A 72,089-nucleotide genomic window follows, 5' to 3' on the forward strand; every position below is an offset into this window, starting at 1 on the left:
GTGTGAGCCCTGCCCTGGGTTCTTGAAGCCCTTGGAAACTCTGACACACTAGAGATTTGGGTTATGTATGCTTATCCTTGAGATATGGGTGAATCATTCACTGCTGGATACTGTGTATCTTTGAACATGGGTTTTTGGAGCTACTGTGAGTTGAAGGCCTGGCCTGTCCATGTGTATTTGGGCCTGCTGCAGGCTTCCTATAGTTTTATATACTTTGTAATTCATTCATTAAATTCTGGTCTGTAATAATTATTTGTAGTAACAATTGGGGTATTAGTAAATTGGGAAACTGGGTTTATTTTAACATTTGCATGAAAATGGGTAGAAATCCTGCCTATAGGTGTTTACTTTGCTCATTCTGCTATTGTGTTAGATAACCTGCCTATAGGTGTTTACTTTGCTCATTCTGCTATTGTATGTTAGATAACCTGCCCATAGGTATTTACTTTATTCAAATACATTCTGCTATTGTATGTTAGATAACCTGCCTATAGGTGTTTATTTTGCTCGAATATGCTCTGTAGATAACCTGCCTATAGGTGTTTACTTGCTCGAATAAGCTCTGTGGATAACCTGCCTATTATGCTTTTTAGATACCATGCCTATAAGGAATAAAATAACCAAAGTTCAATTTGCATTGCAATATATTCATTAGGCATCATGATCATAGGGTCATTTATAAATCTGCATTTTTAGAAGTCATGCCCATAGGGTTCTTAATTGATTGATATGCTATTGCCATACTTGCTCATTTAGTATATAAAAATTAAAACCAGTTTCAATCATAAAGGGTAGGAATCATGTCTATATGGTAATCACTATCTGCGTTAAATGCTAAAACTAGGCTTTTAAAAAACACTGTCTCGATGAACACCAATAGAAAGCATGCCTACAGGGACAAACCGAGTAATTCTGAATATCTCTAGTGTTTATTACTGCTAAATACTGGGTAAATCACCTAGATAGCATGTTTATAGGTTTCAACCGCTTATGCTTATAATCAGTAGACAACTGTGCAGTCACTTAGAAATTACTTTGCATAACTGCTCGCATGATTAAAATCCAAAATCATATAAAAATCATGTCTATAGGGCCTAACGACTTCAATTGTTAAAACTGTCAAAATGCCTAATTTGTTTGCGTGCATTTGCTGCCTAAGTGTGGAGGCTAACCTGAGCCCTTATTTGTTTTTACATAAAAGTCCAATTTGTTTTGTATGTCACCTAGTTTTTATCATTTTTGAGTAACCTAAGTTAAGTCTAGAACAATCCAAAAATAGAGGTCCAAACGCCTCCTGTGCCATAGGCAAGGGACGGGTAGTGCACACATAGGGTACGATTTAGAATTGATTATAGCGCTTTAGGTAAATAACTTAAAGATAGTAATCGGGTAGCAGGAGATGATAGTCTGTGCCCGCTGAATAATATGAGTAACACCCCCGTCTTGGGAGTTACAAAGTATTATTTATGTTGCACGGGGTGATCCTTTAGTCTAAAAAACTTAGGACCCCCCACTCCTATTAAAATAATTCTTTCTTTATGTTTCTCTCCTCTCTTAGAGTAATTCACATGATTTATGTTCGGCCGGGACCCACCGTTGTGGACCTCGAGGAGTGCCTAATACCTTCTCCTTGAGGTAATTTGAGCCCTTACCCGATCTTTGGTGATGCAAACTAGTAAACCTGAGTCATTTGCAAATAGGAGCCCTAACGCACCTTATTCCGTTAGGTGGCGACTCTCTCTTTTAATAACCCTTCCTCCCTTTTTAAAAGAGTTGTCAACGTCGAAGCCCGATTTCGTGAGATTGAAGGGGGCGCGACAGCATGGCGACTCTGCTGGGGATATCCTTAGGTTCTTACCATAATGAACTTGGTCTGTGTGAATTAGTCTCCCTCGATAAGCGTGTCTTTATTATTTTATGCTCAAATTTACCGTTTATTTGCTACATGCACACCCCCTTCCCTATTTTCCCTTTTACATGAATTTATATGAAACATTTTGTTTAACCTTGTTTGCTGGCTTCAATCTTTATGTCTTTCCCAATCCCTACCCCTTTTACCACTTTATTATAATTTTTCCATTATGCGAACTAACTCCTTCTTTGTTTTTCTTTCTTTCCTGTCTTTACATTTATTAAATACCGCATTTATCGCTTTCATCATGCAAAATACTTGACACGGTGTTGTTTTATTTATTGTATAATTACATGCTCTGCAACATATTCCACTCGTGCGCAATTAATACCATAGCGGCACTTGATGAGTGTCCGCACTCTTCCTATATTACCTTTTATAAATTTGGAAAGGCTTATTTGTGGTAAAACTAGTCGATCAGCGGTGCAGTCGATGGTTCCGTGCGTTTTCCTCGCAAGTTGTCCGCTTGAGGGTACCCGTCTAGATTTCTATAGAAAACCCTACTCTGTTGTTAACTGTGCATGCATCATGTCCAAACCTATCATGAGTTAGAATGTTGTCCGTATAATAACTCTCTAAGGAAAGCCTTGTCCAAAGTCCATCGGGATTTCCATAATCCCAACGGGCACGATCATGATATGTGCATTATTTGGAGAAAACGTGCCGATATGCTAATCATTAATGTGTAAGTAGTCAAGCCCGGAGGGGGGAAGGGCTAACTTTATTTGTTTTGCAGAAATAAGGCACGAAGTCTCCAGGTTTGTCATGGTCCGAAGTATGTCACCTCTATTGCTAGACTGGTGGAAAAATCTCTCGCCAAGCGAAAAGAACCATGTGAAAAGAATTCTTGGAAATTTACCTTCTTTGCTGGACATTCAGCCAAACAATGTACTGATCGAGGCCGCTACTATGTTCTGGGATGAACAGAGGGATGTTTTCCGTTTTGGTAACATAGAGATGACTCCCCTTCTTGAGGAAATAGGAGGTTTTGTCGGGCTACCCTAGGATAGCCCTGGTCTGCTGGTATCGGAAAATCATACTTCTAGGGAATTTCTGAAAATGATGGGTCTTAAAAAGAATGACGAGTTAGTCTGCCTAAAGAAGTCCTACATACCTTTTGACTTCCTCTACGAGCGTTATGGGCACAACACATCCTACTGTGTCTATCATGATGAGTTTGCCTTCACTTCCCTGGGCTGGACTCATCGTCGGGTTTTTGTGTTCATCGTCTATTTTCTGGGTATGATAGTATTTCCAATTCAAGTAGACAGGATTCACACTCGTTTGGCTATGGTTACCAAGACCTTAATGGAAGGGATTGAGGGACAGACTTACACTATTGTCCCAATGATCGTGGTAGAGATATACCGAGCTTTGGACCGCTGTAAGATGGGATTCAGACATTTTGAGGGTTGTAATTTGTTACTGCAAATATGGTTGTTGGAGCATCTTCAAAGAGGACAGTATTGTCAGGAATTTCCGCGGTGACCATGGAATGACCACAGAGCTTTTCACCATCCAAAAATAATGACTTTCATCCTAGACAGGTTTGTACAACCGGAAAACGCCGTGGATTGGGTACACTTATTTAGAAATTTGACTGATGACAAGGTCCATTGGATGTTCAAGTGATTCCCTAATAACGAGTTCATCATCAGGTCCAGGGATGTTCCTCACTTAGTGCTGATCGGGTTGAGGGGTATCTATCCTTATGCTCCTATCAGGGTCATGAGACATGATGGGAGAAAACAAGTCATACCGCGAGTTTCTAAGATGGTTCATTACAAAGAAGACTTTCAGGGTGGTGCCATTCCATTCAAGTGTGAGGCCCAACACATGTGGCATCTGAAGATTATTGTGAAAAGGGATACCATCGAACCAGATCGGTACCACACTGGTCATGTGTATTTCTACCTATCATGGTTGGATGATGATATAGCACGAGAAGTCGAGCCAGGGATCGATCGAGGAAATAGGGTCATAGACGATGCTGCTAAAGCACAAGTAAAATACAAGAGGTTGTGCAAGAGAATCCTTGAGTCTAAAGCCAGACATTTGGATCAACACAAGATAGACATGGAATCAATCAATGGATGGAGGGAAGTTGCTACAAAATCAACAGAGAGGTTGGAGTACTTAGAGCAGGGTCTGATGGAACTTGAAGGGAAGATGAGAAAAAGGATCGTGGATTGTTAGAATGCAGAGGGCAACGAAGGAGGACATCTAACAAGGGCATATCTGCTGCTGGACATGCGCGACCTGGGGAATCTGATCGATGGGGCCAAGAAAGCCAAGCTTGGAGAGGGTCCTTCCGGGACCAAATAAAATAAAATTGTTGTTTATTTGCTTTGCTAAAGTCATTTTAGAAATTGATTGTAATAAGGCAAATGCCACTAGCAACTCTTTTAATTGTTGTCATTTTAGAGGTTTGATATATTTATTACATTATTGAAATGAGGCAGTTATCGGTATCAAGTTTCTCCAAATCTATGTGTCGCTATGCCTACCTCAGGCACAATGAGGTCCCCAAAATTAGGACGCGAATTTATAATTCCGCAATACATGTTTAAATACTGCAAATATCCTTCAAATATCCCCTACTGACTTGTTTACCTTTTTGCTTTTCTTTGTTTTGATTATTTCTATCCCCTAAGGTTGGTTCTTGCATATTGGCATCATCAGCGTATCATACCAGATCTAGAGGCCCTCCACCTCCTCCTCCTCCAAGTGATCCTAAAAGTAAGGGAAAGGCTAAGATGGATGACATGAGTGGTATCAGGAAAGATAATGCTGCGCATGCGGAAAATGTTGAAATTTCAGATGGTCGGAGTACTCCGGCACAAAATGATTTGGTTCTACGGTTGGAGCAGAAAATACTGGAATTACAAGGGGAATTTGAGCAGGTCCGCAACTTGGCAAGCCTCTCCCTCACCTTAAACATCACAGATATTAACCAACAGAATGCCCAAAACCCAGCACCTCCTCAAAACACACCAAACCAACATCCACAAAATCCTCCCGCACCTCATCAATACGCCACACCTCCTCAAAATCCTAACCCTCCACCAGTGCCAACTCCTCCTCAACACCAACATCTTTTGACTCAGTATCCACAAACTACTACCTACTATACTCCTCAAAATACACCGCAACCTACCCCCGATCCGCAGAACTCAACCAATGATCGTCACTACACCCAAATCCTCGGTATCCACCAAAGTAACCCCATATATGTAGAAACCCTACCTCACCCACTCAACAAACCCCATACACACTGGAATCTACCGAATAGGAATTTCTCATCAAAAATATGGAAGAGGAACTTAAGAAGCTCACAAGCCGAGTCCAGTGTGTCGAAGGGGGTAAAGGAATTGAGGATTTGAATTATAAAGATCTGTGTATTCAGCCAGACATGGAACTGCCGGAAGGTTACAAACCTCCTAAGTTCGAGATGTTTGATGGAACAGGTGACCCAAAGGTGCATCTAAGGACATACTGTGACAAGCTCGTAGGAGTTGGAAAAGATGAAAGGATTCGCATGAAACTGTTCGTGAGAAGCCTCACTGGAGATGCCCTATCGTGGTACATTAGCCAAAATCCAAAGAAGTGGGTTAGCTGGGTAAGCATGGCATCGGATTTCATGGATCGGTTCAAGTTTAATACGGAGAATGTGCCAGACGTCTTTTATATCCAGAATCTCAAGAAGAAGCCAACAGAGACTTTCCGCGAGTATACTACTTTATGGAGATCGGAAGCTGCGAAAGTAAGGTTGGCATTGGAAAAAGAGCAGATGAACAAGTTCTTCGTCTGGGCCCAAGATCCACAATACTAAGAAAGGTTAATGGTTATCGAGAATCACAAATTCTCCGACATCATCAAGTTAGGGGAAAGGATTGAAGAAGGGATCAAGAGCGGAATGGTAACTAATTTTGAGGCATTACAGGCTACAAACAAAGCATTGTAGTCAGGGGGTATATCCAAGAAGAGAGAAGTAGGGGCCATGATGGTAGCCCAAGGTCCAAAATCTCCTCTTACATACTAAACACCTTCACTCACATATCAACCTTCACCTCTCAGATATCCATAACCCGCCACTACCTACCACACTTATCACACCTAGCCAGCATATTATCACTCACCGCCAGCCCGCCAAAACTATCAGAAACCCAGACCAAATTTCGACCGCATGCCACCCAGACAATACACCCTTATTGCTAAAACCATCGATCAATTATACGAGAGATTGAAAGTTGCTGGATATGTCACCCCTATTCCCGCTGTTGCCATGGAAAACTCCTCTCAATGGGTCAATCCAAACAAAACATGTGCCTACCACTCCGACATGAAAGGTCATACCATTGATGAATGTCGCACCCTGAAAGACAAGATCCAGACACTAATCGATACTAAGGTTATAGAAGCAAATGAGGCTGCACCTAATGTCCGCAATAATCCTCTCCCGGATCATAGGGGCGAGGGAGTAAATGTGATAGAGACTGATGAAGAATGGGACCGAAAAGGGTCGATTGGGCTTATTCGAGAAGGGGATGACCCAAAGAAACCCGCGGTCACTCTTACTCCTATTATGGTACATATACAGCCACCAGTTGAAGTTGAAGTAGCCGCACCAACCCCGTTCGAGGTGGAAACAACACCAGCAGCTGCACCTGCTCCATTCGAAGTAGAAGTAACCATACCCTTCACTGTGACGATAGCATCCACACCGCCCTTTAAATCCAATATCATGCCCTAGGACTATGTTGCAGAATCCAGGAGGAAAGGAAAGCAAAAATGGAAGAATCTGGTGCAGCACAAGGGATGACCAGGACTAGTAGAATTTATACACCTGAGAATTTGGGAGGAACGAGTAGAGAAGCTGCTTCCAAGTAACCCATCATCGAAACTGGCCCGGATGATCTTTGGAGAAAGGTGCAAGCGAGAGAATATTCTGTGGTAGACCATCTGAACAAAACTCCTGCTCAGATATCCATCTTATCATTACTGCAGAATTTTGAGGCACATAGGAATGCCTTGATGAAGGTATTGAATGATGCTTACGTACCTAACAATATCACCAGTAGGGAGATGGCCAACATGGTAGGGCAAGTACTGGAGAGCCACAAGATCACCTTTCATGAAGATGAACTGCCACTAGAGGGATTAAGCCACAATAGGGCGCTGCACATCACGGTACAATGCGAGGATAAATTCATTGCCAGGGTTTTGATAGATGGAGGGTCCAGTCTCAACATCTGTCTGCTGACTACTCTGAAAAGGTTAGGTAAAGGTTTGCATGAAATACAAGCAGGGACTATGAATGTGAAGGTGTTCGATGGGTCTTAAAGGGCCATAATTGGGGAAAACCAATCTATGCTTACAGATGGGCCCGACTTGGTTTGATGTTGAATTTTAAGTGCTAGACATATCCGCCTCATACAATCTACTATTGGGACGACCTTAGATACATGCCGCCGGGGCCGTGGCTTTTACTTTGCACCAGGCTGTAAAGTTCGAATGGAATCATCAGGAGGTGATCATTCATGGAGATGGGAGTGATCCCATTTATACCAACCAAATTGTTCCTGTCGTGGAAAATAGAAGGAATTTAGGAGGGGAGACTTATCATCGCATCGAGTGCGTTAATGAAATTGAGAAAGACAAGTGGTGGAGCAGCAAAATAGAAAGCATACTAGCGTGGGCAGGCTATGAACCCGGTAAAGGGCTCAGGAAGAACCTCCAAGGAATTACCAAACCAATATAGCTAAAACGTCACGACACGACCTTTGGACTTGGATATCAGTACACCTAGCAGGAGTATGACGATTGGTCGCCGCCATGGCGTGGTCCTTATTACACTTTTGAGCATCTGGTACCACATTTGAGCCAATCCTTTCATCATGCCGACATGATGTGGGGATCTGAAGAAGATGAAGTTCTAGCTGTCTTAAGGAAACTGTTCTTGGAAGATAAAGACATGGATTGCAGTGTGATAGTTGAGGAGGAGGAGGAAGAAGGCCTCATCATCCAGACAGCGGAGAAGGGAGCTGTTCTCAGGAATTGGACTGCCACACCATCCAGGGCCCGACGAGTCCCGGGGTAGCATGGCTGCTATTGTCATTCATTTTGAAAACAATTCCTTTTGAGCATTTTTGTTTGAAATATTTTCTTTCCTTTCAGTATTTTGCTTTAGAAAAAATTGTTTGAAGTCATTAAAATTTGCTTTGTTTGACGTTTCAATACTTATCAACGGCTTGATATTTTATTATTATTATTATTATTATTATTATTATTATTATTATTATTATTATTATTATTATTATTATTATTATTATTATTATTATTATTATTATTATCTTTAAAGGATGTAATTTTTATGCCTTTATATTTCTTACCTAGATGAACCAACGACTGTGACATGTAATGAGACAATGCAACATAAGGATAGTGATTCGGAAGAGATAGAAGAAGAAGATGTGATACTTGAGGAAATCGTCAGAGAAGTTGAGAATTTTGAGAACAAACCTAAGTCCAATATAGACGAGACTGAGGTAGTCAACTTGGGAGATTCTGAAACCGTCAAAGAAACTCGAATAAGCATTCAATTGTCACCATCAGAGAAGGAAGAGTACACTCGTTTCTTAAGAGAGTATGAAGACATTTTTGCATGGTCATATAATGATATGATTCGGCTGAGCACGTCCATAGTGGCTCACAAGCTACCTACCAATCCAATGTGTCCACCAGTAAAGCAGAAACTCAGAAAGTTCAAACCAGACATGAATCTAAAAATAAAGAAAGAAATCACCAAACAGATCAAAGTTAAGGTCCTCAGGGTAGTTGAATATCCAACTTGGTTAGCCAACATTGTGCCGGTTCCGAACTATCAGGATTTAAACAGAGCAAGTCCCAAGGATGATTTCCCACTACCTAACATACATATACTGATCAATAATTACGCCAAGCATGAACTCCAATCCTTTGTTGATTTCTTCGCGGGTTATCATCAGATTTGGATGGATGAAGAAGACGCGGAGAAAATAACTTTCATCACGCCGTGGGGAGTGTACTGTTACAAAATGATGTTGTTTGGTTTAAAGAATGCTGGGGCCACCTACATGAGGGCCATGATAACCATTTTCCCTGACATGATACACAAGGAGATAGAAGTATATGTGGATGACGTCATCATCAAATCCAAGAGGGTCGCAGATCACATAGCAGATCTGAGAAAGTTCTTTGATCGGCTGGAAAAGTACAATCTGAAACTGAACCCCGCTAAATGTGCCTTCAGAGTTCCTGCCAGAAAATTGTTAGGGTTCATTGTCAGCCGCCGAGGAATTAAGTTAGAACAGTCAAAGGTCAAAGCTATCCAGGATTTACCACCACCAAAGAACAAGAAGGACGTGATGAGTTTCTTGGGACGTCTCAACTACATCATCCGCTTCATAGCAAAATCAACTGTAATATGTGAACCAATTTTCAAAATGCTGTAGAAGGATGCCGCCACTAGCTGGACTGAAGACTGTCAGAAGGCTTTTGACAAAATCATGGAATACATTTCCACACCACCAGTCCTAGTCCCACCAGAACCTGATAGACCACTACTACTCTACCTTTCCGTACTAGATGGGGCTTTCGGTTATGTCTTGGGATAACACGACGAGACATGGAGAAAAGAGCATGCCATATATTATCTGAGCAAGAAGTTCACACCCTATGAAGCACGGTACTCTATGCTAGAATGCACTTGCTGTGCTCTGACATGGATAGCCCAGAAATTGAGGCACTACTTTTGTGCTTATACCACATATCTCATATCGAGAATGGATACACTGAAGTACATCTTTCAGAAGCCTATTCCTACAGGAAAGCTGGCCAAATGGAAAATATTGTTGAGTGAGTTTAACATCATCTATGTAACTCATAAGGCAGTCAAGAGATAGGCATTAGCAGATCATCTTGCAAACAATCCTATAGGAGGAGAATACGAACCACTGAAAACGTATTTTCATGATGAAGAAGTGTCTTTCGTGGGAGAAGATATTGCTGAATCCTACGACGGTTGGAGAATGTTTTTCGACAGAGCTCCAAATTTCAAAGGAGTCGGTATCAGAGCCGTTTTGGTGTCAGAAACCGGTCAATATTATCCGGTGTCCGGAAAACTCAGGTTTCCATGCACCAATAATATGGCGGAATATGAAGCCTGCATATTAGGACTCAATTTGGCTGTCGACATGAATGTCCAGGTATTGCTGGTGATTGGTGATTCAGACCTGCCGGTGCACCAGGTATAAGGAGAATGGGCTACAAAGAACACCAAGATACTACCATATCTGCATCATATACAAGAGATCATGAAGAGGTTCACGAAGATAGAATTCCAACATGTCCCCAGAATCCAGAATGAATTCGTAGATGCACTGGCCACTTTGTCTTCTATGATACAACACCCGGACAAGAACTTCATCAATCCTATTCAGTTAAGAATCCATAATTGGCCAGTTTACTATGCTCGTGTTGAAAAAGAAACAGATGGGAATCCATGGTTCCACGATATCAAGGAATATTTGTCAAAAGGAGAATATCCAGAGCATGTAAACCACACTCAGAAATGCACACTTCGGAGGTTGTCCAACCATTTCTTCCAAAGCGGAGGAATTCTGTATAGAAGAACTCCTGATCTGGGGCTATTATGGTGTGTTGACGCCAAAGAAGCCTCCAAACTACTTGAAGAGATACACGCCAAATCCTGCGGCCTACATATGAATGGTTTCATCCTAGCCAAGAAGATACTCAGAGCCGGATACTTTTGGATGACTATGGAAACAGACTGCATCCGGTATGCCCAGAAATGTCATCAGTGCCAGATACACGCAGATATGATACGGGTACCTCCAAATGAACTTAATGCAACAAGCGCACCTTGGCCTTTTTCTGTGTGGGGAATAGATGTCATTGGACCGATCGAGCCCACCGCTTCAAATAGGCACAGGTTCATTCTAGTGGCCATCGATTATTTCACAAAGTGGGTTGAAACTGCATCTTACAAAGCTGTAACCAAGAAAGTCATCGCAGATTTTGTCAGGGACCGTATTGTTTGTCGATTCGGGGTTCCAGAATCCATCATCACTGACAATGCCGCCAATCTCAACAGTGATCTAATGAAAGCCATGTGTGAAACCTTCAAAATCAAGCACAAAAACTCCACAGCATACCGACCCCAAATGAATGGAACTGTGGAAGCCGCCAACAAAAACATTAAGAAGATACTAAGGAAGATGGTAGAGAATCACAAGCAGTGGCACGAGAAGTTACCATTTGCCTTATTGGGATACCGTACCACAGTTCACACGTCAACCGAGAAACTCCTTACCTATTGGTCTACGGTCCTGAAGCCGTCATCCCCGTCGAAGTAGAAATTCCTTCCTTAAGAATTATACAAGAAGCTGAGCTCAGTGATGCAGAATAGATAAGAAGCTGCTATGAGCAGTTAGCTCTCATTGATGGGAAAAGAATGAATGCGGTGTGTTATGGTCAGCTTTATCAGAACATAATGTCCAGAGCTTTCAATAAAAGGGTTAAACCTAGGCAGTTCACACTAGGGCAGCTGGTGCTGAAACGGATCTTTCCCCATCAGGATGAAGCAAAAGGAAAATTCTCACCCAACTGGCAAGGGCCTTATATGGTTCACAGGGTACTAACAGGAGGAGCACTCATACTCGCAAAGATGGATGGAGAAATTCGGCCAAAGCCTATCAATTCAGACACAGTCAAAAGATACTATGTCTAAACTTTTTGCATTTCTTCATATGATGTGATTGAACTACGCTTGACCTGATTCCCGTTTAAGAGGGGATACATAAGCAGCCCTGTGGGTTCGGTCACAATTCAATAAAATTTCTATTTTCCCCATAATCGGAAACTGGGGCAGAATTTTGAGGAGGACCCTCAAAATTCTATGGCAAGAAGGTCGCAATGTCTCTAACAATGTCGCAGTTATTGGTTCATCTAATCAATTTTTAAATTGCACATTACTGTGTTTTGAACAACTATGCATGCATATTTTTTGAAAACTTCATTTTTTTAGCCAGATACTACCCATAGTAACTCAAACAGGATTCCAACGCGGAGCGGAGCAGACAAAGGCACGAACCAACCTCCCCCGCAAAACTCACGATTTTTCTTTGAATACAGGAACAAGAGATAGTCGCAGTACGTGCGCACCTTAGAATCACTGTCTTCACAACAACAAGGCTACCGAACTCATCCACAAATAAGAAATACTCTGCTTTCACTTATTATCTATTGATTGCATGAGACTAAGCAATGTCTCCATTTTGCATGAGGCTAAGCTCTGTCTCCTTAATTGCACAAGGCTAAGCTATATCTTTCCTATTGCATGAGACTAAGCATTGTCTCCCATCTTGCATGAGGCTAAGCCCTGCCTCCTCAACTGCATAAGGCTAAGCATTGACTTCCATTTTCATGAGACTAAGAATGATCTCAAATCTTGCATGAGGCTAAGCCCTGACTCCTCAACTGCATAAGGCTAAGCATTGCCTTCCATTTGCATGAGACTAAGCATTGTCTCCAATCTTACATGAGGCTAAGCCCTACCTCCTCAACTGCATAAGGCTAAGCATTTCCTTCCATTTGCATGAGACTAAGCACTATCTCCAATCTTGTATGAGGCTAAGCCCTACCTCCTCAACTGCATAAGGCTAAGCATTGCCTTCCATTTGCATGAGATTAAGCACTATCTCCATCCTGTATGAGGCTAAGCCCTGCCTCCTCAACTGCATAAGGCTAAGCATTTCATTCCATTTGCATGAGGCTAAACCCTGCCTCCTCAACTGCACGAGGCTAAGCATTGCCTTCCATTTGCATGAGACTAAGCACTGTCTCCATCTTACATGAGGCTAAGCCCTACCTCCTCAACTGCATAAGGCTAAGCATTGCCTTCCCCTTACATGAGACCAAGAACTGTCTCCAATCTTGCATGAGGCTAAGCCCTGCCTCCTTAATTGCATAAGGCTAAGCATTGCCTTCCATTTGCATGGGACTAAGCAGTGTCTCAAATCTTGCATAGGGCTAAGCTCTGCCTTCCCAACATGAGACTAAGCATTGTCTCTCCTTGCATGACCACAAATTTTGCTTTATTCCAAACCTTGCATTATAATCTTCTCTTGGGACTAAGCTTTGCTCCCAACTCTACATAGGGCTAAGCTCTATCTGGTTTTATCTCAAGCATCATGTCTCTGCATCTCATGGGCTGACATATAGCCAATTTGTCCGAAGGCGTCATAGTCCGAAGGCATCATCCTCATAGCCGAAAGACACCATGCCATGGCCTGAGGATCTCTTAATCTTGCACATCATTATTCAAAGGCATCATGGTTCGGAGGCACCATCTTCATAGCCCAAGAACATCATTTAATAGCCTGCGAATCCTTTACCGCACAATTCATGGCCCAGGACATCATGGGCTAAGGACGTCATCCTCACCGTCCAAAGACAATCTCCATGGTCCAAAGGGAATTTGCATCATGTTTAAATTTATGCGATAATCTATATGCATCGTATTTTGAGTCTGCAGGTAATCCGGTAAATAACCATTTTCCTAACGGGAGCAATCTTCGCTCCAGTTTCTATTCAACGTCCATATCCTTCAATTATTTCAAACGTAACCGATCATCGTCCGTTACCCATTCTCATATGCTACACACTCAAATATCCGTAACCATTCTCAACCTTTCATATCCATAATATTCGGTCCATTCTTACAACAATTCCATCGGTTTATTCCACCATCAGATCCAGAACTACACATGGCCTGATTCCTATATAACCAGGGATATGTAGGCAGCTCAGAGACTAGAGTGCGGCCTACATTCTTTTCAAATCACCCATTCGGTCAAAATCGGTCATCATTTCTTTATCCGACTACTCTTTCATGCTTTCCGGGTAAAGAGGGGCAGTTGTTGATACGCATATACATCATCATTTGATTTACAAGCATACACAAGTATTTTCATAATCTTCCATAATTTTTAAAGACTTTAAATCAATTTATTTCTGCATTGTATTATATAAATATCCAATAATTACCCGCCTAATTATTTTTATGATGATTTAATCATCTAAACTTATAATTTATACCAATATGATGTTTTAAATATTTTCAATGCATTTCGTATAATTTACATTTGTATTTTTCAGGGCTAAATTGCACATTTTACAATAATAGCCCATATGTACATATAATTATATTATTTATACAAAACATAACCTATTTATATTTTTGTAATATTGAATATTTGTTTTCAATAATTTTTATGCACAAATTATATTTTTATTATTTATCTATTATTTTTACAAATTATTTTATTGGTTAAATTTGGGTATTTAAAATCTGGCCCCAATTTTAACTAATTTGGATCTAAAACTATCCAAACCAGCCCAAGCCCAATACCTCTAACCCAATTACCTTTACCCATTCATTAAATCTAACCCCAATCTGCCTAAATCCTGGCCGTTGATCAAAAATGATCAACGGCCCATAACTAACGACCCCATTCCTTTATATCCCTCATCTCTACCCTAATCCTCACTTTTTTAAAACCGTCGCCCTCATTTCACTTCCCTCTGAAGAACCCTAGCCTGCCGCCTCTCCAAAATCCTCCCCTAATCCCGTTCCTAATAGGACTTTCTTCCCATTTACTTATCATTTCGACATATTTTCTTTATTGGTTGATTCTTTACGGTATTACTTAGTACTTGCCTAAACATGGCAAGTACCCTACTCTGATTCTGTCCTAATCGATCTTCATCTCTTGAATCTGGACGATATTAAGTCCAAACACGTTATTTTACACCGTGTGAGTTTGATTTGTTCGTATCTTGCTGATTCATACTTAACCCTAAGGTTAGGGTTTATAGATTCTCTTTGATTCGAACTGAAATTGGTTCAAGCTTTAATATTAAGTATTATCTCGTCTATATTCGCCTTATTATGTATGAATCTGTCTACTTCTGCCGATTATGTTTTACTTGCCCTAAATTAGGGTTTCAGATCCTTTTTATTTGAACCAAATCTGGTTCGGTTCTGTGTTTTGTGAATAATATTCATGTCTATGTTCATTTTATACAATATGTGACTTTTTGCCGATTTTGTGGAGTTTACCTAAAAACTAGGGTTTCAAAATCTTTTCTTCTTTACTGATTGTTTGAATTAATTATATTTCCATATTTATGTTTTTAGTTTCTACACTATTTAAGCCCCTCCCCACTCCCATTTGGTTAAGTTCGGAAAAATCATGAAAAAGCTATAAAACTAAAGTTGTATACTCTTTACTCTTGAATAATCTTGTTCTGTACTCTAGTTCTCGGCCGGCTGAAAGCCAAGGCCAGAAATTTTGAGTTCTTACTCTTTGGGTGATATTCACAATACTGTGGGATTCCTTTCTTTTTTGTTTCATTTTAACTGGTGAGTTACCATATCTCTGCCATTTCATTCTGATTATTTGTTTAATGTGCTACTTCAATTAGACTATGTTATCCTAAATGCTATTACATTTGTAATTTGAGAAATGCTTGAATCTACTTTGAGTTTGTTAGTTCGATTCTGCTTAACCTATATGTCACTGATAGCAATCTCTTGAAGTTTAAGTTTGTTATTATCTTGCTCTTTGAACATGTTCTCATATCTCCTGGTATAGAATAGTTAACTAGGTATATATGTCTTCTTTAATAGGATAATAAGTTTGTTTCTGAGTGCATCATAATGTGGCCTGTTTGACTTTGTTTCTATTATATTTTGACACCCCTAGTAACTGCCCTAATTAGTTCCTAACATGTCATGATCTGTTGCTAATTGATTTCTTCTTATGACACTAGTTTCTGCACTTTACTTAATCTGAATCCTCCTTTATCATTATAAATCTATCGTATGACTAGTCTTATTAGCATGCAACTGTGTTAACTTCTAAAAAACTGAATTAAGTCTTCCTAGGTTAAAATGTGTTGCTATTTATTTGTGTTCTATGTGTGATTCTGTACCCCCTAATCCCATCCTACTCTCTTGAATTCTCACTCTTTGCTGGCTGAAAGCTAAAGCAATTTAGGTTCTGTCCCTTGGCCTCCCTAGTGTGAGCATTGTTCAGGGTTCATATGAGACCCTCGTGAACTCTGACACACTAGGATTTGGTCCCTAGTCTTCTTTGAACTGTTCTGATTATTCTTCTCCAGTGTGAGCCCTGCCCTGGGTTCTTGAAGCCCTTGGGAACTCTGACACACTAGAGATTTGGGTTCTGTATGCTTATCCTTGAGATATGGGTGTATCATTCACTACTGGATACTATGTATCTTTGAACATGGGTTTTTGAAGCTACTGTGAGTTGAAGGCCTGGCCTGTCCATGTGTATTTGGGCCTGCTGCAGGCTTCTTATAGTTTTATATACTTTTCAATTCATTCATTAAATTCTGGTCTGTAATAATTATTTGTAGTAACAATTGGGGTATTAGTAAATTGAGAAACTGGGTTTATTTTAACATTTGCATGAAAATGGGTAGAAATCCTGCCTATAGGTGTTTACTTTGCTTATTCTGCTATTGTGTTAGATAACCTGCCTACAAGTGTTTACTTTATTCAAATACATTCTGCTATTGTATGTTAGATAACCTGCCTATAGGTGTTTATTTTGCTCGAATATGTTCTGTAGATAACCTGCCTATAGGTGTTTACTTGCTCAAATAAGCTCTGTGGATAACTTGCCTATTCTGCTTTTTAGATACCATGCCTATAGGGAATAAAATAACCAAAGTTCAATTTGCATTGCAGCATATTCATTAGGCATCACGATCATAGGGTTATTTATAAATCTGCATTTGTAGAAGTCATGCCCATAGGGTTCTTAATTGATTGATATGCTATTGTCATACTTGCTCATTTAGTATATAAGAACTAAAACCAGTTTCAATCATCAAGGGTAGGAATCATGTCTATAGGGCAATCATTATCTGCATTAAGTGCTAAAACTAGTCTTTAAAAAACACTGTCTCGATGAACACCAGTAGAAAGCATGCCTACAGGGACAAATCGAGTAATTCTGAATATCTCTCGTGTTTATTACTGCTAAATACTGGGTAAATCACCTAGATAGCATGTTTATAGGTTTCAACCGCTTATGCTTATAATCAGTAGACAACTGTGCAGTTACTTAGAAATTACTTTGCATAACTGCTCGCATGATTAAAATCTAGAATCATATAGAAATCATGTCTATAGGGCCTAACGACTTCAATTGTTGAAACTGTCAAAGCACCTAATTTGTTTGCGTTCATTTGCTGCCTAAGTGTGGAGGCTAACCTGAGTCCTTATTTGCTTTTACATGAAAGTCCAATTTATTTTGTATGTCGCCTAGTTTTTATCATTTTTGAGCAACCTAAGTTATGTCTAGAACCATCCAAAAATAGAGGTCCAAACGCCTTCTGGGCCATAGGCAAGTGACAGGTAGTGCACGCATATGGTACGATTTAGAATTGATTAGAGCGCTTTAGGTAAATAACTTAAAGATAGTAATCGGGTAGCAGGAGATGATAGTCTGTACCCGCTGAATAATATGAGTAACACCCCATCTTGAGGGAGTTGCGAAATATTATTTACGTTGCACGGGGTGATCCTTTAGGCTAAAAAACTTAGGACCCCCTACTCCTATTAAAATAATTCTTTCTTTATATTTCTCCCCTCTCTTAGACTAATTCACATGATTTAAGTTCGGCTGGGACCCACCGTTGTGGACCTCGAGGAGTGCCTAACACCTTCTCCTCGAGGTAATTTGAGCCCTTACCCGATCTTTGGTAACGCAAACTAGTAAACCTGGGTCATTTGCAAATAGGTGCCCTAACGCACCTTAATCTGTTAGGTGGCGACTCTCTCTTTTAATAACCCTTCCTCCCTTTTTTAAAAGAGTTGTCAACGTCGAAGCCCAATTTCGCGAGAAAGAAGGGGGAGCGACATGAGGCATACTTGTTGATTAGTTATGACTTTTAGATGATGTTATCGGAGATGACTCGAGTAAGAAAATTTCTTTAATGCTAGTTATATTGCACTTTATGAAAATATGAAAAATCATGAAATGATTAAATTATTATTTTGAATGATGTAGTGCACCCGAAGTATGAATTTGATTGGTGGTGTTAAGGCAGGGCTACTTCTTTGGGGGCTGTTGTGCTAATGGGGCTTGTGTCTTTCGGCCCGTTTGGGCGGTGCAATTTTGATTTGAGCATAGTGGGTGACTTTCGAAAGGGTTCTAATGGATTCAAAATGTATATGTGTCAATTGAAAAAAAAATCAAAATTTGTATATTGCCAGAATCGATTATTTACACTGAATGGTGTCGGGACTTGCGGTAATTCTGTATGACTATGGATTCTATATTTCGGTACAAGAAAGGTAAAAAGGAACAATTTTAAGTCCACATAAGGTCTTTTCAGTGTGGGGGTCTTGGTTGTGGTACTTTTGTGGTGCTTAAGAAGAATACAATGGCTTATGGGCCTTAGGACGGTATGGTTTTATGTTAGGATGTCTTGTAGTGAGCTGTGGGTAATGAAAGTAGTGTTTTGACAAGGAGAAATGTCAACTTGAGGGTAATTTAGAAGAAACTCATAGAAAATAGGACAAATGGGTAATACGTTGGATCAGTATGGTAATGGTATGCTCGATTCTTTTGGTAATTATGATGTGGTGAGATTTTTGCAGATGTTTCAGTGGAAATATTCATGGGTTTGGTGACCTACGTGGCTTGGTCGAGTTAGAGGAATTCAGCTATGATAGCTTGGTTATGTGCAAATGGATTTCAAAGAGTTCTCGATGGTTTCTACCATGGTTTGAGCCGGATATTTTCTACCGGTACGGGGAACGTGTTGTGTATTGTGATTTTTTCCTGGAAGGAAGCAAATGGAAGGTTTCTAACTAACCGGGTATGCAATTTACTGGTGACTTAGAGTTGATAATAGGATTCTCGTGCTTGTCACATAATGGCATAATAGATGAGGTGTGCTGTGTGGGATTAAGATTTACATGTACAAGGTGGCAGTTCAATCTTGAAGGGAAGGTTACGAATTTTGGACAAAATGGTCAGTTTTAGATATTTAGAGGAATGTTGTAACTGCTCGGTAATCCTTGAGAAGGGTGCGCATTTCAGAAGGCGCATTGTGTTTTGACTTACGGATATTCATCGCTATTGCAGTACTCACATGGTTGATAGACTGCTGATATTTAAATTATTGCTATATGGTGCGGAAGAATTATGGAAGTATTCCTCGTGGGATGATCGTGCGTGAAAGATGTGTTAGTCATTCGAATGCTAGAATTGGGATCAGTTATGGTGATTCATGTGTCCTATGAATTTGGAGACTGAGAGTTCTCAGAAGCATATTGTTTTAGGGTTGTGACCTGTTTGAGGTAAGTATTTTATTTAAACTCAGTGGAGGCACTAGTTGCGTTAATTATTTGCGATAGCTACGCGTTATGAGTGTGCATATATGTGAGGTTTGTACCCATGTGCGGGCATCAGGGCAAGTATTAATACTCGGAAGAATTCTTAGGCTATGATATGCATAGAGTTGACTGTTAAGTATAAAGTTATAACGTTTCTCGCATTCGTACATTTGTGGAGAACTATCTGGGCTATACTTGAGGTTATAAAGAGGCTAATTCCCTGAGAAAACTTGGTAGTTACTATTTTTGCGTTAACTTGCCGATTTGAGGTGTGATAGCAGACTTTGCACATGCCTACACTATGGCGTGTTATTTATACCAGTCCAGGAGCATGAGAATCTTATTTCATTATTATATACATGTATACTTGTTTAGTTGCCCATGTATGATATGCTGGTACTGGAGGCGTGTGACCATGCCAGGCGATATATATTATTGACACGTGAGTTTACCGTGTCGCACGTGAGTTGTCCATGAAGTGTGTGTGAATTTTGTTTCTTTGATAATTTATCTGATTTCATTGCTTTCCTTCCTCTACGATAAAAACTACTTGAGAAGCGTATTTGAGAAATTGTGTACATGCGCCTACGATTATCCTCTTCACAAAATTTGAAGAGTTAGTTGTAAATATTAGGTTGTGGTGGTGCTAGCTGAACTTGCGAAATTGTTCTCTTCTTTGAGATATTTTCCATTTTTGGGTGCACAGATTGCACGGTTTTTTGGCTTGATATATATTGGTGTGGTGTATATGTGGAATAGTTGTGTTTGATAATATAAGGTCATCAGACCTAGAACGTGCACTATCAGATTTTATAATGGTATATTTGGGAGGATGATATCAAAAGTTGACTTAGAAAGTGATTATGGTTCTGGTTGGGGCGAGAGTGCTCCATGACTAGTTGATATGATAAGTGGTTATGAGATTCTGCATGTTTCTTTCATTATCAGTAGTGTATGAAAGTTTTGGGAACGAGGTTTTGTTTGATATGAGGTTTAATACTAGCACCAGATTGGTTTTGAGTAGTTACTGTGATCGGAAATGGTACCGCGAGTATGCGAGTTGTGTAGTATGTTATGTGATTATATGTGGGGTTATGGTCATGGCTTGATACAACTTGTTCAAACTTATATAGTGTGTAGATGTGAGACTCGGGTCTTGTAAGAAATTCTGGATGTTGGAAATTGGGTTCTAAGTTTTACGGACTAAGGTTAAAGTAATAATCTTCAATTATGTTGTGTTGTCAGGCCTATATGGAATAAGGTGGTGTGGTATCACCCCCGGGTATGTGTGTGGTAAGATGGAATAGTGATGTGATGGCTTGGAAACAACTCTTGGCACGTTTGAGGACGAACGTATGCTTAAGTGGGGGAGAATGTAACGACCCGACCGGTCATTTTGAGTATTGCAACCCCGTTTCCCATTTAATGCTCAATTTATACTTCACAGTTGTTATGTGACTTGTCGGGGTAATTGGTTCGGGTCTGGTGAGGTTTCGAAATGAATTGAGATACTTAGTCTCGAAGATGAAAACTTAAGTTGAAAAGGTTGATCGGATGATTGACTTATGTGTAAGCGACCCCGGAATAGAGTTTTGATGATTCCAACAGCTCCGTATGGTGATTTTGGACTTAGGAGCGTGTCCGAAAAATTATTTGGAAGTTCGTAGTTAAATTAGTCTTGAAATGGCTAAAATAGAAATTTAAATTGGAAGATTGACCGGGGAGTTGACTTTTTGATATCGTGGTCGGAATATGATAATGGAAATTTGAATAGCTTCATTATGTCATTTATGACGTGTGTGCAAAATTTGAGGTCAATCGGACTTGATTTGATAGGTTTCGGCATTGAATGTAGAAGTTGGAAATTGTTAGTTTTGAATAGGCTTAAATTGGGGTGCGATTCGTGTTTTAGTGTTGTTCAATATAATTTGAGGCATCGACTAAGTTTGTGTCATATTATGGGACTTGTTATTATACTTGGTTGGGGTCCCATGGACTCGGATGAGTTTTGGAAGAGGTTTTGGACGAGTTTGGTGTTTTGAGCATAAGCATGTAATGATCCAAACGTCCATTTTTAGTTCTAGAGATCGAAATTCGATTTCGAGACTTCCACGATTTTGATAATGAATTATAGGAGTGATCTGGAAAGTTTGGTCTAATTTCATCAAGTCGCGATTGTGTGTTTAGCGTGAAATATGAGTTAATTGTTTAACGAGCGAAATTTGTATCGCATTGAGTAAATGAGCTCTGAATTGAGTTTTGATTGAACGACTAGGTTCGTATTATTATTTGTGACTCATAGGAATAAGAATCGTCGAATTCCGAGTTCGTATAATGGAGTTAGAGCCTTTTTAGTAAAAATAATAACTGATAGTGCAAGCAAGTTCTGGTGTGGACTTTTAGTGACGGAAAATGGACTTTTAGTGACGGGAAATGGACTTTTACTAACGGATGGGCAGAAACTTAAGGACAAAAAATGGTCATTTTCTTCATTTTATTTGGATTTTTAGAGCACGGTTCTTGGGCGATTTTGAGGATTTCTTTACGACTTCGACCTGGGTAAGTGTCCTATATCCAAAAGTGATTATATTTCATAAATTCATGGTTATATTCATCATTTATTTCAGATTTAAATGGAAGAAATCAAGATTTTTACAAAACTTTTCAAGAATGAACATTTTAGATTTGAAGGTTGAGTTGTTATCGGAATTTGATAAAATTGGGTTGGTTGGACTCGTAATTGAATGGGTTGTCGGATTTTGTGAGTTTCGCCGGATTCTGAAACGTGGGCCCCACGAGCGATTTTTGAGTTAAATTTTAGATTTTGTTGGAAAATTAGTATTTTCATATGGAATTAATTCCTATAATTAGTATTGACTGAATTGAATTAACTGTGGCTAGATTTGAGGCGTTCGGAGGCCGATTCGCGAGGCAAAGGCATATTGGAATAAAGAATTACATAGTTCAAGGTAAGTAAGAGTTCTAAATTTTGTCCCGAGGGTATAAAACCCCGGATTATATGTTATGTGATCAGTTTTGAGGTAACGCACATGCTAGATGACAGGCGTGTGGGCGTGCACCATAGGAATTGTGATTTGGTCAAATTCCATGGAACTGTGTAGTTGAATAATCTGTTGTTATCTGTACATTCTTCATGTAGTAGAGAAATTAAACCACAAATCATGTTTAGATTATATGTTGGCACTGTAGGGACCCACATATGTCATGTACATGTTGAACTATCTGTTTAATTATTGTTTGTACTCACTCACAATTTACTTGTTTATTTTATCTCAGTCTTTATTGTTCATCATTGATGCATCATATCAGTGTTGTTTGGGCTGATTTCATGATTATTGAGAGCCCGAAAGACTAGAGAGATTTATGACTAAGTGAGGCCGAGGGCCTGATTGTGAGTTATTATATTATAGCACGTGAGTTGTCCATACAACACGTGAGTTGTCCGTGAAGCACGTGAGTTGTCCGTGCGGATCCATATATTATACTATAGCACGTGAGTTATCCGTGCAACACGTGAGTTGTCCGTGCAGATCCATATATTATACTATAGCACGTGAATTGTACGTGCAGCACATGAGTTGTCCGTGCGGATCCAGATATTATACTATAGCACGTGAGTTATCCGTGCGGATCCATATATTATACTATAGCATGTGAGTTGTCCGTGCAATACGCGAATTGTCCTTGCGGATCCAGATATTATACTATAGCATGTGAGTTATCCGTACAGCACGTGAGTTATCCGTGTGGATCCATATATTGATACTATAGCACGTGAGTTGTCCGTGCGGATTATAACGCTTGGGCTTGTAGGAGCCCCTACGAAGTCTGTACACACTCCCAGTGAGTGCAAGTACCTACTGAGTGCGAGTGCTGAGTGAATGGAATGTCTGCGTGATTGTGATCTTGAGAGGATGCATTTGATTTCATTACTGTTGCACTTCAGCTGTCATATATCATTTATTTTTTTTTGGAAATTTCTGAGAGATATTATCTTATGATTCAGTTGGACTTGACATGAAATTACTGTTTTGGCCTTAAATGTTGAACTTGAAAGCATGCCTACATTATTATGTTGGAAATTACTGTAATTGGACTTAGATGTGAAGTTCGTCACTACTTTTAGTTCTTTATTTAGTATTGTTACTTGCTGAGTTGGTTGTACTTATACTACACCTTGCACCTCGTGTGCAGATCTAAGTACTTCTGGATACGGCGTTGCTAGTTCTCGGAATTTATCTGTTGGAAATTATCAAGGTAGCTGCTTGGCGTCCGCAGACCTTGACTCTTTTTCCTTTTAGTTTTTGTACTGTTCTATATTTTCAGACAGTGTTTTTAGCAGTCAGACTTTGTTATCATTTAGATGCTCATGTACTCAGTGACACCGGATTTTGGGAATGTATTTTATGTCAGTGATTTGCGTGGTTTTCTATGAAATTCAAATATTATGTTTTCAAACTTAAGAAAAAATGTGCCTTATTTAGATTGTCGGCTTGTCTAGTATTGAGATATGCGTCATCACGACCGGTTAGGATTTTGGGTCGTGATATTTTGGCACGCCCATGTGAAATTCCTACTCCTCCGCTGATTGAACCCATATATAGCATTGGCCTCTACGTACAAAGTAATTGGGCAATTCCAAGACCAATTTCCAATGAAAAAAGAGTTAGAAAATAGACAAGTAATACATGAAAAAGTTGAGTGATTCTTTTCTCCTTAATTTGGACTTGGAAAAGATGAGAACTTGCATATTGATCGTGACTCATGAGGCTTTTTTTTATTATCAGCTAACCATTTGGCGACAAGAAAACATAACATGTACTCATTAATCAAGGTACATGATACTTTTTTTCCTTTTTCTTTTCCAACTTCTTTGACACTTACTTAAGCCTAATTTTGTTGAGTACTAGAATTAGCCATGAACTTTATAATTAATCTATAGTTAAATTACTCGAACCTAATAGAATTTCTTGATAATCTATTGTTAATCTATTACTAAATAGAATTAGCGATGCATTTTTCTATTTAGCTGCAAAATTTGTTCATCGCTAATTATTATTTTATTTTTAAATAATGATTATGCAGAAAGAAAGAAAAGGAACAAAATGAAAAAAATATAAATAAAGCGTAATATGAAAAGCAACTTTCTAAAACTGTCTAGTATAATAGTCCTCAAACTTAAACCAATATTAAGGCTTGGCCTTTTAAAAGCAACCTCTTAAAATTGTCTAATATTGCCTATAAAAAAATCATTATTTAGCATTAGCTGGTTAAATTAATTAGTTAATTAATCTGATTTTTACCTCAAGTGCGAGTGTGTGTGTATATATATATATATATATATATTTTGCTGAACCTAATATGGACCTTTTCCCTTTTGTTCCAAGATCTTATTTCTATCTTTTCTTTTTAAAAAGTTTTTTTTTTGTTATTCCTTTAATTCGTAGATAAGTATAGAAACTTGGAGATATCAGTTATGAGATATTGTTAAGTTGGTATAGGTAAGATATGAATCATATGAACTTTTGCAAAGTGGAAAAGTGTAGGCCTTTTAGGTAAAAAGGAAATGTATATCACATCCAATATATCCATCTTCAAAACCCTATTTAAGACAAGTCCATGGCTTCTTTTTTCTCTTGGATTTTCGGTATCTGTATTCAGTATTCGAAAATTTACTGGTTCGATTAATTTGGATTTAATTTGCACTGAGTAGGTCCTATTAAGCGGATTAACCACTCCGTTACTACATAATGTTCTTCATTTTTAGGGCTTGACCCAAAACACATAACTAAGATCGAGGAATCCCATCCATCACGCTACACAACTTGCGATCACTCTGCATTTTCACTACTAATTGGGTGACTAGCTAGTCCAATTTTCAAACATCAACTTTTGAGACCCAAGCTTACTTGAGTATATATAGGGATGTCAAATGGGCGGGTCAAAATAGGTTGAGCCAATAATTTGACGGGTCAAATAATCCGTCCAAAAATTACTTGGGCTAAGATGTGCTGGATCAAGATGGACTAAAATTTCGGTCATATTCCAACCCGTCCAACTCTTATCAAGCTTTACATAATGTGTTGTTTTCTTATGAATTGTATAATTACTAAATAAGACTTTTTCTTTTATTATGGTCATATATAACATACCAAATAAAAAAAAATATTTTAAAGATATTTTAGCAATGTTACTCATCGATCAATCTGGGCTAAAAATCAGCCCAACTTTAAATGGGTTGGATCAAAATGGACTAGGTTTAATAAATGAGCAGTCATTTGGGCTTGGGCCAAATTTAACAGCCCTAAGTATATATCTCAGATTAGCCCGGGGACAGAACTACAATAATAGTTACAGGTTCGAGTAAATTCAATAATTTTTACATAGATCTTGTATTTACATTAAGAAGTTCGTTAAACATATAAAAATATTTAATAACCCAATAACCAAATAAGCTATGAGTCAATAGAAAGTTCAGGACCCAATAACTTCAAATCCTTTTCGCCCTCTAATCTTACCAAATATTTTAAGATTGATAATGAAAATAAATAAAGAAAGAAAGAAAGAGAAAGAGATGTTGAGGTCAATTCGACAATTACATAAACCTAACTTCATTACAGATAGTAGCAAAAACAAAACTACATCAGATAGCATAAATTCGTAGTGTTCGTGAAGTATACGATGTTCTTTGTCTTTTTTTCCTATTTAAGAAACTAAGATGGAGATCAGCATAGTACTTTTAGGGGTTATATGTCTGGTGATTTTTCGTGTGCTGCTACCTAATTTTGGCTGTTCAAACTAATATGTATTCAAAAATAATAACTATTCCGTTAGCTGCTGAAATCCCTATGGATAAATATAAGTAATACATAAAACTTTATGGAAATCTTTATCTAACATATAAGTAATACATAAAACTTACCCGTATCTGACTATACAAATTTATTATGGTTAAATATTAAGTTAAGGTAGGTGTGAATATTAGTTAAGAATGATTTGATGATGATAATGTAAATGAAGGACATGTGCCACGTAATTATTGGTTTGATGTAAATAGCGCTTTAAGTTTTACGTAGAATTTGGACTTTAAATATGTACTATATGGGAACATATAGTATTAGATAATTTTACATACTATTTGAGTATGCAGAAGTCCTAAAATTGCGTCTCACCGCTACTCATTATAAAGAAAATCAACATGCTTGCCTATGAAATAAAATTTGGCGCACACGTACGGTAACATGGTGAAGATGTAAGTAATTAAACTGAAGTATTTTTGAGTCCATACATTTGAAATTCATCCAAAATTAAGTCTTACTTCATCGTGATCAGGGGCGGATGCAGTCTTGTAGTACTATGTTCATCTGAACGCAGTATTTTCGACGCTTAAAAGTTCACTAAAATTACTATACAATAGTAGAAATAATTAAACCCATAATTTAAAAATAAAATGGATTTTATATTAAAAATCTCAACTGTTAAAATCGTAGAGTTTAAATCCTGAATCCGCCTCGGGTAATAATTACTTCCTTTTGGAAAGTATGTGGAGCATTCTTTTGAAACTTTCAACTTGACACAAAATCCTTAAGTTTCCTTGTTGATTGTAGCCAAGCTCATGAGCAGAAAAATCAAGTAAAGTTACAAGACAAGGATGCTTAATCAATTTCATTGGTATCAAGATTTTCTCCATTATTTCTTCATTTCCAACAAGAACAGGAACATACCCTTTGCAAATAGCTTGATCTTTTTCTTGAATTTCATCACTTCTTAATCTCACATAATCACAAGGAAATGTTGATTTCTTCACTCTCATTCCTAATAACCTCATATTCACAACTATTGGGAAAAAAAAGAAAAAAAATTGCTCTTGTAACTCGGGTTGAACCTTTATCGGTGGAGAAAAAGAATAGCAATGGATTATACAATCTTGCTTATACTGATGTTAATGTACTGGTTATGTTCATCAAAAATAGCATAATTAAGCTCTATTTATATTCCTCTTGCTTATACATATGTGATTGTGGAATTAATAATTTTTTTCTTGACTTATATGATTTAATTAATTGATTAAGTGACTATAACACCGTTCCTATGACGACATTTGAGTTGAAGTTATAGTTTAATTAATCTCTTCCTTCTCGTTTAGATTTATTTTGCAATTTCTTTTTAAATTATCGACCATATCCAACAAACCTTGATAGTTAATTAAATTAAAAAAATAGAAAGTTATGAATTATTAAAAAAAGCAGTTTTGGTGAATCATCAATCGATGAATTATTTTGTATATGAGATGTTGAAGCAGTTATATCAACTTAATACTAAAACTTAAGCTTCAATTTCTCAACAATTTCAAGTCACTAAAGAAAGCAAGATTAATTAAAAACTTAATAGTTTTATTATTGACAGTCATTATATTTTGAATTAGTTTGATTAATTTATTATGATTGGAATTACATGGATCAGAATGAAAAACGTAAAGCCATCGAGTGTTTGACTACATGAAGTGTGAACAAGAAATATGATAAAGTTTGCCCCAATGAGATAAGAAACTTTAAGTAGTATGAGAGTCATCTAACATAATCATCGAGAGTTGCGGTAGGATGAGTATGATCTCTCGACCCTTAATTAGAGGTCTCGAGTTCGAGTTTTAAGAATGAAAAAAAATCTGATAGGAAGCGATTTCCCTTTTAATGTGTCTTTTACAATGCAAATTCGAATTAATCGGAACCCCAATATAGAGGTCTCGAATTCGAGTTTTGAGAATGAAAAAAATTCTAATAGGAAGCATTTTCCCTTTTAATATGTCTTATATAGTACATATTCGAATTAATCGGGATCTCAATATGAATACCAGCCACCTAATGGAAAAGAAAGAGTCATCTAACATGAACATCATTGTAACTTGTAAGTCCTATCATATTTGACGGTTGCTATAAATAATACATACTATTAGTAATCTAACTTTAATCTTACAAAATAATCTCTTTTGAAAGCACTTATCTCACCTGATTAGCGTACTTCTATGTTAATTAAGAAGTATAAGTTATTAGGCTAGCCAATCTTTAACTAGCACTTGTATTATATCTACGTAATGTAAATGTCAGTATAATAAATTGTTGTATATCATTTTGTAAGGAGCCAACAGTATGTTAATTCAGGCTAAATGATTTAAGTTTTATATCTATGAACAACGTTAAACTAGATTATCATTTTTAGTGACATTGACACCAAACTTTTAGTTCGTATTAAATACATATAAGTGCATGATTCCATATATATATATATATATATATATATATGCGCGTGTGTGGGGGGGTGTGTACGCACGCATGTGTGTATGTGTGTGGTGTTATTGTGTGCACTAGACATGCCAAATCATGAATTGAAAAGTTGATAGAGGCCATTTTTGTGCCTTAACAATTATCATGAATTAGATTCTTTCATTATTTTAAACAGAGGGTAAGGTCAATGCTCAAGTGTCCCTTACGACTTGTCAAAAGACACTTATAACAGAGGCACACGAATATTTATTGAAAAAACTTCGAGTGATTTTTTGTCGCTTTGTCCCAAAATTTACATTAATTTTGAAAATGTTGGAAAGTCAATTATTGAGATGAGACTAAAACACAAAGTTCTTAGTTACCTGACCCTCCACTAATAAGAGAGCAATGGCGGATCCAACCATGAGTTTGCACGGCGGACAGAACCGGTACTTCAAGGTCGAACCTTATATGTGTGAGAAACAAGCACAAATAGAATAAAATATAAATTTCAAAAGTCAAACTTTCTACTTAAAACCCATATCGTGTGATCTATCACTACAAGGGAGCACTTAATGCATTGGGCACATTCTTTATCATTAATATCAAAGGCAGACTCAAAATGAAAATTAAACCAAAAACAAAAGGGTAAAAAGAAAGAAAGCCGGAAAAAAAATGTGTGCAAGAGTACATGATCCATGCGTTTAAGATTTCAACACCAAAACTGTCACCTATAATAAAATCTGGTATTTTATTATAGGGAAAATACAACACTCAAACTTCCTCAATTGTCAATTGAACACTTACACTTACCTATTGATCAACCAGACACCTTATGTTGGTTTAATTGGATCTCGTACAAACTCCGATCTGACCTGGCAATGTGCGTGAAACAAGTACGTTTGCATCGTATTCTACCTTTCGTTAACCAAATCAGTCGATCAGTTCATGAATCCAAAATATTCATTTGAGCAAAAGAGAAGGTTGAGAAAAGAGAATAGAAACAGAAACAGATGATAAAAGACTGATCAATAGTAGTATACTTCTTCCACTGGAATTTACACAAAGAGCCTCTTGCAATAAACAATAGACTGCTTATATTGGTACAGGTGCATAAATCAAGTGTAGGCAAGAGAAGCCTTTTCATATAAAAATTATAGACTGCTTATCTTGGTTTATAACTTTATAATAGAGACATCAAATGGCACCTAGAGGCTAGTAGGCTAGAATAGGCCCTAAGGTACTAATACTAAATTTGCAATATACCATCTTTCATGTAGTAGGACAAAAATAGTCCGTCACCACAATGTAGAAGGGAAAACAACAAAGATCCTTATGCAGACTTGTCAATTAATCTATGCATTATTAACAAAACTTGCAAATATTTAGAACCAAAATCCAAACTCCATCTTTAGTGAGTTCTTTTTTTGTCCTTTTCAAAAGCTGATCAGGACAGTTCATGTGTCCAGAAACATCAATATTTATGACCAACCACATCAACAAGGAACACTGTTTAGATATGTAAGTAAACTCACAATTCAAAGGGTTGTATCAAGGCCTTCATCAGAAATGAAGCAAACACATGTAAATGTTTGTGTAAAACAAATGAGTCTCAGCAGCATCTCAGTTCAAAGGAAGCAAAAGCCTAGAAATAAACCATGAATTTGTTTCTAAATGATGGAACTGAAATGCAACTGAATGAGGATTTTCAGTGATTTTGGGATATAGCAGCATCTGGTTCCTCAGTTTTCACCAAAAGCAATTGGTAGCGTTCCACTGAGTTGCGTCCTGTAAATCAGATAAAGCAACCTCAGAATTATTTTGGTAATCTTGAGCACTGAACTCGTCGATTCAGAAAAATATTTGAAATTTAATTTACATCAACCAAACCTGCTTTTACACCATAAGCACCAGTTAACTGGAACACAACGAAGACAGATAAATAAAAATGCGCAAATAAGTTTCCACCAATGCAAAGAAATAACAGTAATAGACGTCAAAGAAGCACAGAATACCTTTCTGGAATATTAGTCTCTTGTGACAATGCCTTCTCCAGTCTCTCCTCAAATGGCGTTGCATGCCAACTAACTTTTTGATCCTAAGAAGTCACAAAGTCATCAGTTTATCCTTATTGAATTATATAGCTGGGAGTAAGAGAATGAGTAAAGGAAGTATGACAAACCTCTTTGTACTTGTTAGTAGAATTTGGAATCCCATTTCCATCCCACCATTTAGGAGATATACGAGAAGTTTCATCATCATTCCAATGAGCCGCAACCAACCCAATGATAGGTCTATCTCCAGGAGTTCTGCCATAATGAACATTTTCACCACCATAAACAGAACCAAGATGCTGCTTACTCTGCACCTGATTGATTGAAAGTGGTTTTGAGTCTTTATCAACTGAAGTTTCTGTGAATCCGGATATTCCTAGGTCTGATATAAGGTTTGCTTCGTCAGGCCTTTGATCAGAACCTGTCGTGTGACTGGACAATAATCTAGAATTGGAATCTTGAGTGGAGTAAGAATCTTCATTTAACAATTCATTCAACTGTGAGGCATTATCCACAGGGTTTAAAACAGGATACACAAACTGAGACCTGATCCGTGCAGTTTTAGCAATTCCCATGTGGTCCAAATATGCTGGAAAAATGGTTCCAGGCGTTTGCATCTCATCAGTTAGCTTTAATGGGGTTGGATAGGGTGAATACTTTGATGCATTATAGTTGCCTGATGATTCAGACTGTTCGGAACTTTGACTGGTTTCAGATGAAATACATTTTGATGACATAGAAGATAGATCTGACTCGCTTTCGAAATGGACAGATCTGTATCTGTACTGGGAAGTTGGAGCAGTGACTGGTAAAGCTGCTGAAGCCGTGTTATCATTTAGAGCCAGATTAGCATTAACCTTGATGAATATCGGAGTGTTAGAATTCCCACTGCCATCAATGGAGTTCTTAGAGAAACTTTGACCACTTTGTCCATCCGTCAAACAACTACAGAAATATAACTTCACATTAGATGGCTGTTCATGTCTTTTACGTTAGTGAAACATCAGATGTTAAATGGCGGAAGCTAGAGGTGATTGTAGAAAGACAGAGTTTATTTTATTTTATAATTTCCTAGGTGTATATATTTGAGAGTGAAACAAACGGGAATAACAAAAAGTGGATCAGTATATGCAATGCATTCTTTAGGAATAACAGCAATACTTCTTGCAAAGTCAAAACATGTATTCAGTTCTAGAGATAGGACGTGAATAACAAAATGCCAACTTATACACAAAGCAATGTGGCGTTTAATTCTAGAGAAGAAAATGAAAGGGATTATATACTTGCATTTCCATTTGATATCAGGTTCAGTAATGTTTAAGAGTATCACTTAATCGAAGTTCTCTAGCCATGTTTTTAAGGTTAGAATTCCACCTGCTAGGCGTATGCACCAATGAACCAGATTGCTTGTTTACTCCATCGGTTCTGATAGGTGTGAGCTGATCAGGTTGCAAATTTGAGATGAGCTTCTGAAATGTTGCATCAGAGGGCCAAGAATGGAATTTTAAAGGTTCAACTTCTTCCACTGGAGCTGACAGGTCTTTGCATTTCACTGAGCAGGTTCGAATTTCAGCAGGGGTCTCATGTAAGGTTCCACAAGCTTTGAGAAACTTGGCCTGCAGGAAATTAATCCGGATAAACTATGTAATCTAGTAATTTGCAAAAATAGAAACTGGCCACTTCAGCTTAAAGTTAGCTTGGACTTAAAAGTAAATCTTAAGAAAGAGGCATTAACTTTCACCTCTCATAGCCGAAAAGAAAGCTTACGAGGTCCTTGTAAAAACAGTACCGTTATCAAATAAGAAAGTACAACTATGGTAAAATACACAAGCATCCAAATGACTTTTTGCACCATACTCAATGTTACATCTAAGTTTCTTTCAGTAGATCAATCACAAGCCATTTTTTCCCATTAAATACTTGAATTCAACTTTCCAAAGCTGACATGATGCAACTTCAAACAGACAAATAAGAAGGTAAGAGAAATCGTACCAAACCACAGTGTCAACAAGATACATGTAGCTGCTTAGTGAACGATCCAGGGTGAAATATCAATAGATTGTAAAGACCAAAATTGCACCTCGACAAACAGAAAGAGCTACCGTGACAAGAAGCTCAGACTTGGTTAACAAAGATTAAGTGTAAAGACAAAATTCATCATCTGCTTTCTTTCTTTCCAGACATGTTCCTATCTATATACAGGTGGAACTAACATATACTACATGACTTTGTCGACAGCGGCTTTTCTAAAATGAAAGCACACAAAGGTCAACAAAAATCTGTGCAGATGCTCTAAAGAGTAGCAGGATAATTGAAACTGAACTCTTGCTTACAGAACATCTTGACGTAGGTTTCAATCAGAACAACTTTTATGCAAGTGAAATGTCACTAAATAACAATCTCTGCTTTGTAGCTAGTAAAAACTATAGGGTAAGGAAGAAACTCCTTATCCATTTTTTAATCTTTTACATGAAGAAAAGATATGAAAATAGGAAGCGGAAGATAAGTTTGGGAATTCCAAATATCCGTGCAGTCAACTTAGTTTCAGATTCAATTGATATGAAAAATTTACTAGGCGAGCTATTATTTCATCTTCGGTTTAGAGGAATACACAAAAGAAAATGTTTACACATATATTTCTTTATTCATCTGCTTATATCAGATCCCTGAAAAATATCCCTCTTTTGCAGTTCAAATTCAAAATTTAAAGGCATTTTATTACATCTTTCAAACAGTTCCTCCTTTTTCATATCTCGAATTTATAAGTGCATATCATGACTCATACAATTCCAAGAGAACCAACCTGATTCCTAAGATCATTTGCATCCAATTGTGCCATAGGTGTATCCGAACTCTGATTCTCTACTTCTTCGCAGCCCAAAGTGTTGGTCTCATCTTTATCTGGAACCAGCATTATAGAAAAGGCTTTGAATTTGAGTATAACTAATTTCCATTATAATTTAGTTTGTCAATAATGTGATTAATTGAAAAGCCTACCTTCAGTTAAAAGTGAAGATAGTGGACTTCTATTGCAAGACACCAAAGGTTCCTGATCAAGCAACAAAAACAGTCAAAATATATAAAACAAAAACAAAAAGGAAAACTCAATGGCACCAAATAATGCTTCTTTTAGTAGTCATTAGCAAACCAGCAAAAAAACTGAAGATTTTCAGATTTCACAAACCTAAATAATATGAACTATGACTCAATCAGCAAATTGGACTCTTTCTTATTTAGTAGAAAAAATTACAACTTCGAAATTTAGGAAATCATAGCAGTATCTGATTCTATATCTATAATATAGCTCCGGATAGCAGCAGATTAGTTTTGTTATTTTTATTTTTTATTTTTTTTACAGACTATAATCAAATGCAACAAAGAACAACGAGAAGTAAAAGTAAATAGCTTCTTTTCTCTATTTCTCACAATTTCTTCAGCATTGAGCAGCAAAGCTGCTTCTTTGCTCATTTAGAGCGTACTGCTATTTCGAATTAATAGAAATGTAGTAATCGAAATGTCAAATATTAGTTTTTTCCTTTTTTTGAATCATTTCGTAGCTTTTTTGACCAGAGTAAACTATAATTTCACTAACTAAAACTCCAACTTCACTGCTCTATTTGCTACTTTCATCACTTCTTCAGCAACCGAACAAAATAACAATAAAAACACACTTAAAATATAACAAATTAAAGCATGAAATGACCTTAGTAGGAGTAGATTGCGAGACAATATTCGATTGCGAATCGGTACAAGGAGCATTAGGAACCGTAACATCCTTGATTTTGAAACAGCCGAAGAGACAGCCCATGACAGCCGCAACCACCGCACGAACCACCGTAATCACGGCGTTAGGGTTAGAATTGTTCGATTGATCACAATCTCCTCCGATCACTAGCCACGACCACACCATAATTCCTTTATCTCATACTATTAATAGCAATTCATCAATCATTATCCGATTATCTGTATTTATTAATTGATTAATTGCGCATTATTCTATGTAACTAAGCTTTCAATTCACATTGCGTAAAATCCGACTCAGAGGTGAGCAGTCACTGTGTTGATGGAATGTAAATGGATTTTTTTGAAATTTGAAGCGGGGAATTTAGACGAGGGAAATAAAGTGTTAGCTCTTTTTTTTGGTTTTATCTTAAACGTGTCTGTATGTGATTGGTTGAAATCGTCGTGGAAATCGGCTTCAGCTGGAGCGCGTGAGGTAATGAGCTGTTTTGGTTAACTGTCATTAATTAGTTGTGAATGTGTATTGTAACTGTAGATCATTTCTGTTACATACTTCCTGTTTTTTGGCGTGCAAAAATATGAAAATTCAATTTCTTTTTGGTAAAATAAATAAGTAAGAATTAAAAACATATACTAAAAGTTTATGAAATTTATGGTCTGAAAAATTAGAAGAATTAACCTAAATATCAGTCCACCTAACGGTTTAAACTAAAAATTGCCGACGAATGTATAATATATATAATTTGTATAATTTATATAGCGGCTAGAAAATATAAATAGTGAATTCGACCAATTATTTTGTGTGAAGATCCCCTAAAACAAGCTATAAATTTGTGTGTAGCTATAAAATATCACTTCAATTTTGATAGAGGGAGTAGTATTTAATTTATAAAAAACTACAGTAGCATTCAATATGTCCTAATTTATATGATACATCTTCTTTTTAGTTTTTCCGTAAAAAAGAATTGCAGATTTTTATATATAGAATTTAATTTTATAATTCTTATTTTATACTTGATAATTAAGATGATTTATAATCATATAAATATTTATAGTAGTTTGTTTTAAAAAACTGAAGCATGAAGTATTTATTTTTCAACTTTTAAAGTTAATATATGTTTAGGAGCAAATAGAAATTATGATACATATTTTTCGACGAGCCATGCCTAATGCCATTGGAAGCCGTTAAATTTTGGACTGAACACTTAACTCTTAAAACTAAAATTTCGTTATGAACTGATATACTACTAAAATATACTTAGTAATGAGCTTACATCTATTTTGGCTTTACGAAGATCAATTTCTTGGTACAATTATCACATGCATATTGTCTTAAATACGGTTCTGTCGGTTATTTTTAGCTTAAGCAATTTAATGGCCGGGTTAATTCTTCAAAATATAACCCGTTCAAGTCTAGGCAGGTGAGCTCGGCATCAAAAGACTTAAGTTGCTTGGGCGACAAATAAAAATGGTTTTTTTTTGTCTACTTGCTTGGTCTACTACAAAATTCCTCTTTCAATTGCTCAAGAATGTCTTATTCTCTATCCAGATTTATTAGTTGCAAATATTTGTACTACCCACTAAAGTGATAAAGCTAATTGAAGCCACATGTAGAAGGTTTCTTTGGACCGGAGGTGTAGAGCTAACAAAGAAAGCTCTACTTGCTTGGAATAAAATTTGCTATCCTACTAGTGCTGGTGGCCTGAGTATCCTTGATATTGCTGTATGGAATAGAGCAGCTATTATCAATTTACTCTGGAATATATGTTGTAAAAAAGATAAACTATGGGTAAAGTGGGTCCATAATTACTATATCAAAGGGGGACAAGTGTGGGGAGTTGTTCCTAAGCAAGCATCTTGGGTGGTGATAACGGGTGTCAAATGGGCTGTTTGGGCTAAATTTGGGCTGGTGAAAATGGACTGAACTAATAAGTGAGTCATTGTCCAATTCAGCCCAAAACTTACTTGGGCTAAAATGGGTTAGGCCAAGATGGGCTAAACAATGGGACAATGTCCAACCCGCCCAATTTTACCAACCTACTTCATTTTTTATGAATGATTTGGTATATGCTTAACATTTTTGATTCGCATATAGTTTAAACGAAACGTGATTAAGAATTATGAGACACATGGATATATTTCCTACATCGTTCTTTTGAGAAGAAACTATAAAAATGAAAGTACATCATTTATCTCATTTTCTGAAATAGATAATTATTTAGGAAGTTAAGAACCAATCTCAGAAATCATTATTTAGAAAGTCAAAATAGCTTGTTGATTGATTAAAATTTTCAAAACATTTTAGAGATATCTTCATCTATTGAATATTGTGAGTATAATATATTTTATGTAGAGTATATAGGTGCACAACTATAAAACTAGAATTCTTTTGCTTAGTCGGCATTTAGGAAGTGCATTTTGTTTTAGAATAAATACTATTAGCATTTAAAATGAGTTCATAAATTATACTCACAGTTTTTTTTATAAGTTAATAAATATAGCACAAAAAAAGTAAAGCACCTTTTTATTAAATAATTACGTTAATTTATCATTCTTCTAGATGGGTCAATATGGTCAATTTGCCTAATGATATCAGTCATTGTAAAACTTCTAGTAAACATAAAGATCATATACTTAGAAAACTAATTAAAGTGATAAATATACTAGTGACAAAAATAAAAAGCATACATTTAAAAACAAAAAACAATATAGGAAGTTACAAAAAATTTCAATTTGTAGTATTTATTTAATCTTTTCTCAAATATAAATTTGTTTAATTCCTTAAAGAAAAACTGAAAATTCCCTAAAGCATAGTTCTGTAATTTCCTCATCAAATCGCTTCTTTCCGTGCAAAACAAATGATAAAGCATTAGAAAGAAAAATACTTTCTTTTCTAAAAACAAAAATATTATAGAAGGATAAAGATTGCCACATTGAGTCCTTGACCCATCAGGTACATGCCCACCTTGGGTTCTGCAAAGAACAGCTGGCAATGATAATGACCCGTTGTGCTGATATTTAAATTTCACGGGTTGATTTGGGTTTACTCACTCAGCCCAAGTTGACCCATTTATTACACAGGTTAGTTTGGGCAACGCCCATAATGACGGGAAAAATTCAAAAATAGTCAGATTTACAAGTGATAATTGAAAAATAGTCATAATTTCAAAAATAATTGAAATTTTGCCACTTTTCATGTAAAGATAAATCTGAACGAAAATACTGTTCAAAATCCGAAAAACTATTATAGCATAATATACTGAAGTTCCAGTATAATATACCGGTCCAGCATAATATGCTGAAAGTTCATACACTGGTGCTCCAATCTCCAGTATATTATGCTGGAACTTTCCGCGTGTTGGAGTTCCAGCATAATATGCTGGAAGTTCATACACACGTGCACTAATCTCCAGTATATTATGCTGGACAGGTTCGTGTTGCAGCAAAATAATGGCTATTTTTCAATAACTTTGCAAATGCTGGCTATTTTTTAATTACCACTCCGAAAACTGGCTAGCCCGTACTATTTTTACCATAATGATCCATCATCAGATATAACATTCGCCCAACCCGTGAAATATTGGGCGGATTGGGCATGTCAAATGGGTTTGGCTCAAATTTGACAGCCCTAGGTAGTGCAAAATATTATGAAGATTCAAAGCTACGTTCAGCAAGTTGGAATCAGTGAAGAAGACCTGCAGAGCATGCCTACTTTCTCAATAAAGAATATGTATGTACTGATGAGAGGTGACTTTCCAAAAGTAAATTGGAGAAAATTGGTGTGCAATAATTTTGGAGTTCCAAAGTGGATTTTTATCCTAAAATTAGCGGCTCATGGTAGACTGGCTACAAAAGATAGGTTGATGCAATGGGGGATTACTGATAATCAAGTGTGTCCGATGCGTACTTCATATGTTGAAAGTATATCTCACCTCTTCTTTAAGTATGAGATATCTGCAAAAATGTGGAAACAGCTACTTAAGTGGCAAAAGATTGCTAGAACTGCTATGGCTTGGCCAGAGGAACTAAATTGGGCAGAAAACCATGTCAAAGGGAGAAGTGCAAGTGCTGAAATTTTGTAACGACCCGTCTGGTCATTTTAAGAGTTGTAGCCCCGTTCCCCCATTTACTACTCATTCCGTACTTTATAGATGTATTATGACTTGCCAGAGTAGTCAGTTCGGGTCCGGTGAGGTTTCGGAATGAATTAAGACACTTAGTCTCAAGAATGAAAAACTGAAGTTGAAAAGGGTGTCCGGATATTGACTTATGTGTAAACGACCCTGTATTAGAGTTTTGATAATTTCAATAGCTCCGTATGGTGATTTTAGATTGAGGAGTGTGTCCGAAAAATTATTTGGAAGTTCGTAGTTAAATTAGGCTTGAAATGGCTAAAATAAAAATTTTAAGTTTGAAAGTTTGACCCGAGAGTTGACTTTTAGATATCGAGGTCGGAATCCGATTTTGAAAATTTGAATAGGTCCGTTATATCATTTATGACTTGTGTGCAAAATTTAAGGTCAATCGGACTTGATATGATAGATTTTGGTATCGAATGTAGAAGTTGGAATTTCTTAGTTTTGTTAGGCTTGAATTGAGGTATGATTCGTATTTTTAGTGTTGTTTGATGTGATTTGAGGTTTCGACTAAGTTCGTATGATATTTTATGATTTGTTGGTATATTCGGACGGGGTCCCGAGTAACCAGAGTGCGATCCGGATCGAAACGGATCAATTTTTGGACTTAGGCAAATTCTCAAAATTTGCTGCTTCTGGTGTCAATACACCTGCGGAGGGACTGACCGCAGGAGCAGACTCGCACAAGCGAGCTGTGGCTCGCAGAAGTGGACAATGGGCTTCCAAGTTGGAGTCTCAGAAGCGGAACAAGCTCCGCGGAAGCGATGGCGTTTCTGCGATGAAATGAACTGCAGAAGCGAGAGAAGCGTAGAAGCGGGAGATAGGGTCGCACATGCGATTGCGTAGAAGCGGACCATTGTCTGTAGGTGCGAAGGGATCTTTCCAGTGCTTCTTCGCAGAAGCGAAAATGCGGTCGCAAATGCAACTCCGCAGAAGCGACAATTGGTCCGCAAATGCAGAAATTCCTGGACAGAACATATATTTCGGGGGTTGGATATTTTTACCCATTTTTGAATTTTAAGAGCTCGGGTGAGGCGATTTTCAGGCGATTTTTCAAGAAAAATATCGGGATAAGTGTTTTTAACTCAAATTTTATTAAAGTACTCGAATTTATGATAGTTTTTAACATTTAATTGGTGGATTAAGTTGGAAAAATTGTGAAGATCCCTAAGTTTAGATTGAAGATTTGAGGGTCGAGTTGATGTCAGAATTTAGTAATTTTGATATGGTTGAACTCGTGGTTTTATAATTTTTGTCGGGTTCTGAGACGCGGGCCCCACATGTGATTTTTGAGTTAAATTTCGGATTTTTGTTGGAAAATTAGTATTTTCATATGGAATTAAATCCAATAAATTGTATTAATTGAATCAAAATTATTATGACTAGATACGAGACTTTCGGAGGCTAATTCGCAAGGCAAAGGCATAGCGAAGTAAAGAATTATCTGGTTCGAGGTAAGTGACTTGTCTAACTTTGTGTGGGAGAAATATTCCTTAGGATTGGTATTGATATGATAATTGTGATGAGTGTGTACACATGCTAAATGTGGAAAAACTCTTGTTTTAAATTATGTAGATCTCTGTTACTCATTAATTAAATTATTTTATCCGGTTATATTTATCATCATTGATCTATTTTTATATTTTAAATGTGCCTGACATTTTTCCTGCTGATTGCTTTACCTGTTTAGTTGAAACTTTATTTCTTTTATTCTGTGCTCATCCTTTGAAAGTTGAATTTCTTAATTGAATTATTATTAATATGAAGTATTTGACATTAAAATTTTGGTATTGAGGCAAGGTGTTAAATTTGTGAAATATTATTTTTGTTGAGTTATTCACTTTCGAATATTTTGTGAGATTTTGTATTCATTGTGATTGAGCCGTGATCTCCTTATTGCGGAAAAAATATTTTTATTAATTTATTTCGGCAAGTTGAAATATTTAGGCACTTGAGGTGCAAATTGTGATATATTATGATATTGATACGCATGCGGTGGTATAAGGTCTGGGTGTTGAAACACATGCGATGTGTCACGACCCAAAATCTCACCTGTCGTGATGGCGCATATCTCAATACTAGGCTAGCCGACAATCTCAATAAACTCCCATCTCTTTTATGTTTAAAAATAAAATAATTAAATTCAGCGGAAGAAAATTCACAAATACATATATAAACACTCCCAAAACCTGGTGTCACTAAGTACATGAGCATCTAAATGAATACAAAGTCTGACTAGTAAAATCACTGTATGAAATATAGAACAATACAATAACTAAACAGGAAAGAAATCAAGTATGCGGTCTTCAAGAAGCTACCTTGATAGTCTCCAACGAAAAGAACTCCGAATTCTAACAGCCATCGTATCTCGGAGCACCTGGATCTGCAAACGAGGTGCAGAGTGTAGTATGAGTACAACTAACTCAATAAGTAACAAGACTAACCTCTGGGCTGAAAGCAATGACGAGCTCCGCAGGTACAGTCCAGTATAAATAATTGTCACGACCCGAAATTTCTCACTGACGGGACCGTGATGGCGCATAACATTTCACTTGCCAAGCAAGCCAACGTTAGAGAATCATTAAACCAATTCCTTATTTACATTCAGTAAATAACAATAATTAACTAAAATAAAATATAATAAGTGCGGAATATCATAAAACTGTATTAATTACTACCACCCGGATTTGGAGTCATAATTCACAAGCATTCTAGAATTTGCTACAAGTAATAGTCTGAAAGAAATACAACTGTCTGAATGAAAGAAAACAGTAGGAGATAAAAAGATAGACGGGGACTTCAAGGTCTGTGAACGCCCACAGATCTACCTTGAGTCTCCGGACAACGGACCAATAGCAAATCTCGATCAACCTGAGCCGGTATCAAAATCTGCACAGAAAGTGTAGAGTGCAGTATCAGTACAACCGACCCCATGTACTGGTAAGTGTCGAGCCTAACCTCGACGAAGTAGTGACGAGGCTAAGGCAAGGCACCTACAATCAACCTGTACAATTTAACAGTGTATATGCAAATAACAGGAATGAAGAACTAAACAGGAAATGTCGGGAGGGGAGACATACTGAGGGGAATACAGATAAAGAAGTACAACAGAATGATCACCGGAGCAGTCAATATACCATGAATCAACAGGAATAGTGAATATAGTAAAGAAAAATGCACGACATCACCCTTCGTGCTTTTACTCTCAATCTCACCATAAAATTAATATAAATGGCACGACATCACCCTTCATGCTTTTACTCTCATATCATGGCACGGCATCACCCTTCGTGCATTAACACTCATAATATGGCACTACATCACCCTTCGTGCATTAACACTCACAGTATGGCACGGCATCACCCTTCGTGCATTAACACTCATAATATGGTACAACATCACCCTTCTTGCATTAACACTCTCCCTTACCATAATGCAATGCATAAATAACAACAGGGAGATAGAATAACAAGTAAAAACCTTACTTCAACATTTGGTTCCATAATATCAATCTCAACTTTGAAATAAAAACTCAATTATCACCAGAAAGTTCCGTAAACATGATAAGAACGATAATTTGAACAACACCAGTATAACACGTAGTAATTTGGCATATGAATAAGACAATATAAGAAAAACAGAGAAACATGGAAAATAAGTAAATTGGCGGCGCATAAGTACTCGTCACCTCACATATACGCCGCTCACTTGAATTTCACTTAGCAAATAATCTAAGGTCCCTAATTCCCTCAAGTCAGGGTTAGACACAACACTTACCTCGCTCCGAAGGCCACTTAATTCTCAATCACAGCTTTTTCTTTGGAATTCACCTCCAAACCACTCGTATCTATTCAAAAATGACTCAATAATATCAAGTATTGCTAAAGGAATCAATTATATTGCATAAATTAAATTTCCCAATTTTTCCTTCAAAAAGTTAAAAAATCGACCCCGGGCCCGCTTGGTCAAAACTCGAGGTTCGGACGAAAATCTTTTTGCCCATTCACCCCCGAGCCCGAATATGTAATTAGTTTTGAAATTCGACCTCAAATTAAGGTTTAAATCCCCAAATTCCCAAAATCCCTATTTTCTATCCTAACCCCTAATTCTACCATGAAAACTCTATATTTTAGGTTGATAATTCAAGAAATGTAATGGGTAATCGAAAGAAAATGGTTTAGAATCACTTACCAACAATTTGGGGAAGGAATGACTCTTGAAAAATCGCCCCTCACCGTTTGGTTTTTGAGAAAAATGAGTTTTTGGCAAAAATCCCGTTTTGGATTCTGTTAAGTGCTAGGTGACAGTGTTCATCGCGTTCGCGAGAGCACTGTCACATTCGCAAAGTGTATGGTCTGCCAAGCCTTCGCGTTCGCGAGGCAGTGCTCGCGTTCGCGTAGGCTACCCTTCCCTGGTCTTCGCGTTCGCGAGACATTGCTCGCATTCGTGATGAAGAAAAGGCTGACTCCCCCTCCCCAGTGCCTAACACTATGCGTTCGTGATGGGCTTGTCGCGTTCGCGAAGGGTAACGCCCCCATCACTTCGCGTTCGCGAAGAAGAAATCCTCAGCTGCCTAGTTTACTCTTCGCGTTCGCGAGAGTACCTTCGCGAACGCGAAAAAGGACATGCCAGAACACAGACTCTGCAGAAAAACCAGATTTTCAAAGTCCAAAACATCCCGTGGCCTATCCGAAACTCACCCGAGCCCTCGGAGCTCCAAACCAAACATGATCACAAGTCTAAAAATATCATACGAACTTGCTCAACGATCAAATCGCCAAAATAACACCTAGAACATTAAATTTAGCACCAAATCAAATGAAATTCTCAAGAACACTTTAAAACTTCTATTTTCTCAACTGGACGTCTGAATCACGCCAAATCAACTCTGTTTCTCACCAAATTTCACTTACATGTCTTAAATATCATAATGAACTTGTACCAGGCTCCGGAACCAAAATACGGACCCGGTACTAACAATGCCAAACATCAATCAATTCTTAAAAATAATTAATATTCAGACTTTTAATTTTCATCAAAAATTCATAACTTGAGCTAGGCACCTCTGAATTCGATTTCGGGCATACGCCCAGGTCCCATAATTCGATACGGACCTACCGAGACTGTCAAAGCACGGATCCGGGCCTGTTTACCAAAAATATTGACCGAAGTCAACTAAAATTAACTTTTAGGGCAAAAATTCATATTTTCATCAGTTTTCAACATAAAAGCTTTCCGGAAACCTGTCCGGACTGTGCACGCAAATCGAGGTAGGTAAAAATGAGATTTTTAAGGCTTAAGAGCGTAGATTCGAGTTCTAAAACATAAGATGACCCTTTTGGGTCATCACATTCTCCACCTCTAAAATAACCGTTCGTCCTCGAACGGACATAGAAAAATACCTGGGCTGGTGAAAAGGTGGGGATATCTACTCCGCATATCGGACTCGAACTCCCAAGTAGCTGCCTCAATAGGTTGACCTCTCCACTGCACTCGAACTGAAGGGTAACTCTTTGACCTCAACTGATGAACTTGCCGGTCTAGAATGGCTACCGTCTCATCCTCGTAAGTCAAATCCTTGTTTAACTATAGAGAGCTAAAATCTAACACGTGGGACGGGTCACCATGATATTTCCGGATCATAGACACATAGAATACCAGATGAACCAAGGATAACCCTGGAGGCAACGCAAGTCGATAAGCTACCTCCCCCACTCTCTCGAGGATCTCAAATGGCCCGATATACCTAGGGCTCAACTTGCCCTTCTTCTAAAATCTCATAACACCCTTCATGGGCGATACCCGAAGCAATATTCTTTCTCCAACCATGAATGCAATATCACAAACTTTACAGTCAGCATAACTCTTTTGCCTGGACTGAGCTGCACGAAGTCGATCCTGTATAATCTTGACCTTGTCCAAGGCCTCCTAAACTAAATCTGTACCCAATAACTGAGCCTCCCCCGGCTCGAACCACCCAACTAGCGACCTGCACCGTCTACCATATAATGCCTAATAGGGAGCCATCTGAATGCTCGACTGGTAGTTGTTATTATAGGCAAACTCCGCTAATGGCAAAAACTGATCCCAAGAACCTCCAAAGTCAATAACACAGGTGCGTAGCATATCCTCCAAAGATCTGAATAGTATGCTCGGACTGCCCGTCCGTCTGAGGATGATATGCTGTGCTTAACTCAGCCCGCGTACCCAACTCACGCTGAACTGCCCTCCAAAACTGCGAGGTAAACTGCGTACCCCGATCAGAAATGATAGACACGAGCACATCGTGAAGACGGACGATCTAACGAATATAAATCTCTGCCAACCGCTCCGAGGAATAAGTAATTGCCACAAGAATGAAATGCGCTGACTTAGTCAGCCTATCCACAATGACCCAAACTACATCGAACTTCCTCTAAGTTTGTGGGAGTCCAACAACAAAGTCTATAGTTATACGCTCCCACTTCCATTCAGGAATATCTAACCTCTGAAGTAAACCACCAGGTCTCTGATGCTCACACTTTACCTGATGGCAATTTAGGCACCGAGCTACATAGGCAACTATATCCTTCTTCATTCGCCTCCACCAATAATGGTGCCTCAAGTCTTGATACATCTTGGCGGCGTCCGGATGAATAGAATACCGGGAACTGTGAGACTCCTCAAGGATCAGCTCACGAAGTCCATCCACATTAGGCACACAGATACGACCCTGCATCATCAAAACTCCGTCGTCTCCAACTGAACCTACTTGGCACCACCGTGCCGCACTGTGTCTCTAAGGACAAGTAAATGAGGATCGTCATCATGCCGATCTCTGATGCGCTCAAACAAAGAAGACCGAGTAACTGTAAAAGCTAGAACACGGCTGGGCTCAGAAATATCTAACCTCATGAACTGGTTGGCCAAGGCCTGAACATCCAATGCAAGGGGTTTCTCCCCAACTGGAATATATGCAAGGCTACCCATACTGACTAACTTCCTACTCAAAGCGTCGGACACCACGTTGGCCTTCCCGGGATGATACAATATGGTGATATCATAGTCTTTTAGTAGTTCCAGCCACCTCATCTGCCTCAAATTGAGTTCCTTCTGCTTGAACAAATACTGCAAGCTCCGATAATCAGTGAATACCTCACATGGCACGCCGTAAAGATAGTGCCTCCAAATCTTCAGCGCGTGAAAAATGGCTGCCAGCTCTAGATCATGAACAAGGTAATTCTTCTCGTGAACCTTCAGCTGCCGTGAAGCATATGCAATAACCTTTCCACCCTGCATCAATACCACACCCAGACCAATACGAGATGCGTCACAATATACTGTATAAGATCCTGAACCTGTGGGTAACACCAATACCGATGCCGTAGTCAAAGCTATCTTGAGCTTCTGAAAGCTCGCTTCACACTCGTCTAACCACCTGAATGGGGCACCCTTCTGGGTCAATCTGGTCAATAGAGCTGCTATGGATGAAAACCCCTCCACAAATCGACGGTAATAGCCCGCCAAACCCTGGAAACTACGGATCTCTGTAGCTGATGTGGGTCTAGGCCAATTCTGGACTTCCTCAATCTTCTTAGGATCCACCTGAATACCCTCTGCTGATACAACGTGACCCAAGAAAGCAACTGAACTCAACCAAAACTCGCATTTTGAGAACTTAGCATTTAACTGGCTGTCTTTTAGAGTCTGAAGAACGATCTGAAGGTGCTGCTCATGCTCCTCTTGACTGTGGGAGTAGATCAAGATATCATCAATAAATACAACCATAAAGGAATCCAGGTAGGGTTTGAACACCCGGTTCATCAAATCCATGAATGCTGTTGGGCCATTTGTCAGCCCAAATGATATCACTAGAAACTCATAATGCCCATACCGAGTCCGAAAAGCTGTCTTGGGAACATCGGATGCCCTAATCCTCAACTGATGGTAGCCAGATCTCAAATCAATCTTTGAAAACAACTTAGCACCCTGAAGCTGATCAAATAAATCATCAATCCTTGGCAATGGATACTTGTTCTTGATGGTGACTTTGTTCAACTGCCGATAGTCTATACACATCCTCATCGATCCATCTTTCTTCTTCACAAACAACACAGGTGCACCCCAGGTCGAGGCACTAGGTCTAATTAAGCCCTTATCAAGCAAATCTTGCAACTGCTCCTTCAATTCTTTCAACTTTGGCGGGGCCATGCGGTATGGCGGAATGGAAATGGGCTGATTGCCCGGAGCCAAATCAATGCAGAAATCAATATCCCTGTCGGGTGGCATCCCCGACAGGTCTGCAGGAAACACCTCTGGAAACTCACGAACAACTGGCACTGAATCCATGGAGGGAACCTCCGCACTAGAATCGCGGACATAAGCCAAATAAGCTAGACACCCCTTCTCGACATATGCCGAGCCTTCACATAAGAGATAACTTTGCTGGCAGAATGGCCAAGATTCCCTCTCCACTCTAATCGAGGAAACCCCTGCAAGGCTAAGGTCACCATCTTGGCGTGACAATATAATATAGCATGATAAGGTGACAGCCAATCCATACCCAGTATGACATCAAAATCAACCATGTCGAGAAGTAGAAGATCTATACAAGTCTCAAGACTCCCAATGGTGACCACACACGAAGGATAAACACGATCTACCACAATAGCATCTCCCACTAGTGTGGACACATACACAGGAGCACTCAAAGAATCACGGGGCACAACCAAATAGGAAGCAAAATAGGATGACACATAGGAGTAAGTAGATCCCAGATCAAATAGAACTGAAGCATCTCTACTGCAAACTGAAACAGTACCTGTGATAACAGCGTCAGATGACTCAGCCTCAGGCCTGGCTGGGAAAGCATAACACCGGGGCTGGGCCCCACACCCTGAACTATGTCCCTGGGACGGCCTCTAACTGGCTGGTCTCCACCTTTAACGGCCCGACCTCCACCTCTAACTGTCTGGCCCGTACCTCTGGCTGCCTGACCCCTGCCTCTAGCTGGCTGAGCAGGTGGTGCAGCAACTGGTGCCAGAACTATGGCACGAGAACTCTGATACTGTGAGCTGCCCATTGCCCGAGGGCAAAATCTGGCAATGTGCCTCGGATCACCACAAGTATAACATAACCTCGGCTGATGTGACTGCTGACCCTAAAACTGACCCTGTCGACCTGAATAACCACCCTGATAAATCTGGAGTGGAGGTGCACTAATAGGAGCTGGTGGTGCATTGTAGGCTAGCTGGTCGGAATAATGCATCTGAGGGCCACCACCACTTGAGGCACCGTGGGATGCCTGGAGCGCTGAATGAAATGGCCTGGGAGGATGGCCTCTACCGAAAGTACTCCTGCCTCTAGATGAGGCACCGCTGAACTCACCGGAATGACGAGGCCTCTTGTCAGACCCCTGACCTCCCTGAGTAAGAACCATCTCGACTCGTCTGGCGACATTAGCAGCCGCCTGAAAAGAAATCTCACTCCCAGTCTCCTTAGCCATCTGCAATCTGATAGGCTGAGCAAGTCCATCAATAAACCTCCTCACCCTCTCTCTCGGTGGGAAGCAGAAGAATAGCATGACGGGCCAAATCCACAAAACGGGTCTCATATTGAGTAACCATCATACTGCCCTGCTGGAGACACTCAAACTGATGGCGACGGTCCTCTCTCAATGTGATAGGCAGAAACTTCTCTATGAAGAGCTGAGAGAACTGGTCCCAAGTAAGAGCAGGCGACCCAGCTGGTCTGGTCAACAAGTAATCTCTCTATTATTTCTTGGCGGAACCAGTCATCTGAAATGCAGCAAAATTGACCCTATTGGTATCCACTATACCCATGTTTCGTAGAACCTCGTGACAACTGTCAAGATACTCCTGGGGGTCCTCTGAAGGAGCACCACTGAAGTGAACAGGAAAGAGCTTGGTAAACCTGTCCAATCTCCATAAAGCCTCAAAAGACATAGTTGGCCCATCTCCGACCTGTGCTGTAATAACCGGCTGAACTAACCCGATTGGCTGAGCTGCTGGAGCCTGATACTGGGGAGCTATCTGCTCCGGAGCGGGAGTGATAGGAGTCTGGGCTCCTCCTCTAGCCTGAGAGACTGCTGGTGCCATAGGAAATGCGCCAGTCTGGGCCATACCCTCCATAAGGCCCACCAAACGGACCAAAGCGTCCTAAAGTACTGGAGTAGCAGTGAACCCCTCCGGAACCTGAGCCAGTCTGGGCTGGAACCTCCTCGTCAATCTCTATCTGAGGCTCCACTGCTAGGGCTGCTGCTCGGGCCCTAGGCTGAGCCCTGCCCCTGCCTCGGCCTCGGCCTCGACCTCTGCCCCGCGTAGGAGCTATCATTGGAGGCTCTGGCTGCTGCTCAGCTGAGGAAGCGGTACGTGTTCTCGCCATCTGCGAGAGAATAAGAGTAGAAGAGTTCAATCAGTATTAGAAAGAAAAATCGCACGACAAAGAAGAATATAAGTGAAACTTGTTCCTAAACTTCATAGCCCCTGGAAGATAAGCACAGACATCTCCGTACCGATCCTCCAGACTCTACTAAGCTTGCTCGTGAATCATGAGACCTATGTAACCTAGTGCTCTGATACTAACTGTCACGATCCAAAATTTCCCACCGACAGGACCGTGATGACGCCTAACATTTCACTTGCCAGGCAAGCCAACGTTAGAGAATAATTAAACCAATTCCTTATTTCCATTCAGTAAATAACAATAATTAACTAAAATAAAATATAATAAGTGCGGAATATCATAAAACTGTATTAATTACTACCACCCGGATCTGGAGTCACAATTCACGAGCATTCTAGAATTTACTACAAGTAATAGTATGAAAGAAATAAAACTGTCTAAATGAAAGAAAATAGTAGGACATAAAAAGATAGACGGGGACTTCAAGTTCTGTGAACGCCGACAAATCTACCTTGAGTCTCCGGACAGCGGACCAATAGCAAATCTCGATCAACCTGAGCCGGTATCAAAATCTGCATAGAAAGTGCAGAGTGCAGCATCAGTACAACCGACCCCATGTACTGGTAAGTGTCGAGCCTAACCTCGACGAAGTAGTGACGAGGCTAAGGCAAGGCACCTACAATTAACCTGTACAATTTAACAGTGTATACGCAAATAACAGGAATGAAGAACTAAACAGGAAATGTCAGGAGAGGAGACATACTGAGGGGAATACAGATAAAGAACTACAATAGAATGATCACCGGAGCAGTCAATATACCATGAATCAATAGGAATAGTGAATATAGTAAAGAAAAATACACGGCATCACCCTTCGTGCTTTTACTCTCAATCTCACCATAAAATTAATAGAAACGGCACAGCATCACCCTTCGGGCATTAACACTCACAATATGACACGGTATCACCCTTCGTGCATTAACACTCACAATATGACACGACATCACCCTTCGTACATTAATACTCACAATACGGCACGGCATCACCCTTCATGCATTAATACTCACAATACGGCACGGCATCACCCTTCTTGCATTAACACTCTCCCTTACCATAATGCAATGCATAAATAACAACAGGGAGATAGAATAACAAGTACAAACCTTACTTCAACATTTGGTTCCATAATATCAATCTCAACTATAAAATAAAAACTCAATTATCACCAGAAAGTTCCGTAAACATGATAAGAACGATAATTTGAACAACACTAGTATAACACGTAGCATTTTGGCATAGGAATAAGACAATATAAGAAAAATAGAGAAACATGGAAAATAAGTAAATTGGCGGCGCATAAGTACTCGTCACCTCACATATATGCGGCTCACATGAATTTCACTTAGCAAATAATCTAAGGTCCCTAATTCCCTCAAGTCAGGGTTAGACACAACACTTACCTCGCTCCGAAGGCCACTTAATTCTCAATCATAACTTTTTCTTTGGAATTCACCTCCAAACCACTCGTATCTATTCAAAAATGACTCAATAATATCAAGTATTGCTAAAGGAATCAATTATATTGCATAAATTAAATTTCCCAATTTTTCCTCCAAAAAGTTGAAAAATCGACCCCGGGCCTGCTTGGTCAAACCCCGAGGTTCGGACGAAAATCTTTTTGCCCATTCACCCCCGAGCCCGAATATGTAATTAGTTTTGGAATCCGACCTCAAATTGAGGTCTAAATCCCCAAATTCCCGAAATCCCTATTTTCTACCCTAACCCCTAATTCTACCATGAAAACTCTAGATTTTAGGTTGAAAATTCAAGAAATGTAATGAGTAATCGAAAGAAAATGGTTTAGAATCACTTACCAATAATTTGGGGAAGGAATGACTCTTGAAAAATCGCCCCTCACCGTTTTGTTTTTGAGAAAAATGAGTTTTTGGCAAAAATCCTGTTTTGGATTCTGTTAAGTGATGTGCGACAGTGTTCATCGCGTTCGCGAGAGCACTGTCGCGTTCGCGAAGTGTATGGGCTGCCAAGCCTTCGCGTTCGTGAGGCAGTGCCCACGTTCGCGTAGGCTACCCTTCCCTGGTCTTCGCGTTTGCGAGACATTGCTCGCGTTCGCGATGAAGAAAAGGCTGACTCCCCTTCCCCAGTGCCTAACACTACGCGTTTGCGATGGGCTTGTCGCGTTCGCAAAGGGTAACGCCCCTATCGCTTCGCGTTCGCGACCAAGCCTTCGCGTTCGTGAAGAAGAAATCCTCAGCTGCCCAGTTTACTCTTCGTGTTCGCGAGAGTACCTTCGCGAACGCGAAGAAGGACATGCCATAACACATACTCTGCAGAAAAAACAGATTTTCAAAGTTCAAAACATCCCGTGGCCTATCCAAAACTCACCCGAGCCCTCGGGCTCCAAACCAAACATGCACACAAGTCTAAAAACATCATACGAACTTGCTCGCGCGATCAAATTGCCAAAATAACACCTAGAACTCTAAATTTAGCACCAAATCAAATAAAATTCTCAAGAACATTTAAAACTTCTATTTTCTCAACTGGACGTCTGAATCACATCAAATCAACTCCGTTTCTCACCAAATTTCACAGACATGTCTTAAATATCATAATGAACCTGTACCGGGCTCCGAAACCAAAATATGGATCCGGTACTAACAATGCCAAACATCAATCAATTCTTAAAAATAATTAATTTTCAGACTTTTAATTTTCATCAAAAATTCATAACTTGAGCTAGGGACCTCCGAATTCGATTCCGGGCATACGCCCAGGTCACATAATTTGATACGGACCTACTAGGACTGTCAAAGTATGGATCCAGGCCTGTTTACCAAAAATGTTGACCGAAGTCAACTAAAATTAATATTTTAGGCAAAAATTCTTATTTTCATCAGTTTTCAACATAAAAGATTTTTGGAAACCTGTCCGGACTGCGCACGTAAATTGAGGAGGGTAAAAATGAGATTTTAAGGCTTAAGAGCGCAGATTCGAGTTCTAAAACATAGGATGACCCTTTTGGGTCATCACAATAATGGTACACAACGTAGACATGCTTTCAAATTTAATAGTTAAACTCAGTACAAGTGAAATAGATCAATACTGCATGATATGATAAATATGACATCTCAGTAAAAAAAAAAGACCTTATGTAAATACTGGTCACAAATTATTCGGTCACTAGGTACAGTTTATGGCCAATTCAGCCCAGGGGTGTTCTAACCCGTATATATATACACATCGACTGACAGTCAGTCACTCAGTACCGTATAAGGCCAATCCAGCCCTGGGGTAATTTATCCCCAAATGCAAATGAGACGGACAAGATCCATGTCCGGGTAAATTCATTACAATATAAATAAGTAAGGCAAGTCCATGCCCTGGGAAAATCCATCCCGAATATATATATAATCATCGTAAGTAAGGCAAGTTCATGCCCTAGAAAGTCCATCCCGAATATTTATAATTATCTACGCTCACTGGGGTGTGTACAGGAATATATATAATCATCTACGCTCACTGGGGGTGTGAACAGACTCCGGAGGGGCTCCTTCAGCCCAAGCGTGATATAAAGCCAATATGGCCTACTGCAGGCGGGCAGTCCCAATTCGTATAATAATAAAGCCTATAAGGCCTGCTGCAGGTGGGCAGTCCCGATCCATTAAATAGTAAAGCCTATAAGGCCTGCTGTAGGCGGGCAACCCCGATCCATATAATAATAATGTATAAAGCTATTATGGCCTGCTGCGTCGCGCAACTCAATCACATAAATATACTCACAATGGACAAATATTACTGAGTGTCAAATGTATATTTTTGAACAATTAATTCAACAGCAACACGACCCCATGGGTCCTAAAATATTGGCACGTAGCCTAAACATGATCTTTAATAGGAGCCTCAGCTCAATTTCTCTAACACGTGGAGAATGTTCAGATAATAACATGATTCATTATTCTTACAACTGCACAAGATTAATTCAAGACATAATTTATATGGTGCACGTCCACATGCTCGTCACCTATTGTGTGTGTCACCTTCAAACAATTTATATCATACCAAATTTGGGGATTCATACCCTGAGAACCAAGTTTAGAAGTGTTACTTACCTCAAACTGTGTAATTCTTTACTCCGTTATACCTTTGCCTTGTGAATTGGTCTCTAAACGCCTCGAATCTAGCCACAGTTAATTCGATTCAGTCAATAAAATTTATTGAATTAATTCCATAAGAAAATACTAATTTTTCATAAAAATTCGAAATTTAGCTCAAAAATCGCATGTGGGGCCCACGTCTCGGAATCCGATAAAACTCACAAAATCCAAACCCCCATTCAACCACGAGTCCCACCATACCAAAATTACTCAAATTCAACCACAACTCGGCCTTCAAATCCTCAATTAAAGTCTATAAACTTTTCTACTATTTTCAACCCAAAATACTAATTTGTTAGTAAAAACAATAACAGATTCATGTAATTTAACCAAAATTAAGTTAGAATCACTTACCCTAATCCATATGGTGAATATCACCTCAAAAATCACTTCAATCCGAGCTCCATAGCTCCAAATGTGTTAAAATGGCTGAAACCTCAAAATATATCTTATGTCCAGGCATTTTCTCTTTGCGATCGCGAAAAACCAATCGCGATCGCAAAGCACAAACTCTCAAACTCTTCCAGACAACCTCTGGTATAATGGTCATAACTTTTTGTACAAAACTCTAAATTGCAAATGGTTTACTATTCTTATAACTAGACATCAAGAGCTATAACTTTCATTTGTTGCTTATGTGCCAATTCCTTATAGATTGCTAGATATAAGCTTCCAAAGTCAGCCCTGTGCAACAAAGATTTCCAAACTTTTCCCAAATAGCCTATAGTGTATCCACCATAACCTTTTTTACACAACTCCAAATGACAAATGGTTTACTTTTCTGAAAACTACGCATCAAGGGGCTACAACTTTAATTTTTGGATCATCTCCAAATTCCTTATAGATTGCGAGATATAAGTTTCCAAAGTAGGGTTAGTGCAGCAAAGATTTTGTTCTACGCGATCGCGAAAGAGCTTCCGCGATTGCGATTCTCAAGGCCCCAAACTGATGTTTGCTCTTCGCGAACGCGACCCAATATTCGCGATCGCGATGCACACCTCTGTAGGCAGAAACCGGCAATTAAAAATGGCCTAGAATTGGTCCGAAACTACCCCGAAACTCACCCGAGCCTCTCGGGACCTCAACCAAATATACCAACAAGTCCTAAAACTTCATACGAACTTAGTCGAAGCCTCAAATCACATCAAACAATGCTAGAACCACGAATCACATCTCAATTCAAGCTTAATGAATTTTGAACTTTCAAATTCTATATCTTGTTCCGAAATACATCAAATCAATTCGGAATGACTTTAAATTTTACACACAAGTCATAAATGACATAATGAAGCTATTCCAATTTTCAGAATCGGATTCCGACCTCAATATCAAAAAGTCAACTCCCCGGTCAAACTTCCCAAAAATTCAACTTTCGGCATTTCAAGCCTAATTCCACTACGGACCTCCAAATAATTTTCTAGACACGCTCCCAAGTCTAAAATCACCATACAGAGCTATTGGAATCATCAAAACTCTATTCCGGGATCGTTTACATATAAGTCACCATCCGGTCAACTATTTCAACTTAAATATCCAACATGAAATTTTATTCTTCCAAGCTAACTCCGAAATATCTTAAAATCAAAACCGACAATTCACACAAGTCATAATACCTCGTACGAAGTTATTCAAGACTTCAAATAGTTGAAAGGAGTATAAATGCTCAAAACGACCGGTCGGGTCATTACACGGTGAGATAGGGGTGGCTTGATACGTGTAACTAGTAGGGGAACTACTAGAAGTCATGCGGTGTGATAAGAGTGGCTAAAACGCGGGAAGCTATTTTGGAAAAAATATTTTCTTTAAAATATAATGTGAAGGCTCCCGCGGTGATATAAGAAAATGAGATATTGTGAATTTATTTATGATTTGGGACTACGAGGCGGTACTTCGGGAGTGCCTTTGTTGATATTTCTTTATGGCTGCATTTTTCTTTGGTTATTTTGTATTTTCCTTAAAGTTGTAAATTTCTATTTTCCTTCTGCGAGGTATTATTTTCCCTTATTCTGTGTAGTTTAATTATGACATATTACTTACTCGATTCATTCCCATTATCATTTTATTCTTATTATATCGTTAAACTTTTCACCCCGTCATTTATTATTTTCAGTATGGTCTCGTCACTACTCTACCGAGGTTAGGCTTTGCACTTACTAGGTACTGTTGTGGTGTACTCATACTACGCTTCTGCACATTTTTTTGTGTAGATCCAGGTACTTCCTATCAGACCAGGCATCAGTGAACTAGCCGTATGCGGAGACTTCAAGGTACATCTGCCAGCGTCCGCAGACTTTGGAGTCCCTTTCTATCCTTATTATGTTTCTTTCCTTATTCTCTTTAGACCCTGATGTATAGAGACACTTAGAATAAATTCTTAGAAGCTTGTGACTTATTTCTACCGGGTTTTGGGAGTTGAAATTATTTGAATTGCAGTTTCATTTATTTCAGATTTCTATTATGTTATTCGGCATTGACAGGCTTATCATCTCTCAACCATTACAACTACCAAGAACGACAGCCCTAAAAATCTTGAAATTGCAAAACCTACTTGTTGCTACCATTGAAGGAGGGAGGAGAGACGAATTTGGAGAGAAGCCAACGGAAGAACGAAAAGGATGATGCGTACCTGTCGCGTTTGAGCTTATTGCGTTACAATTTCGATGAGAGAATTCTGTTCTGCGTTCGTAGGCGTCGCCAAAACGAGACGAGTGGATGCGTCGCAAGAAATGTTTTTTGTTCGAATAGGTTATCTTAAGATGTGTTAAAATATATATTACTTACCTGTGCGTGCGAGCTTTGACGCGACGCATCCCCTTGTCTTCCTTCAAAAATTTTCGGACGCGATACGGGCGCGATAGGCAGACTTCACTGCCTTGAGCAATTGGCCCGTCAATTTTTTTGCTGAGGGGGACGCGACGCATCCCCTTGTCTTCCTTCAAAAAATTTTCGGACGCGATACGGGCGCGATAGGCAGACTTCACTGCCTTGAGCAATTGGCCCGTCAATTTTTTTGCTGAGGGGGACGCGACGCATCCGCCTCGTTTTCTTGAATAAAATCTATGTCCTACGAAAAGAAGGGAGAAAAAAAAATAAAAATAAAAATAAAAATAAAAAAAACTAACTAACTTGGGTGGCCTCCCAAGAAGCGCCTGATTTAACGTCGCGGCACGACGCAACATGTTCTTCATGCCTCCACTAAATCCATTGTGGTCTTGTGACGTGCAATGTCACCACCCCAATAGTGTTTTACTCTTTGGCCATTTACCAAGAATGTCGTATTGGACCCCTTATCACACAATTCTATCGCACCATGAGGTTTCACACTAACCACTTCAAACGGACCCGACCATCGAGATTTAAGCTTTCCTGGAAAAAGCTTTAGCCTTGAATTAAACAGTAGAATTTGTTGACCTGGTTCAAACTCACGATGTTGGATATGCTTATCATGCCATCTTTTGGTCTTCTCTTTATACAATTTGGCATTTTCATATGCATGCAATCGAAACTCATCAAGCTCGTCGAGTTGTAGCAATCTCTTTTCACCGGCCAAGTCCATCTCTATATTTAGCTTTTTAATCGCCCAATATGCTTTGTGTTCAAGCTCGACGGGCAGATGGCAGGCCTTCCCATAAACCAACCTGTACGGAGAAGTGCCTATTGGGGTCTTGTACGCAGTGCGATATGCCCATAATGCGTCATCCAGCTTCCCGGCCCAGTCCTTTCTATTCATACTTACTGTCTTTTCCAAAATCTGCTTGACCTCTCTGTTGGAAACTTCTACTTGACCACTCGTTTGGGGATGATAGGCAGTGGAAACTTTGTGCTTGACTCCGTATTTTGCAAGAATATTATTCAGCAGTTTGTTACAAAAGTGAGTTCCCCCGTCGCTTATCAACACTCTTGGGGTCCCAAAACGTGTGAAGATGTGCTTCTTTACAAAGCCTACCACAACTTTTGCGTCGTTAGTAGGAAGAGCTATGGCCTCTACCCACTTAGAAACATAGTCGACCGCTACCAAGATGTATCTGTGTCCGTTAGAATATGGGAATGGTCCCATAAAATCAATCCCCCAAACATCAAAAAGTTCTACCGCCAGTATATTTTGCAAGGGCATCTCGTGCTTCCTCGTGATAGTTCCAGTTCTTTGGCATCTATCACAATTTTTAACGAAGGCATGTGCATCCTTAAACAATTTTGGCCAATAAAAACCTGATTGTAGCACTTTTTGGGCGGTTCTATCCCCGCCGTGATGACCTCCATATGGTGACGCATGGCAGTCATGTAGTATAGCCTTCATCTCTTCCTCAGGAACACACCTTCTCACCAACTGATCTGCACACTGCCTATATAGGAATGGCTCATCCCACACGTAGAACCTTACATCATGTAGGAATCTTCTTCTATTGTCAGCTGTCCATTCTAGTGGCGTTACCCCACTTGCGATAAAATTCACATAATCTGCATACCATGGGGCTTCACCTGAGGTGATTGCCAATATTTGCTCATCCGGAAATGTTTTTTTAATTGACCCTCCTTCAGCTACATGGTTCCGGCTCTCTAATCTGGACAAATGATCGGCCACTTGATTTTCTGTCCCTTTTCGATCTCGGATCTCTAAGTCAAATTCTTGCAAGAGGAGGACCCAACGAATCAGCCTCGGCTTGGCGTCTTTCTTTTCAAATAGGTATCTGATAGCTGAATGATCTGTGTAGACGATGACTTTGGTTCCCACTAGATAGGATCTGAACTTGTCAAACGCCCACACCACTGCAAGCAACTCCTTTTCAGTCACTGTATAATTCATCTGAGCTGGATTCATAGTTTTGCTTGCATAATAAATGGAGTGAAAGATTTTATCCCTCCTTTGCCCCAACACCGCTCCAATTGCTATGTCACTTGCATCGCACATCAACTCAAATGGTTGTGCCCAATCGGGGCCAATGATAATTGGTGCAGTCACCAATCTTCCCTTCAGCTCCTCAAATGCTTTCAGACATGCATTATCAAACTTGAAGGTAACGTCTTTCTCTAGAAGCCTGCACAAAGGGGAAGAAATTTTCGAAAAATCTTTAATGAAACGACGATAAAAACCTGCATGACCCAAGAAACTGCGAATGCCTTTGATGGATGTCGGCGGGGGCAATTTTTCGATCGTCTCCACCTTTGCTTTATCCACCTGTAGACCATCTTTTGAAACCTTGTGCCCCAAAACTATACCTTCACGTACCATGAAATGGCACTTTTCCCAGTTTAGCACCAAGTTCGTCTCTTCACACCTAGCTAGCACTTTATCAAGGTTCATCAAACAACTATCAAAAGAACATCCAAACACAGAAAAATCGTCCATGAATACTTCTACATATCTTTCAACCATGTCAGTGAAAATAGCCATCATACACCTTTGAAAAGTCGCAGGTGCATTACAAAGACCGAAGGGCATTCTCTTGAACGCATACGTGCCATAAGGACATGTAAATGTAGTTTTCTCTTGGTCTTCTGGGGCTATAGCAATCTGATTATACCCTGAATAACCGTCCAGGAAACAGTAGTATTCCTGGCCAGCTAATCTATCAAGCATTTGGTCAATAAAAGGCAGGGGAAAGTGGTCTTTCCGGGTGGCATTGTTTAGTTTTCTGTAATCTATGCAAATTCTCCATCCAGTTACAGTTCTTGTAGGAATTAAGTCATTATTTTCATTAACTACTACGGTTATCCCCCTTTCTTCGGCACACATTGAACGGGGCTTACCCATTTACTATCAGAGATTGGAAATACAATACCTGCATCAAGCCACTTAATCACTTCTTTCCTTACCACTTCTTTCATGATTGGATTTAGTCGGCGTTGGTGTTCTACACTCGGCTTGTGTCCGTCCTCCATGAGGATTTTGTGCATGCAGAAAGCTGGACTAATGCCTTTAATGTCAGACATTGTCCACCCAATTGCTCGCTTGTGCTCACGTAGCACCCTTAATAGCTTTTCTTCCTGTAATTTAGACAAGTGAGCAGAAATAATAACAGGTAAGGTGTCAGAACTTCCCAAATAAGCATATTGAAGGTGAGGGGGTAGGGGTTTAAGTTCCAAATTTGGAGCTTTTTCAATTGACGGCTTTGGTGGGGGGCCACTTGGCCTATTCAGGGGCTCAAACGGGATTATTCCTTGAATGTAACCACATGATGTATCTAGGATTCCCTTCATCTCCTCAACCTCATCATCCATCTCCAAGCTATCAAACAGCATGATTGCTTTTTCTAAACAGTCGCCTAGATATACACTCGTGTTAAGAAGTTTCTCATCCACCTCCACCACAGATATCATAGAGAGCTCCTCATAGTGGCGGGGGAGTTGGATTGCTTTGTAGACATTGAAGACTGCCTCCTCGTTGTCCACTCTCATAATCATTTTCCCTTCTCTCACTTTAATTATTGCATCGCCAGTAGCCAAGAGAGGTCGTCCCAATATGATTGGAACTTGTTCATCAGCCTCGAAGTCTAGAATAATGAAGTCAGCTGGGAAGATGAATTTTCCAATTTGCAGCAGCACATCTTCAATCACTCCTTCGGGGTAGGCTATGGACCTATCAGCTAATTGCAACATCACGGTGGTTGGTCTCGGAGCTCCCAGACCTAATTGCTTAAACAAGGATAACGGCATCAGATTTATGCTTGCACCCAAATCACACAGAGCACGTCCCACGTTAATATTACCGATTTGTACTGGAATAGTGAAGCTGCCAGGGTCCTTAAGCTTTTGGGGAAGCTTGTTTTGGACCCTTGATGTGCACTCCTCAGTAAGTGCAACCGTCTCGAACTCAGTCAATTTCCTCTTATGAGCCACTATGTCTTTTATGTACTTAGCGTACTTTGGAATTTCACGAAGTACATCCACTAATGGAATATTTAATTGAACCTGACTCAACATGGAGAGAAATTTGTTGAACATGCGATCGTCATTCCTTTTCTGCAATCTTTGGGGGAAAGGTGGTGGTGGCCTTGTAACCTCCATTCGCTCTGAACTTGCATCATCTTCCTTTGACTCTTGTGTTGCCTTAGGTGTCAACTCCCCCCAGGTATAGGTTTTTCTTTTATCTTCCTTGGCGCTTCCTCTAGTTCCCTCCCGTTTCTAAGTGTAACTGCATTAATTTGAGGGTTCTTCTCTGTATCACTGGGAAGTGAGCCTGTAGGTCTAGTATTTTGGTTTGCTTCTAACTGCCCCATTTGCCTCTCAAGATTTCTGAAATCGGTCCTGAGCTGTTGATTGTCTAGTAACAACTTTTTCAGCAAGTCATTCGTACTTTCTTCCATTTGTTGGGGTGGCTTCTGAGGTTGAGTAAAATTCCCTTGAGGCCTATACTGATTCTGTTGACTCCCGCCCCATGAGAAGTTAGGATGATTCCTCCAGTTTGGGTTGTAAGTGTTCCCATATTGCGCATGTTGATTCATAGGACCTCTGTTTTGTTGTCCCACATAGTATATAGATTCAGGATTCGTGGGGCACATGTCAATCATATGACTGTCTCCGCATAGTTCGCAACAAATAGACATCTGCTGTACATGTTGCATTTGTTGTGTTGTCATTCTATTCATCTGATTTGCCAATTTTGCTATATCGGCTCTCATGGCGGAAAAGTCATCAAGCTCAATCAAACCGGCGGCCTTCTGTTTAATTACCCTTCGTGAATCCCCCTCTCCTTGCCAATTATGGTCATTAGCAGTGAAATTATTTAGCAGGAGTTGTATTTCACTATACGGTCTTGCCATGCAACTACCCCCACAAGCTGAGTCAAGATTCATCTTTGATGCTTCATCTAACCCATCAACAAAAGTGTGACCCAATACCTCATCAGTTTGACAATGATGCGGGCAGTCTCTGAGTAGTTTCTTGTATCTTTCCCAAGCTTGACGAAGTGTCTCGCCATCCCGTTGTTGGAACCCAAGAATTTGGCTCCTCAACGACTTTGTCTTCTTAGTTGGGAAAAACTTGATCAGGAATTTCCTTGCTAGATCATCCCAAGTGTGGATAGAGTTCGCGGGCTCCTTTTGCAACCATTCTTTAGCTTCCCCCAACAGTGAAAAAGGGAATAGTGTCAGCCTGACATAGTCCTTGGAGACGTTCGGATAATTGTAAGTGTCCGTGATTTCCAAGAAGTTCTGAATATGCCTCTGCGGGTCCTCATGAGATAGACCCACATATTGTCCTGTGGACTGAATCAGCTGTACCATGTACTGTTTGAGTTCAAAATGCCCAGTGATATCAGGCTTCACAATAGCCTGAGTCATATTCGCAAGATTGGGCCTTGCGGCTTCGATTACCGGACGCTCTTCATTGCCTGCCATATCTATTGGCTGTGGTTGGATTGCGATGTCCAAATCTCTTTCTATTCTCGTTCTAGCTTCGTGTTCCCTTCTCACTCTATGTAATGTTCGTTCGATTTCTGGATCAAGAGGAATGAGGTTGTTTGCACTTCTACTCCTCTGCATTCGAGAGTAAACCCTGCGTTGACACAAACCAGGCAAACTGAAAATTAAAACTTGAAAACAAATATCTAATAAAAGCTTAACTTAGTCACGTAGCTAATTTCTAAGTCCCCGGCAACGGCGCCAAAAACTTGTTGCGACCAAACACACTCACGCAAGTATACGCGGTCGTCAAGTAATAAAGTGACTCAAAGTCGGATGTCGAACCCACGAGGACTTATGATTAGTTATTAACTAAATTAGCCTATCTTAATTATCTAAACAAGAATTAAATCTAAAAATATTTTATTCTAACTAATTAAATAAGAAAAATATAAATAATAAACTTTGAACAGAGAAAGAGCAGATTTTAATGATATCAATGTAATGAAAACGATCTAGGGTTATGGTCTATCTAACAATCCTATTGTGTTCTTCAATTGAATTGACCGACTAATTTATCTAGCTTATTGGTTGACAGGGTTAATATTGCTCATAAGAATCTGTCGAGTTCTTACTCGCCTATTCAAGCTAACCTAACGCCTATATGTCTATGGAGTTAGAATCAACAAGAACGCATTTATAATTCCTGTAAATCAACCAAGCAAGGTAATTAGGTATATGTCTATCCTAACCACGAATCCGTTCCCCGATGCCCGAGTTCAAGAACTTGCCCTACTCAATCCTATATGCAATATAGAATTCCCACTTTCGAGTTCAATTCTAGATTCGTAGATAATATTCAATTGGTGATCAAGCAATTAAATAATTAAGTGCAAGATTGAATAAATAAACTAATATGATAAATCAAGAAGTCAAAATCAATATCCGAATAACAATAGTCATGAAAGAACCACAACCCTAGAACGTGAAGTTTAGCTCCACATAGACATGGTAGCCAAACAACAAATCATATAAAGAAACATAAAAATTACTAAGTTTGGTGGGAGAAAGATGAAACTTGATGAATTCCGGCCTCCACAGCTTTTTCGTGGCTTTTTTCCTCTTCCCAATATGTTAGATAACCTAAAAGAGGCGTTTTTAGCTTATATATTGCGTACAAAAGTCGTGGGCCAAAGCTCTCCCATTCCTAGTCCAATTCGGCTTCAGGGATTGATGCTAAGGTGGATGCGACGCATCCACCTTGTCCTCCATTTCAATTTTTGCCTGCGAAGGTGGATGCGACGCATCCACCTTGTCCTCTATTTCTCAGCTTGCATGCGATGGTGGACGCGACGCATCCAGCTTCACTTCTACTTCCCAGTTTCGCACGCGATGGCGGACGCGATGGCACAACTTCACTGCTAAGGTTGCATGCAGGATGATGTTTTCCTAGGTTGGATGCGACGCATCCAACCCTTCTTCCTCTAGCTAAACCACCTTTTCTTCATATTTTGCACTCCGAACACCTTAAATTGTCACACATAACTTAATTAGTCATCAAACCAATAATTACACCATGTTGGGTGTTTTAAAGATTAAATAACATCAAAAAGTGGTTAAAGCATGGGCAAAGTAACATCAACACATATCGAAATATGCCAAACATCAATTCTCTTTAGACCCTGATGTATAGAGACACTTAGAATAAATTCTTAGAAGCTTGTGACTTATTTCTACCGGGTTTTGGGAGTTGAAATTATTTGAATTGCAGTTTCATTTATTTCAGATTTCTATTATGTTATTCCGCATTGACAGGCTTACCTAGTTTTAGAGATTATGTGCCATCACGATATCCTACGGAGAGAATTTGGGATCGTGACAAATTTATAGGATGACGCTGGCCGCATGCGTCTATCACATCTGGATTGAGAGGATCATAGGGTTTTCCAAGATAAACAAACAGATCACAAGAGCATTGTGAGGAAAATAATCCAAGAAGTTTTTCATAGAGGATTACAAAGGAGAAGACTTACTATAGAGCTTGGAAAATTGAACTGGTATCCTTCTTAATATAGTCTGCCTTGGACTTGTAGGTTAGGAGTGTTAGTCGTAATAGAAGCTAGCTTTGCACAATGCAGTTTGTTGGTAAACTAAGCTGCAGTTTTCTGTTCTCTTCTGGACATATTGCTATCTGGTAATAAAAAAATTTTATTTGCCAAAAAAAAAAATGGTTTATTTGGATAGTTTTTCGGAGACCAAAAATGCTGACTTTTGTTGAAGTTGACCATAAAAAACTAATCAAAAAATAGAAAATAACTTTTCCAAAGTTTGATATAGTCTAAGACAAATTTTTAAAAAAACTTGTTACTTTGATTTCCCAAATAAACAAATTATGAATGAATAAGAGAGATACGTCGATTGGCACATGCAAATCATTTTATACAAGTTTGATTTACAAGAAAAGAATTAATGTGCTATGATTGTTTAAATTTGACAATCGAATGTCAAATACCTAATTGAATAAAGTTAAAACAAAACTTTTGTTTCACTTTTTACCTAATTTTTTTGAATTTATTTTTAGAGCCAGCTGCGAAATTGACTTGGTGGCACCAATTAGGGGAAAAAAATTAATGAAAGGAAAGCCACAAGCTAAACTCTAAGAGAATAAATAAAAACAATATAAAAGTGTTGAAGTGTATGAACGGTATTCTGAAAGTTAAAAAAAGAATACCATTGATTCTCTTTGAATGGACTCAGATTTATATACCCCTCTATTTTTAGTCAGAGTTTTTTTGTTTATCTCTAGTTTTATAATAATATGTGTGGTTTAAATATGTATTTTTAATTTAAGTTGAAGAATATTTTGAACTTTTTGTTCCATCCAATGTGGAAGACCAAAACATATTACAACTGTACGTTTGACCTTAGATTTATTAACAGCTAGACGAACAATACGATATGCTATAGGCCTATAGACTATAGTCATTGATTTTGCTTTATGGTATGGATAATTTGACTTGCTAAATTTTTTCCAAAAGGCAACTAAAACGCACGTTTATAAAACATAGAAGTACGGATATATTTTTTGGTTCTTCGAGTGTCTGTTCCGTATTGGGGTCCAATTAATTTGAATTTTCACTGCGTAAAACTTATTAAAGAGAAAAATGCTTTTTACTAAAATGTTTTTCATTCCCAAAACTCGAATTCGATACTTTTGATTAAGGGTGGAGGATCCTATCTATTCCACCATAATTCTTGATCGTACAAAAGTACACATACATTAATAGTAGTGTGATTTCTATCCTTTCATTGATTCGATTTAAGTTTTTCAACCATAATTGACAACTTCTTGTCATTTAAGTTTCTAGTTCACATATGAAAAGATAGCGATGAAACTGTGACTTCATTTTATCTAAAATTAGAGACGTAAACTTATCGTTAGCTATACTACTACTTGATAATTGCTATGTATGCCTATATGATTTTCAGTAATATCAAGAAAACTAGAATAACTATATGTTTGTAGTACAATCTTACTTGCAATAAACAAAAGTAGAGAAGGTTCTGTCTTATTGTAGGTAACAAATTTGTTGAATGATTTTTGAGAAATAAGTCAATGAATTTATGTAATTTTGTTTGATAATTACGGGAAAACAAGAGGCAGAATCATATAACCAAAATCTTAAAAATTGATTGAAGACAATTAATTAATTCTGATACATTAGACGTTTGAGCAGCAAATTATATTACCGGCAAGATAGATAGGATTTCTCCTCATTAATCAGAAATCTCGAATTTGAATCCGATAATAAATATTTTTGGTAAGGAGTATTTTTTCCTTTAGTGGACCTTACACGATGAATCTAAATGTATGTTTGACAAGAACAGCTTTATAAGGGATCTGATCTTTAAATATTGTCTCAATTTTTTAATGTGTTTAGAAAGTAACCTCCGGACCCTATACATTTATTGCTTGTCAAGAATTTCTCAAGCGAACTAGTAGATTTTATAATATATTTATTTTGCATATATTATTAATTGTTCATAAACTCTACCCTAGGGCTGCTTATCGAGCGGATCAAGCGGTTATTTACTTTTAACAATTTGGCTTATAGGTTATCGGCTTTTAAATATATTAATCCGCTAGCCATCCGATAAGATATCGGGCGGATTGGTATCGATTTAACTATTATCGGTTGGTTTATCGGCGTAGTTCAATCTGTATTACAGAGGACTAATTTGGTCCTTCATGTTATAACCTGTTAGTTGTTACAACAAAGAGTGTTTGTTGTGTTGTTTTTAACATGGCAATATAACAGTTCCTCAACACTAATAGGTTGTTTTAATTTTTCATTTCGAAGCCAATCTTGAAGAAACACTAGAGCTTGCACCAATTTAAGAGTTAATGAACTCCTAAATGAATCAAGAAGACGTCCTCTTGTACTACACACACATTTGGATGCCACACTTGAAACCGGAACAGCTAATATATCACGAGCCATCTCCGCAAGAACATAAAATCTAGCTGAGTTCAATTTTCACCAGAGAAGAACATCAAATTCTTAAGTGTCATCCTTAGTTTCTTCACCAAAATATTTATCTAACTTTGTTCTAGTATCCACACCTCCACTCCCAGTTTTACATTTTTTTAGAGCATGAGTATTTCTAAAAGTCCTGTATTTTGGGTGCTTATTTGACTGCCAGAAATCCCAAAAGTAGAAGTGTCCAATGAAGAACAATCTGAAGATGAAGCAAGCACGACACCTTTTGAGCTGGACTTTACATACTCACTAAATAATGAAGTCATGTACTTCTTCACTTTTGCTTCTATAGTTTCCCCTGGATCTTCACCAAACATCTTTACAAGTGCATAGCCAACTGATTCGAGCTTGTAACGTGGATCCAAAATACATGAGATGAAAATTATCTTGTTCATTTTCCCTAGATCACCCCAATATTTATAAAACTTTTCTTCCATCTCCTTTGCCATTTCACTTAAAATTGTATCTTCATTTGCTATCAATTGCTTCAAATAAACAGTGTTGATACCTAATTTTGTCCACATATTTTTCAAATACATATATACTTTCAAAATAGCATATTTGCATCATTATTTAGTTTACAAACCTATACAAGCATTTTCTATAATTTTTCCATAATTTTTAGAGCTTTAAATTAATTTTTCTTATATTCTAATTATAGATAAAATCCTTTAAATTATTTTTATAATGACTTAATTGCGTAAAATAATTATTTTGCACCTATAATATATGTTTCAAATATTTTATTTCATTCCATATAATTACATTAGCATTTTTAAGCTATTTATCTAATTTTATAATAATGGCCTATATTCTACAAATAATTGCGTTTATTATATTATTTATGCTAAAGTATCATTTTATATTTTTATAAGGTTGATTTATTATTTTTAAAATAGTTTGACAGCATACATATTATTTTTACCATTTATTAGAAGTTTTAATAATTTATTTTTAATTACTTTTCAAGGGTTTCAAGAGCTGGCCCAAAACAGGCTAATTTTCGGACCAAATTTTGGCCCAAACCCTTAGCCCAACACCCCAATTACCCCAAGTCCAACACCAGCGACCCAATACCCTATACCCGTCCATTAACCCGACCCAGCTCTTTTAAAATCCTGGCCGTTGATCTCTAAGATCAACGGCCCATAATCAATCCTCCATTTTATTATCCTAACCCCTAACCCTAATCCCCATTCCCTCTTGAACCGCCGCCCTAAAATCCTCTCCCTTCTCTCCCACCGAAACCCTATCCGCCCTTTCAATTTTCTCCGAATCCATCTCAATCATGGATTCCTTCCATGATTCTCTTGCCTTTTATGTGTTACCTCAGTATTATTTACAAGACTATGGTGTTACATAGTACTTGCCCCAATTTTGGCAAGTACCAGTCCTCAAATTAGATTCCACCGCCTTCAACCTTTGAGATTTAGACGATATTTCGTCTATATGCACTCACTATCAGGCTATATGGTTCGATTTAGTGAGATTTTTGACCATCTGTGCTTTCCTTTTGAACTAGGGTTCGAGATTTTTCTTTATTCTTTACTGATTTACGATTGATACTCTTACCTTTCTCGTGTTTGACCGATATTTTCCTTATTTCTGTTTAACCCACCGTATTTTCGTATTTTTACTTTTATTTGCCCTAAGACTGAATTTAATTGATTTTCGTATGATATTTTCCTTATTCTCTGTTCAATCTATTGTATTTCCTTATTTTAAGTGTTATTTGCATGTTATTTTTCCTTATTCTCTGTTTAATTTACTGAACTTCCTATTCTATGTATTATTTACCCTAAATTGACTCTAATTGATTCTGGCGTGCCATATTTTCCTTATACTGCGTTTAATTTACCGTGTTTCTCTATTTCATGTGTTAAATCTGCTACTATATAAACCTCTCCTCTAAAACCCCTTGAACGGACCTTTTGAATATCTTGATCCCTGCTACTGTTTTCACTACTCTCTTCTCTCACTCACTCACTCATTGTTACACTCAAACACTCTCTAAATTGTTGAACAACCTCCTCCGATGCAAGCACTGCTCGGAGCCCATTCTCGAGGCTCTTGTGAACTCTGAAGCATCAGGGATTTGGGATTTTCTTGATGCCTTATCACATAGAAATCATGTCTATAGGGATTTAAATTCCTTAATTCTGAACTGCCTAACATGAAAAACCTATTTCGCGTGCATTTGTTGTTTAAGTGTGGAGGCTAACTTGAGCCCTTAACTGCCTATATGTGAGGTCCAATGTGCTTTTTTGTATGTCGCTTAGTTTTAACATTTCTGAGCAGCCTAAGTGAGGTCTAGAACCACCCAAAATAGAGGTCCAATACCTCCTGGACAATAGGTATGGGACGGGTAGTGCACGCATAAGGTATGACTTATAATTGAATTAGTGTGCTTTAGGTAACAACTTTAACATAGTAATCGAGTAGCAGGAGATGATATTCTGTGCCCACTGAATAATATGAGTAACACCATATCTTGAGGGAGTTACGAAATATTATTTATGTTGCACGGGGTGATCCTTTAGGCTAAAAAACTTAGGGCCCCCTCCTCTTTATATGTTGTTATTAGATCTAAATAGTTGTATCCCTATATTCGCACTAAGATCTGTATTAATCATGTTGTAATAAAGTTCTTTGACTTCTGAATTCCCTTTGTTTACTTGATCACCTAGCTTAATCGTAATCCACATAATTTTAAGTTCGGTCGGGAGCCACAGTTGTGGACCTCGAGGAGTGCCTAACACCTTCTCTTTTAGGTAACTTGAGCCCTTACCCGATCTTTGGTGGCGTTGACTAGTCAAACAGAGTTATTTGCATAATAGGTACCCTAACGCACCTTTAAAAATCGTTAGGTGGCGACTCTTCTCCTTTAGCACTCTATCTCCCATTCTAAAAGGAGTTGTCACATGTCGAAACCTGCTTTTCGCGAGAAAAATGGGGTCGCGACAACATGGCGATTCTGGTGGGGATTTTCACTTAGGCTCTTACCATAATGAACTTGGCTTATGTGGATTAGTTTTCTTTGTTATAAAACACACATTCCTTTTCCATCTTTATTTGTTAGATTTGCTATTACAAGCACATCCCTTTCTCGTTCACCTTTACTTGTTTAAAACCATTATAACATGCACATCCATTCCCTTCTCCACCTTTATTTGCTTAAATTTGTTATAATATGCACATCCCTTTCCTATTCGCCCTTAGTTGCTCTAACTGCTATTTATTAGCTATATCATGTCTCTCCCACCCCTACTCCCTTGCTTACTTTATTATATTCCCTATATTCCATGAACTAACTTCTTCTTTTGTCTTTCTTTTTACGTCCTTTATGTTTTATCTTAATACTGCATTTATTGCTTTCACATATTTATCATGCAAATACGTGACAATGTATTATTATTGCTGCATAAAGCATGCTCCACATCATATTCCACTCGTGCCCAACTAATACCATAGCGGCACTTATGAGTGTCCGCACTCTTCCAAAATTACTGTTTAAATTGGAAAGGCTTATTTGCGGTAAACTAGTCGATCAGCGGTGTAGTCGACGATTCCATGCCTTTCCCTCTCAAGTTGTCCACTTGAGAGTACCGGTCTAGACCCTTCTAGAAACCTCGCTCCAATATCAATTGTGCATGCATCATGTCAAACCTAGTATGGGTTAGAACGTTGTCTGCATGACAATCCACTAAGATAAGCCTTGTCAAAAGCCCGACGGGATTTCTATAATCCCAATGGACACCATCACATTATGTGCATTACTTGAAGAAAACATGCCGGTATGTTAATCATTAATGTGTAAATAGTCAAACCTGGAGGGGGAAATGGCTAAATCTATTTATTTTGCAGAAAACGAGGCACGAAGTCCCCATGTTCGGCATGGTTCAAAACATCCCATCTTTGCTGCTTGATTGGTGGAAGAACCTCTCACCTAGTGACAAGAATCATGTGAAAAGGGTCCTCGAAAATTTACCTTCCTTATTGGACATTCGGCCAAATAACGCCTTGATTGAGGCCGCCACTATGTTTTGGGATGAGAAAAGAGTTATCTTCCACTTTGGTGATGTAGAAATGACTCCTCTCTTAGAGGAAATAGGAGGCTTCGCTAGGCTACCATGGGATAGTCTGGGTTTATTAGTACCAGAAAATCGCACTCCCCACGGTTTTTTAAAAATGATGGGTTTTAAGAAAATAATGAGTTACTCTGTCTGAAGGAGTCATACATACCGCTTGAATTCCTTTATGAATGTTATGGGCATAGCAAGTCATATCGCCTTCACCATGATGAACTTGCCGTTACTTCTTTGGGTTGGACGCACTGCCGAGTTTTTGTGTTCATTGTCTGTTTCTTGGGGTTGCTGATATTTCCAATGAAATTGGGGAAGATGCACACTCGCTTAGCCATAGTCGCTAGGACTCTAATAGAAGGAATTGAGGGACAAACCAACACTATCATCCCCATGATCTTGGCCGAAATGTACCGAGCTCTAGATCGATGCAAGCAGGGGTATGGGGACTTTGAGTGCTGTAATATGTTGCTGCAGGTTTGGTTATTAGAACATTTACAGAGAGGTGAATATCATCAGGAGCTTCTGCAACGACCATTGAATGACTACATAGCCTACTATCATCCAAAAAGAATGACATTTATCCCATATAGGTTCGCACAACCTGGAAGTGCTGTGAGCTGGGTGCGTTTCTTCAGCAATTTGACTGACGAAAAGGTACATTGGATGTTCGAATGGTTCCCTAGCAGTGAGTTCATCATCAGGTCAAAAGAAACCACTCATTTAATGCTGATCGGGTTAAGAGAAATCTATCCTTATGCTCCTATAAGGGTAGTGAGGTAAGCGGGAAGAGAGCAGGTTATACCTCAGGTTTCCAACATGGTCCAGTACAAAGCATACTTTAAAGGGAACATCATTCCATTCAAGTTCAAGGCACAACATATGTGGAATCAAAAGGTCATTGTAGAGAAAGACACTATCGAGCCAGACAGGTACCATGCCGGCCATGTATACTTCTACCCATCGTGGTTGGTAGATGATATAACGGGAGATGTCAAGCTAGGGATTACTCTAAAAAATAGGGTTATAGATGACGCTGCTGAAGCACAAGTCAAGTATAGGATGTTGCGCAAGAGGGTTTTCGAGTCTAAAGCTAGGCATTTGGAACAACACAAAGCGGGTATGGAAGCAATCAACTAATGGAAAGAAATTTTTACTAAATCAATAGAAAGATTGGAATATTTGGAGCAAGGGTTAATGGAAATTGAGGGGAAGATGAGGAAGAGGCTCTCAGATTGTTAGAATACGGAAGGCAATGAGGGAGGGCATCTACCAAGGGCTTACCTACTATTGGACTACTTTTTAGCTTAGTTTTAGATTTCGATTGTAATAAGGCAAATGCCATTAGTAATTTTCTTATTATTGTCGTTCATTTTCGCATTAATGAAATGACATAATTATTGGCATCCATTTTCTCCAAGTCTATGTGTCTCTTAGGCCTACCTCGGGCACAATGAGGTCCCCCAAATTAGGACGCGAATCTGTTACATGATTTTACAAAACATGTTCAATATTGCAAGCATTCTTTCAATATCCCTTACTGACTTGGTTACCTTTTTGTTTTTCTTTTCTTTTGTTTATTCCCATTCCCCAAAGGTTGGTTCGCGCATACTGGCATCATCCGCATATCATACTAGATCTACAGGTCCTCCACCTCCTCCTCCACCAAGTGATACTAAAGGCAGAAGCAAAGGGAAAGAAAAGATGTACGATTTAAGTAGTATCAGAAAGCGCAATGTAGAGAACATTGAAATTTCGGACGGTCAAAATACTCCAGCACAGAATGAATTAGTCCTACATCTGGAATAGAAAATATTGGAGCTACAAGGGGAACTTGAGCAGGTTCGGAACTTGGCAAACCTTTGCCTCACCCTAAACGTCCCCGACATTAACCAACAAAACACAAACACCCAAAACCCGGCAC

General features: G+C 38.7%; 1 protein-coding gene across 4 annotated transcripts; it reads right to left on the minus strand.

Moving 5' to 3' along the window:
- Window positions 1-29,276: 29,276 nt before the first annotated feature.
- On the minus strand, window positions 29,277-34,809 carry LOC107799017 (protein JASON-like). 4 transcript variants are annotated; one of them, XR_012704625.1, is made up of 8 exons: window positions 34,451-34,807; window positions 33,745-33,796; window positions 33,551-33,648; window positions 32,122-32,363; window positions 30,876-31,692; window positions 30,709-30,791; window positions 30,229-30,481; window positions 29,277-29,607 (listed from the first exon to the last, which is right to left on the minus strand). XR_012704625.1 is itself a non-coding variant. In XM_016622076.2 (8 exons), exons 1-7 carry the CDS (start codon window positions 34,655-34,657, stop codon window positions 30,608-30,610), a joined length of 1,503 nt encoding a protein of 500 aa, XP_016477562.1. In that variant the 5' UTR covers window positions 34,658-34,809; the 3' UTR covers window positions 30,220-30,481; window positions 30,584-30,607. The 4 variants fall into 4 exon arrangements, 2 of the variants coding, with proteins under 2 accessions (XP_016477562.1, XP_016477561.1); XR_012704624.1 differs by having other exon boundaries at window positions 29,277-29,611; XM_016622076.2 differs by lacking the exon at window positions 29,277-29,607 and adding an exon at window positions 30,584-30,611 and having other exon boundaries at window positions 30,220-30,481; window positions 34,451-34,809.
- Window positions 34,810-72,089: the final 37,280 nt, after the last annotated feature.

Source organism: Nicotiana tabacum, chromosome 21, assembly GCF_000715075.1.
Source record: "Nicotiana tabacum cultivar K326 chromosome 21, ASM71507v2, whole genome shotgun sequence".
NCBI classification, from domain to species: domain Eukaryota; kingdom Viridiplantae; phylum Streptophyta; class Magnoliopsida; order Solanales; family Solanaceae; genus Nicotiana; species Nicotiana tabacum.

What these genes read in the sequence shown, in the direction of transcription:
- LOC107799017 (XM_016622075.2), bottom strand. Translation starts at nt 34,657, where the DNA reads ATGGTGTGGTCGTGGCTAGTGATCGGAGGAGATTGTGATCAATCGAAC. An exon ending in CGCAATCTACTCCTACTAAG is followed by an intron (nt 33,797 to 34,450) that starts GTCATTTCATGC and finishes TTGCTTGATCAG; the next exon opens with GAACCTTTGGTGTCTTGCAA. An exon ending in CTACTAACAAGTACAAAGAG is followed by an intron (nt 30,792 to 30,875) that starts GTTTGTCATACT and finishes GTGACTTCTTAG; the next exon opens with GATCAAAAAGTTAGTTGGCA.